This window comes from Sciurus carolinensis, chromosome 11 (assembly GCF_902686445.1).
Source record: "Sciurus carolinensis chromosome 11, mSciCar1.2, whole genome shotgun sequence".
NCBI lineage: Eukaryota > Metazoa > Chordata > Mammalia > Rodentia > Sciuridae > Sciurus > Sciurus carolinensis.
Genome location: NC_062223.1, coordinates 133,370,466 through 133,441,035, shown reverse-complemented (window position 1 = coordinate 133,441,035; position 70,570 = coordinate 133,370,466). Strand labels below are relative to the sequence as shown.

The 70,570-nt window shown below is 47.8% G+C and overlaps 1 protein-coding gene across 4 annotated transcripts; it reads left to right on the top strand.

Moving 5' to 3' along the window:
* The first annotated feature begins 17,731 nt into the window (after positions 1-17,731).
* On the top strand, positions 17,732-70,337 carry Igsf9b (immunoglobulin superfamily member 9B). Of its 4 annotated transcripts, none has more exons than XM_047519328.1 (20): positions 17,732-17,955; positions 28,546-28,743; positions 30,625-30,771; positions 36,172-36,323; positions 36,651-36,768; positions 37,911-38,052; positions 38,364-38,509; positions 41,106-41,248; positions 41,531-41,671; positions 41,759-41,875; positions 42,152-42,302; positions 43,442-43,553; positions 46,082-46,257; positions 47,666-47,892; positions 48,736-48,820; positions 50,876-51,037; positions 51,428-51,473; positions 52,054-53,700; positions 61,828-61,949; positions 64,179-70,337. In XM_047519328.1, the coding sequence occupies exons 1-20, from the start codon at positions 17,892-17,894 to the stop codon at positions 64,385-64,387; spliced, it is 4,305 nt and encodes a 1,434-aa protein (XP_047375284.1). In that variant the 5' UTR covers positions 17,732-17,891; the 3' UTR covers positions 64,388-70,337. The 4 variants fall into 4 exon arrangements, with proteins under 4 accessions (XP_047375284.1, XP_047375283.1, XP_047375285.1 ...); XM_047519327.1 differs by having other exon boundaries at positions 43,442-43,565; XM_047519329.1 differs by lacking the exon at positions 64,179-70,337 and adding an exon at positions 55,214-55,259 and having other exon boundaries at positions 43,442-43,565.
* The last annotated feature ends 233 nt before the right edge of the window (positions 70,338-70,570 follow it).

Genomic DNA, 70,570 nt, shown 5'->3' with positions numbered 1-70,570 from the left:
CATATATTTTATGTGAAGCAGTACAACACTACTCCAAGTATATTGTGGTAAATAAAAGATTCATATTGTAAAATCTTAAAATAACTAGTAAAATAATTTAACAAAAACAAAAAGAAAGATATATTTCAGACTTTTTCAAGATCTTCCTTTTGGATTTGAAAGGTCATGGTCACCTGCATATTCTTCCAAGAGTCAGATTGCTTCCAGGGTTGCACTTATCAGTCCCTGCAGAGTCTCATACTGAGAACTGTGAGGAAGGATATAAAATAGTGGTCCACCCTTTAAGAAGATTCAGTAGGAGGACCCATCATTTAGAATTAAATAACTTTCAGAGCTACTCAGCTAGAAAACTGGCTGCTTGATGAGAGTTCTCCATTCCCCATGGAGTCTGTGAACATGTTCCGAATGATGGACAGTCATTTGTTGAGAATGTCAATAAGAAAATTTAGACATTGAGAGAATGCAGGCAGGGAGTGACTAAATCTCCAAGGAATTTTCTACTTTGGATGTTCTGTGTTTCTGTAACGTACATACTGGCATGAGGCCAGTGTCCTAGGTGTGTGAGTGAGGGAGAATAGATAAACTTGACCACAGGGTGGGGTCAGTATAGTCTGAGGCCTTGGGCATCTTGATGGTTCTATGCTTCCTTTTCTCTCCTTTACTTGGGTCCCTTGTATTTGTGCTGGAAGGGAGTGGACTGGTGACTGTCACCCTGTGCTGATTTCTGTAAGGTTTGGCACCTCATTTCCAATTCTTTGAGGCCTCAGGTGCAGATGTACTCCAAGTTCTTCTGAGAACAGAGGTATAGAGAGAGCACAGCTGAGTTGTAATGGACCTGTCTGCTGGAGAAGTGTCTGGGCATTTCTCCAACACCCCCAAAGAGATTAACAGGCAAGGCATGTCCCAGAGGAGGGAAAGCCGGAGTCCTCCCTGGCAGAAGTGCTTCTCCTCAAAGGTGTGTGCTACAAGCAAGCATGCTGGATTTGTCCCATCCATGACTGACAGGCAGTATGTACTTTCAAGTGTGCAGCTGGAAGGACTACTGGAAAGGGGATGGTGAGGTATTAGAATTCTGCTTATTTCTTGGCCAGAGCACATTTTCTGTGGTTCCAAAACTGTCTTCTTCTTCTAGTCAGTGGCATGTATATGTGCCCCTTTGTATGAGTATACTTGTATTCTTTTCAGTTACCTGAAAAGTATAGATAGACATGAGGGTGTCCATGTAAGTATATGACACTATATATATGTGTGTGGATACCTATGTGTGGCCCCACACACATATACACATACATGTCCACGTGCTTCTTGGGCAAGGGAATGAATGTGTGTGTGCTTGTGTGTATCTGTGTGTGCTTGCATATAGTCACATGTTCATGAACATTCAAAGTTTGGGACTGCTGATCTCTGTTGGGTTTGTCTTAGGCCACTGGCTTCCTAGAGGGTGAGTTTGGATTTGTCCTCCCTTTTCCAAGTCGATGGCATTGATCCAGGTGGAGTAAAGAATCAATTGTAATCTGGTTGGTGGGCCTGGTGCCAGAGTGTGTAAAGAGTAATTAGCAGGAGAGGAGCTGATGCAAAAGGCTGGGCCCACTGCCCTTGATGGAGGCTGGTTACCTCTGGGCATATTGAGGCATATTGAGGGAGACTCATTCCAGGAGATCCAGACAATCCTTTCTTGAATGCATGACCTCTATCCCAGTCTTCTTTTCTCTGATAGACTCAGGATGAGCTCTGAGGAGACTCCCAGAGAGTGGTGTGAACTGGAGATCAAGCTTCATGCTTTTTTTGCCCTTCCTGGTCTGCAGTATGGAACTCCTGACAGATAATATATCTTTCATTCTCATGCATCTTGTACATAATAATAAAAACATAAGTTCTTTATTCAATGATTCTGGCCTGTCAGTATGATTTCACTTTTCTTGTTTGAATCTTACATCATAATCATAAGGTGAGAAACAAGTGTCATGCCCCATTTGATAGTTAAGGAAACAAGCAAATTTGTGTGGCAATATGACAAATTCCCATGGTGAGTTAGTGGCAGGACTGGGTTCATTGAGATGTAACCTTATTGTAAGTCGAGGGACCTCTGTAATTTACTCCAGAGGTGTGTTCTTGTGTGTGTGTATATGTGTAATTACAGGGTGACTTGAAAATTATCTTCAGGAATCAGATGAATTCAACCAATTGAACAGTTTCTATGAAGTACAAGGTTCTCCTATAATAGTGATTCTCAAATAAGTCAGAGAGTTTGTCCATTTCAGGACCATTCCTCACTTGGAGGAAGTCTGATGAGAAAAGAAGTAACCCAGGTGTCTTTAGAGAATGATTCTTGCTACTATTAGGGCATTGGTTCCTAGTGCAAAGTACCTGAGCCACTGGGAGGTTTTGCAGAGAGCAGGGTCTCAAGTCTTGCCCCTGACTTCTGATTCAGTCTATCTGGGGTGGGTCTGAGCTGAGATAGAATTTATTCTGTGTTCCATGTGATTCTTGTGCAGGTGGCCCATGAGCTGTGTTTGGAGAAACAGGGAATGAAAGGAGAAGAGAGATGTCAGGAACAGGGAGTACCAGCTCAGGGCAAGTGATTGTCAAGAGGGAAGCAGGAAGTAATGGATCATTCTGTCTGCCAGTGGAAAACAGAAAGAGGAGGAAGGCTTCTGGAGAGAATAGGGAGAGCCCAGTCATGAACAGAGGGAGCAGTGGAATGACAATTCTAAAACCCAGGTTGGACGCTCCCTTAGCATTTCTAGCCTCCCTCATTTAGTGGAGGTTCCTTAAGACTCTCATTCCTTGGGATTTAGAGGAGAAGTTATTGCATTTTTCTTAGGCAACAGGGAGATCCAGGAAAGCCCAATAGGAAATGGAAAAGGAACAAGAGCAAAATAGAGAGCTTGGAGTGCTTGGGTGCCTTCACTGCACTGCTAATGGTGACAGATTCACAACCATTGCCATGAAATGCCTGAGATTATTTTTGCCAGCTTGAGGAACACAAGAAAAAAAACTCTGTTCTAATGGATTCATCAGAGTGGAGAGGAAGGAAGGGGGGCCAGCCTGGGGAAGGGGAAGTCTGACTGCCCAGGATTCTAGAAGGAAAAGGAAGACTGGGAAAAAGTAGAAGGAGGGGTGTTGTGAGGGGTTTTGAACAAAGATACTCCCTCCCTGGCCAGTAATTGTTCTGTCCTATATTATACCCAGCCAAGAACAGAGGCACAAAAAGATAGAACTTGTCCTTGTGTACATAAAATGATTCTTTTCTGAGAATCAGGGAATCTTCTACAGGAAGCAGTAGGTTGTATCAAACCAAGTCAGGTTGGGAACCAAACAATGTCCAGATGTCTCTTTTTTCTTGAGAAATTTGCTAAAAAGTTCCTGTTTTAGTCAGTTTTTTTTGCCACTGTGACAACAATAGAAGAGGAAAAGTTTATTTGTAGACTCATGATTTCAGAGGTCTTAGTTCATAGAAGGCTGGCATTCCTTGGGGGTCCAGGTGAGGCACAACATCATGGCAGAAGAGTATGACAGAGGAAAGCAGCTCACACGGTGATAAGGAAGCAGAAAGAGAAAAAACTCCACTCTCCAGATACAAAATATATACCTCATAGCCATGCTCAATGAACCCATTTCTCCAGCCACAACGCATCTGCCTCTAGTCACCACTCAGTTAATCCCATCAGGTATTAATCCACTGATTAGGTTAAGGCTATAATCCAATCATTTCTCCTCTAGGTCTTGCATTGTCTCACACATGAACTTCTAAACCATAACAGTTCCTTATCTCCACGTCCTATTCTTAGAAATAGGAAAGATACCTTCTCTAACCTGTTGAGTTCTTTTGACTTGACTGTATTTCTGAAACCTATCCTGGTATGATTGTGGGCTAATACAGTGGTTCTCTTCTGATAGTGATTCTCAATGTGGCACAAAGCAGGTGACACATCCATGCTGGAGAATATGGTCCAGGAGTGGTAATAGGAGGTACAGAAGGAAAAAAAAAGATCATTGAGACAATGGTTATAATTAACAGGTGATTTGAAAATTGCCTTCAATTTCTACAAACTAGTTTGACCTCCAAGCTATAAATACATTGACTATAGAAAGAGGCAAAAACTATGTGTGGATGCATGGTTGCTTGCCTCTTTTGGCCCATCCTCTACCCATTTCTCTCTTCTTGGTGTGATGTGGCAGTCCCAGATGGTACCCATCCCCATCCTGTTTCCTGTATTTATTGCAATTCTCACTCCTTGCCTTGTACAATTACTCATCCATGAGCCAAGCTGGGATGCATAACTAGATACTCTTATATTTGTATAATGCTTTGCAATCTTCAAAGAACTTTTATACCCATGATGTCATTTGATGCACACAACATGCCATGAAGGAGGCAGTGCAGTGTCATGAATTAGGAAACAGATTCTGCTGGGTTTTAGACCTGTCTCTTCCCCTCCTATGGATCTATTCTAAGGAAAATACTTTTATTTCTTCTATAAAATAGGGAGAGTAACAGATCATTCCATTTAGTGTCATGCAAATTCAAGAATTTAATCTTTATAAAGTGCTTATAACAGGTCGAGCATATGGGAAGCTCAACATTTGTGTTAGTGCTATTATTGTGATTATTTTAGGTTAGTAGAAGGAGAAACTAAGACTCAGATGGGCGTAAGTGGTTTGCCTATATTTCGGAGCTAATTTGGCAAGATTAGACTGGAACCCTGATCTGCCTCATGACTTTGCAACATGGAAATGCCATGTCATTTAGTATGTTTACACAGATGATTAACCTCCTGATAGGGAAGTTCACGGGAATGGAAATCAGAGACTTCATTATCTCTATTAAGAATCTATCATGTGACAGGTATTGTTCTGAGGGCTTTGTAGTTTTTCAGTCTTAGTGTCCTCATAATAACCCTGAGAGGTAGGCATTTTATTCCTTTTTATAGGACTCCCAAGTCAAAGGAGTTGGAATTTGGTTGTATATGACTCTAGTTGCTCTTTTGGATGCAGATAAGGGGGCTTCAGTGTCTTGCAGCTCTGAGAACTGCTCAGGGGCTTCATTTCCCTGCTGTGGAAATGCTGTTCCCAGTACTGAGGGACTCAGGAGGATCCATGGGTTGCTCTCTTCTGTTCTCCCATTCTTCCTATCCTCAGACAAGGAGTGGGTGCTCTCTGATCTCATTTCTCCTTAATCTCCAGAGGCTCAAAATCTAGGATGCTGCACAGGATAGAAGAGTCGTTTCTCTTTTCTCTTAACCTCTCTCTCCCTCTTTCCTGGGAGTGTGAAGACATGAGGATTTATCAATACAGCACAGAATGTGCAAGAGTGCACATGTGTGCCTGTGCATGCTGAGCAGTGTCTTTGCCATATCTGTATGTATCCCTGAGGTTTTCTATGGGGCCATATATAAGTGTGAAAGTGTGTGGGTGGGCAGGTCTGTATGTGGCAGCACAGCACCTGTCTGTGTGGGTGGTGCGAGTGTGTGTGTGTGTCCCTGGAGTGTGTGTGGTGTGGGGAGTGTGTGGGAGGAGGCTAACAACTGTGGTGTGTGCATTGCTGGCAGAACTGTAGTTGTGAGGAGTTCTAGTTTTCTCAGCTTCATCTTTATTCCCTCCCTGAGTGGTACTGCGTGTAGCAGTACATGCAGACATACATGTGCATAGATACCGACATTCTGAAGCCTATTTAGAAGAACTTTGCCCATATTGCCTGATTCACAAGTAACTCCCCAGTATTATAGTGCAGCATTCAAATGTACATGCAAACACTAAGATGTGTTCATGCAAAACACAATGTACACACACATCCATACCTGAGGGCCCACACAGAAGGCACTGCATTGCTCCCTCCCTCCCTTACTGAATATCTGTCCTCTCCCTTGGGAGTGAGTTTCCTTGGCCCAGGCTCTTGGTAGATCCACTCACAGGGCCTTTGTCTTGGCACGTTAAGGAAGGTTACATATCTACTAGCAGGACTGTGTTTCTTCCCAGAAAAGTGGATTTTTCCTCATTAACGCCAATCCAGGTTACATGTGGCTCCTGATGGCGCCACCTGCTGGTAGATGTACCCTAGTGTCGGTAGCTGATGCAGGATGGGGAGCTAGGTACCCCAGGGAGCAGAAGTAGGGTGAAGGCAGGGCGACCTGGACTGTGGGCTCTGGGTGAGTGTGAAGAAGGTGGATTTCATGTGAACAAGTGTCCTTGGGACAAAACTTTGGCCAAAAAAATGTTCTAGGGCTATCCATGCTGGGAGTTCCGGTGTAGGAAATCACAAGTTCCCATGTGCACAAAACTGTGGTTCAATGTGAGTTAACCTCACAATACATGAGGAAGCAACACACACTTTCCAAGAGAACACCCTCAGAGGGTGTGGACTTCATAGGCAATATGTGCGATGATATGAAGAGATTCAGCCCGTGACTTTATTTGCAGGAGTGTCCTGCATTGATGTGCACACGTACACACATGTGATTTTTGCATACATGTGTGTGTCCCTACAGTGTGTGTGTGTACTGTGGTGCTTGTGTGTGTGTGTTTGTGGAGAGATGTGGGTTTCAGTTGTGTCAATATAGCATATGGTAAAAGTTTCAGCATTTCTGACTGTGCCAAACCCTTTCATCTGGAGTCCTGAAAAAGTGTCAGCATTTCCTTCCACATCATAAACTCCTGATTTTCTTTCCTCACAGGGAATCTTCAGTTGATACTCAACCCTTCCCCCTTCTCTTTTTTTAATGTCCTTCTCTAAATGCCCATAATTTACAAGGTGGAGTTTGACTATGTGGAATTCCACATACATAGATTTCTTAGCTGCCATCATCTCAGGGCCCAAGGGCCACTGAACCAGCCCCTGAGGCTCTTCTCATCAACCCAGAGTGGATTGTTTGCCTGGATGATGAATGGCAAACCATCCACTCTGCTCCCTACCCCCCTAATATTTTGTAGGGCACATGCCTCAAAGAACCTCCACAAAGGAACAGCAGCCTAGGGCAGAGAAAGGTCCCTTCTCTGTGCAGTAAATGCTCTTTTCAAACCAGCCTCCCTCATGTTGGAATGTCGCAGAAGCTGCTTGGTGCCCCTACATTAACCTTGGGAGGTTGCCAGGGGAGCAGCCTTCACAGCAGCCTGGCCTTCTGTCCTTCTTTTCTCTGCATTCCTCCTTCTATCAGATCATTGTACTGGATTCCTCATGAGACTCTCTTTTCAGAGTCTCGACTGGCCTCCCGGCTTCCCCCCCATCATAGGCTTCCCTGGCAGCTGTGCCCACCCCCAAATCCACCCTCTTTTTTTTTTTTTCCAAGTTGAATTCCTAGAAAGGGATAGTGTGTGTTTGGAGGGGGAACCTAGCTTCTAAGCCCTTGTAGTTAGGGCTTGGAATAAACTTTTCTCCTTTCCCCAGTAGGTTCAATCACAATTTATATATTCCTCCCACCCCACCCCTAGGAACACATCTTCTCATACACACCAAAATCTCTCCTATAGCAAGATCTTCCTGTGTCAGATGATCTTGTTTCATTGTATGTATGTCTGTGCTCTTTCATGTTGTCACTCGTTTCTAACCAACTAGAAGAAAATTCCAGGCAATAGGCAGGCTCAGAGGTTCAGCACCATCCTCTTAATTTTAACCATGGCCATAGCAGCCACATCTCATGGAATACATAGAAGCTACACTAAGCTCTCCTCCCTGGGATTCTGATGTGCTTCATGTGCACAGGGCCCCTTGAATTCCAACTGCGAACTGGTTCTGTATTAACACTAAATTTACTTGATTCTATGGAGTAACCCTATTGTTTATTAACTGCAAGTTCTGTGAAGGCAAGGACCATGACTGCACTGATTATATGCACCCATAAATAATAATACATACTTGGAAGTGCAGGTTGAAGATTAGAGGGTTGGACATTTATGAAATTCCTAATGAAGCTGATTAAATGTTTGGGCATTTCCAGAATTCCCAGCAAGGTATTGGGAGGTTATACCACTTAAGGATATGCTGCTGGTGAGGTGAGGCAAGAATCAGACTCAGGTCTTCCGACTCTGAGGCCAGTTATATCTCCTTAGACTGTATTTGCCTGTGTCCAAGCACCATGGAAACTTGTTGCTGTGGTACCCTCTGTCATGGACATTTTCCAAGAATAAATTCAATTCTGTATCTAGGCTCTCTGTACGACTCTGAAGCCCAGCAAGGGGAGAAGCAGTGAGAGAGAGAGAGAGAGAGAGAGAGAGAGAGAGAGAGAGAGAGAGAGAGAGAGGAGGTGGAGGAGAGGATTGAGAAGGGAGTTCTTGTGTTAGCGGGGGCAGTGAAATCAGGATGGGGACAGAGGACTGAGATGAGTGGTGGGAGCACTCTGAGGGTCAGAGAGGAGGCAGCAGGGGTAATGGAAGCTGACTGTTCCCTCTAACCTCTGGCTCCTATCTGGTGGCCAGTCTCTCCCTTCCTGTCTCCTGCACCTGGTAGAGTGAGGCTCATGCCAAGACTCTGGGAAGGGGAGGGGGGCAATGGCATAAAGATACATTTGGCATCCCCTGACACTCACACACAAGGCCCTTCTGTGTGGGGTTGAGAGCTAAGTGTGGAAGGGTACAGGAATGAGAGGTCTGGGGTCTAATGAGTGCCAGAAATAGACCCCCTCAAGCCCTCCAGCTGTGGCTCCGGGGCCTGTTCTCCTCCCCCATTCCCAGTCCATCCAACTGTGATTCCAAAGCAAAAGCACAGATTTATTCCCTCGCCATTACAGGGGCTTTTTTTCAATGCCCAGCCTCCACCTCAATGCCCCTCAGCTTTCTTGGAGCCAAAAGGTGCTTTTTCCTTAGGACCTGTTTTAGTCAGTCTATTTATTTATTTTTTTCTGCAGTGACCAAAAGATATGACAAGTACAAAATAGAGGAGAGAAAGTTTTTTTGGCACCCATGGTTTCAGGAGTCTCAGTCTCCACAAATGACTCTTTAGTTGCTTGGGGCGTGAAGGTGGCAGAACATCATGACAGAAGGGAATGGAGGAGGAAAATAGCTCAGGGCATGGCATCAGGAAGAAGAAAAGAGAGAGAGAGAGAGAGAGAGAGAGAGAGAGAGAGAGAGAGAGAGAGAGAGAGAGAGAGAGAGAGAGCTAGTTCTGCTCACTAGGGACAAAATATAAACCCCAAGAGACATTCCCCTGTGACCTACCTTCTCCAGGCATACCCCACCTGCCTTCGGTTTTCACTCAGTTAATCCCTATCAGGAGATTAATCCACTGGTTAAGTTGTAATTTTTATCACCTAATCTCTGAACATCTTGCATTGTCTCCTACATGAGTTTTAGGGGGAAACCTCATATCTAAACCATAAAAGAACCGAACATACTCCTCACCTCCTCTAGTTAACCCCTCCCCATCATCTGCTTATTCCCATTTGCTTACTCTTTATTCTGATCTTTCCCAACTGCCACATTTTCTCATTTTCCCCAGAAGTCTCTGTTCTGAACACAAAAGTCTCTTCTTTGTGCTACGAACTTACTAGCCATATCAATTTATCATTGCCTCTGCACTTCCATTTGCCTTGAACACTTATTGAGTGTTCACTCTCGCCTAGGCACCAGAGATGCTTGGCATACCACCTCCTGCCCTCTGCAGTTTGCAGACCAGTGGTCTCCCTCTCCTGCAGGCTCATTTTGTCTGCCCTACCACTTCTCTTTCTTTTTTGAAGACTAAGCTCAGACCTCACTCAGCCTCATCAACTTGCACCATCACCATCTTCTTGCAAGTCTAGTGTAATTCAAGCTTGGGTGCTGGGATTTGAATGTGATTTTTTCCCCCCAAGGATTCATGTGTTGAAAGCTTGCTCACTAGTGTTGTGGTGTTGAAAGTTGGTGGGATTTTTAACAGGTGAGGACTTGTGGGAAATACTCAGATCATTGAGGAAGCTGCCCTTGGAAGGAATTAAGGCAGTTCTTGTGAGACCCGTCACTACAGTAAGTTGTAAGAGTGAGCCCAAAATCAGAAACCCTCTCTGGCTTCTTGTATTGCAGTGACATCTCTCACTCCCACCATGATGCCATCCATTGTTGAGTTCTTGCCAGAGGCTGATCCAATGGAGCCACCTGATCTTAGACTTTCATCCTCCAAACCTGTGAGCTACATAAACATCTTTTCTTTATAAATTCAAACATCTCCCAGTATTTTATTATAGTAACAAAAGTGGATGGGGCCACCATCTCTCTTGAGGTTCCATGTTGACAGAATTTAGTAAGTGGTGTTCAGGGAATCAACCTCAAATTTTTACCTAGGTTAAGCTCCTGAGTGACGCAGATGGTGGTATCCTCCACAATGCTTGGCATGGTGCAGATTTCAGATTGGTGTTCAGGGGCTACTAGTCCACTGATTGATTCTTCCTGGGCCTTGGTCCTTGGTCTCCCCATTGCTGATCTTATAGTGTGACCTGCTCTTTGACTGACTTTACTAGCTTTATTATTTTCTGCTTCATCAACCTTGTGCCAGTTACAAGGATTCCAGCTTTCTGAGTCCATCACCTCACATACTACAAAGCTTCTGTGCTACATTAGAATTCCTGGCCAAATAATCCTTTGAGATAAAAATCCAGATTCAATTTACCCCCTGTATAGTATCACTGGGACTTGAAACTTTTTGGCTGCTGGGGAATCTATGACAGAGAAAGTTCTCATAAGAATGTTCAAATCCTTCTCTCCTGCAGACTTTAGTTTCTACCACCTTCTACTGCTCCTTCTATGAATGAAAGAGGAAGAACTCAGATGCAAAGGAATGCCCCAGACCCACAACTTGCTTGGGTCAAAGCTTGCATGGTCCAGTAGAGACCTGACTTCTACCTGTCTTTTAGATTCCCACATGCCAGGGTGTGTAAATGTGTATTACTGCTGCCCATCTGTACCTGCAAACCTCACTGATGGAGTCTATACCTATGGGTGGACATAAGCATACTCAGGTGGGCTAGAGTTTGCCCAGGAAGCCTGAGCATCATACTTTCCATTAATGGCCTTTGACAAGGTTAGGGGTTGCTGAAGAGTGATGGTAGTATGTTTCTGGGGGCAGTTCACAAATTTCACACAGAGCAGTGAACACCTTTTCGGCCTCCTAGATGAAGCCACAAAAACACAAAACGTGTCTTCTCAGAGGTTGTTAAGAATTGACCTGGAACTTCAAGAAGAAAGGAGGAGGAGGTTGAGGGTGTTATTTATATGGTTTTCAAATAAGCTTATTCTAAATTATATATCTACTTTCTGCCTTGGGCAAGAACTTGTTCCCTTTTCAACCAGACAAAAAATGAATACAGTTTGGCTAAAATTCCAGGACTGTTTTTTTTTTAAATCACTTAATTTCTACTATACTGCTACAAAGACATCTTTAAGAACTAAAACTTCATATCTATCTATCTATCTATCATTTACCTATCTACCTATCTATGCAATTATAGATTGCATGCCTACAATGGATATGGTTCTGGTAGATCCTGTTCCTGGGTATTATGGTTTGGATCTAAAATGTTCCCCAGTAAGGTCATGTGTGAGACAACGCAGGAATATTTAGAAGTGAAATGATTAGATTATGAGAGCTGTAACCCACTTAGTGGATTAATCCATTTTATGAATTCATAATTTGAAAGGACTATTGTACTGAATGAAAACTGTAGGAAGTAGGGTATAGTTGGAGGAAGTAGATTATCGGGGCATGCCTTTGTGGTTTATATTTTGTCCCCGGTGCCTTGATATTTCTCTCTGATTCTTGGCTGCCATGAGTCGACAGCTTTCCTTTACCATGCCCTTCCACCGTGATGTTTTGCCTCATCTAAAGCCCAGAGCAATGAATCTTAAGATTAGATAATTATGTTTTAGATTCTCATGGTTGGACTGAGACCTCTGAAACTATGAGCTAAAATAAAAATTTCCCCCTTTAAGTTGTTCTGCTCAGGTACTTTGAAAATCTGACTAATATACTGGGTCTATGGACTCATCTGGACAAGATGTCATGAAATGATCCTGTGGTGGTCAGAACAGGTTTCATACCAGGAAGGACTGTATCAGTCTCTGAGTCATTCAGCATCATTTAACAAGCTGTGACCTTCAGGGGTAATTGCAGCTGAGGAAGAGAACTCTATAAGTCTTTAAGAACTTATGTTTTGGGCTGGGGGGATATATAAGTTAAAGGTACAGCACTTGCCTAGCATGCACAAGGCCAGGGATTCAATTCCCAGAACCACAAACAAATAACAACAGCAACAACAACCCACTTATTTTTGAAGAGGGAAAGGTGGACTATTAGACCAGAGGTCACCTGCCCAAGAGACCAAAAACTAGTGGAAGAGAAGGAAGTCAAGCAAGGTGTCTATAAATTTTGAATCTAACTGGATAAAATGTTTAATCTAAATGGAAAATTTTCATAATAAGGGGGTTTGAGAAGCTTGCAAAGCTTCTCTCTACTTCACCTGCATCAGATCTTAAGATTAGTGTTTTGTATTTTGGAAATCTAATTTCCTTTATTTTCTTCTCTTCTAAGTTGTTTGAAAACATGCTGACTTGTGTCTCGGGTGTATTAGGAAAAAAACAAGGTGAAAGGGCTAGTATTTTATAGGGGTCAAGGACACATCCCCAGGAACTGGGATTGAATTAAAGTGAGAAAGTTTCAGGTCCAGATAATGTATGTCAAGTATGTCAAGTCCTTTATGATGGTTAATTTTAGGTGTCAACATGACTGGGTTAAGGGATACACAGATAGCTGGTAAAACATCATTCTTTCATTGGGTCTATGAGGGTGTTTCCAGAAGAGATGAAAATTTGAATCAGTAGACTGAGTAAAGAAGGTCCACCCTCATCAATGCAGTGGGCACCTTCCAATATGTTGAGGACCAGGACAGAACAGAAAGGCAGAAGAGGGGCAGATTTTCTCTCTCTGCTAGAGCTGGGACATCCATCTTCTTCTGACCTTCAACATCAGAACTTCAGATTCTCAGATCTTTGGACTCCACTAGTTTCTCAGGCTTTTGGACTCAGAATGACTCACATCACCAGCTTCAGCATTCTTCAGCTTTTAGATAGTATGTTGTTGTACTTCTCAGCTTCCATAATTGCATGAGCCAATTCCCATAATAAATCCCCTTCTCTCTTTTTCTCTCCCTCCCCTCTTCTTACACACACACACACACACACACAAACACACACACACACACACACACACACACACACATATACTGGTTTTATTTCTCTGAAAAGTCGGGCTAAAAGCTAAAATCTAAAATACCTTTCTAGATATTTCCCCTAGACTTCATTTTTGTTTTAATTTCAAAAAAACGTTTTCGTGGCAAACTGTTTCAGTTCAAAAATTGCAATACTCTCTGGCATCCCACAAGCTCTTCTTGCAACGTGGCACAGACATTGCTGTATCAAGAGATAAAATCTACATCCTCTCCCTTGAAAATTGGGGCAGGTTTTTGATATGCATGGGAGTGAAGCTATGTGTCTTCCCAGACTGGGACATAAAAGATGGTGTCTTCTACCTGGTTCTAATGAGATGTGAGGTCTTAGAAGCCAGTCACCAAGTCATGTGCAATCACAAGTAGTCTATGGAGAAGTTCACATGAGGATGAAACACCGCCCTTTGCTGACAGCTCTGGCTAACACCCAACATCAACTTGCCAGTCATGTGAGTAAGCCATCTTGAAAGTAGTATGTCCATGTTCCAGTGGAGCTGATGCCACATGGGGTAGAGAACAATTCCTACCATACCTGCCCAAATTGCAGATACATGCACAAGCAAATGACTTCTTATTTAAGTCATCACATTATCTGGGGATGAATTTTGTATAAGAAGATAACATACAGTTTCCCAATTATATAAATCCTAGACACTCTTTTGTGTTAATTTTGGCCACATTCTTTGATTTAGAATTTTCTCTCTTTCTCAGAATGAGCTATCTCAACACCATCCTACCCTAGATTCTACAAAAAAGTCTGGAATAACTGAGGAAGGTTAGAAGTGACAGGAGAGTGAACTATTGTTTTTGAGTCACACTTGCTCAGTAGATGGGAAGAAGGAATGAGGAGAGTTTTCTCTTTTAGACCTGGGTCTCCTATGAGTTACTTTTCCCATTTGTCCTTCAAGGACACATGGGCATGGTAGATGGCTAGGTGTGATTTTACATTGGATAACTAAGAAGACTAGCATTTTATATTTACAAAAAGCAAACCCTTCTTAAGGTTATGAGAAGATGACAGACATTTCCATACCCAACATACACAACATTCTAGATAGACCACCACATTTATTATGGACATCAGTGACTAACCAGGTACATCTTGGAGCTGTTCTTGGGATTGGCTTATGTTCCTCTCTTGATAAACTGAGGTCTATGCTGCCCTGAAATATTCAACTGGGTGTCCATGTGAGGGAGGAGCTTCCATCCTTCCTGAATCCAAAGCTCAGCAATATGTTAAGAGGAAAAGATTTGATTGGTCTCATTCATCACTTTTAGTTCATACAGCATGTCTTTCCTGAGCTGATTGGTAACTCAACTGACACAAGTTTGATGATAAGGACGATGCTAGATTTCCCCTTTGTATCTCAAATTTTTCCTTTTCCTCTCCTTATTCACCTCCTTGTTCTACTCTACTTCCAATAGACTTATCCAGAAGGTTATTCTCATTGTAAATGGTTCCTTTGGACCACTTCATGACTTATATGTTTAAACTTCCTGTGTATTTTCTTCTTTCCAACCTGACAGTTTCAGTTTCCTAGCAGAAACCACCACCTTGAATAGGAAAAAGTGGGTTGCCAAGTAAATATGACTAAGATGGATGGTAATAGAGGCTCTGTCCTTTTCTTCAGCCTGCAGACCATTAGAAGGTAGGTTCTATGAGCCCAGATGCTTCCCACCCCCCTACCTATTCATGCCTCTAAAGAATAAGGAAGTAAAGTTAGTCCTAGAGAACTCTGTAGGCCATAATTAGCTGCTTATAGATTTTGTAATGGGAATAATCCTGTATTTACCATTTGTATTAGTCAGTTTTTTGTTACCATAATAAAATGCCTGAGACAGTTGACTCCATAAAGAAAAGAGGTATATTTAGCTCATGGTTTTGAAGGTTCAAGGGCATGGTACCTGCATCAGTTCAGATATGGTACGGACCCCATTGCAGATGGCAGATGGCAATGATGGCTGCAAGTGTCTGGGTTTGAGGTTACATCTCAAGCCAGGAAGCAGAGAGGAAGGGGCCAAACTTGCTTCTTTCATAAAAAACTTTTTGGGAAAACTTCCAAGGGCTCCCAGCAGAACAACCTTCTGAGAGCATGCCCCTAATGACCTAGAACTCACCTCTTAAATGTTCCATACCTCCTAATACTACTGCTTTGGGGGTCAAGACTTCAATCACACAAAACTTTATGTAATGGTTTGGATGTGAGGTGTCCCCCAAAAGCTCATGTGTTAGACACTGCAAGAAGGTTCAGAGGAGAAACGTTTGGATTATAAGAGTCTTAACACAATCAGTGGATTAATCCCCTGATAGGGATTAACTGAGTGGTAACTGAAGTGGTAGGGTGTGGTTGGAGGAGGTGGGACTTGGAGGTGTGGCTTTGGGGTATATATTTTGTATCTGGAGAGTGGAATCTCTTTCTCTGCTTCCTGATCATCATGTGGGCCAGTTCCCTCTGGTACAATCTTCGCCGTAAAGTCTTACCTCACCTTGAGCCCTGAGAAATGGGGCCTGCTGTCTATGGATTGAGACCTCTAAAACTGTGAGCCTCTAAAAAAAATTTGCTTCCTCTATAATTGTGCTGGTTGAGTCTTTTAGTCACAGCAGTGAAAAAGCTGACTAAAACACTTTGAATGAACACAATTAAACCATTTCTAAAGTATAGCACCAGTTCCACAAATGGATTCCAGTAAGACCTCCAGTCTTACCAGGATTCAGAGAGATTGTGCATGTGTTTGTGTGCATGTGCTAGGGGTGGAGATGTTATTTTGGGGTATGTTGTTTGGGAATTAGTATATCAATGAGGCCTAGAGCTTCCAGCTCACTTTCTTAGTCCCAAGAAAGGCATTTGATCTTGAAAGAGAACCTGAGTCAATGGCTCAGGTAGAGATGTCCCCAGACTGATGTGTCTTGAGTGTGTTTACATGAATAGAGTGGGTGGGTAGGTAGGAGGTTATATAGGAGTTCTGGTGTTCCAGATAATGTTCAGATGTTAAACTGTACTAGTGTATTTGCTACTCTGCTCGGGGTCCCAGCTTTCCATCTTCTGACTGGCAGTGACCTAAGAGAGTACAAGTTTCAGGGAAGGCTGTTCCTCCATCATTCAAGACTACTTTCCATGCAAGGTGTGTTTGTTTCTGTGCATGTGTGTGTGGACATGGGTTTTCCTAAGAGCAAGTCCCCTTCTTATTCTTTTGAGAGGGTCATGCCCTTAGAGCCAGGGCTTCATGCCTAATGAGTGCTCTAAGCTGGTGAAATTCCTGAGTTCTCCTTCGCTGCCCTCTGTCTTCCTTCCTCAGTCAACAGCCCATCTTAGGGAGCTGTGTGGCTCTCACCACTGCTTTCACTCCTTGAAAGAACAAACATCTTCACTGCAGCCTCAGCTTGCTCTTGTGAGGTGATTGTAGTAGATGTTTCCATGACACTCATTTATTCCTTCTGCAAATACAACTGTATTGGGGGAGGGGATGAGGAGAGGCTAGAGTAGGAAGATTGGGAAATATGAAGACCTCCCAAGGTCTGTAATTATCTTTCTCTGTAGGAATAAGAGGTTCCTCTTCCCTTTCTCTGGGCATCCTCCACCCCAAGTCTCTAAAATGCTCCCCAAATTCATCTTGGTTTCATGTTGCTGAGAGGCGGCTAGGCTCCTCATAAGGTGGGGAGGGTGGGATCATATGCAGGAGGAAGCAGAGTTTATATAGGAGAGGGGGAAAAACTTATTACTGAAAGTTGGAATTTAGTAATGATGAGCAACGATGACCGGCACTGGGGGTGGCAGTATGTGTGTGCATGTGTTCTAGAGGGGTCTGTGACACGCCTCAGCTGAGTCAATGACTCATTTAAAATCTCAGCGACTTTTAGAGGTCATTTTAGTCATCCCCCTGCCTTCAGGCTGGATGGAGCCTAACTTGATATCACGTTTGGTGGAGGTGGTGTGTCGGTCTGGGTTAAGAGTGTGTGTGCAAGGGAATGAGGGTCGGGGAGGTAGCGCGTGACCTCTTTGAAAAGATCTCCAGCGAAGGACATTCCCGAGCTTCCCTAGGCTGCCCGCTCCTGGGTTTCCCCATCACTGAATCAGCATGGTTCTCCCGGGAACTGCTTTTTGCTGGATGGAAACCGGATGTTGGGTTCCCTGGGTGGGCGGGGGCTCCATCCCCTCAGACCTGTCAGGAGTAATCGAGACTCCTAAGGTCGGATTAGCCTGTCCGAGAAGCTATCTTTTCTTTCACCTTTAACTTGCCATGGAGTGTGAAGAGAGAACAGAACAGCGAAGACGCTACAACGCCTTCTCCTAGGCAATGCGCATGATTCTGCGGCTCTGTGCTTGCCACACTTCAACGCACCTTGAAATGGGCTCGCCTCCTTCGCGCCGCGACGGGCAGATATTTTAACCAATCGAGCTGCAGACTTGTGGAAAAAGACCAATAAACAGGCAGCGGGGGCGGGCCCAGAGACCCGGCTAGGCTTCACCATAGAACTGGCTGTGCTCTGCCTTCACTAGTAGTGCAGGTGCTGCTGCGCCGGGGCCGGGGAGGCTGCGCGCCTAGCCGAGCTGAGCCAGGGAGGGATGGAGAGCGGGCCGCCGGGGTTGCAGAAGCACCGGTGCGGGTCGTAGGCGGGAGAGAGGCGGGCGCTCGGGCACAAGAAGTGTGCGGGTGCAAGAGCACTTTGCGATAGGATGAGGCTCTTGGCTGGCGCGCGGTAGTACTATGATTTGGTATGTGGCCACTTTGATAGCAAGTGTGATCAGCACCCGAGGTCTTGCGGCTCAAGGTGAGTTGAAGTGCAGCGTCCCTCCTCTGCCCCTCCCGGCATTCTCAGCCCTTTGCTCCCTGCTCTGGCTCCCCGACTCCACGGAACACCGCTACTTCTTGCAGCGAGGCTCCGGCTCCGGCCAGGCGCGCCTCTGGGCACTGTTGGGGAGGGCCCGGGGGCCGTGAGCTATAGGAGCCGGGCGGGAAGGGGCAGGACCGAATGGGCTACCGGGCACTCGGGGAAAGAATGTCTTGGAATCGAGGTCGACTTCGCTCACCTTGGGCCCTATGTTTCATACCGGCACGTCGAACCCGTTGCCTCTTGTTGGAGCAGCCTCCTACTCGAGCTTTGGGGGTCAGTGGCTCTCCTAACTCTGGCTGCTGGGGAGTTTGCAGGTCATCGGGCAGTCTGCAGCACGCTCTAGCCTCGCTCAGTGCCACCGCTCAGCCGAAGGGCTCCTGGGAGGCGCGACACCGAGGCTTGGGACTCTTTGCACCCACGTCTAAGAGACGGGGTTCTCAGCCCTGAGGGCAGCCACCACTCCAGCTCGCGCCCCTACTGCCCACACAGCTTGGCAGTTGGAGATCGGATCACTCGCAGGGGCGGGGGTCGTGCGACGCCCAGTGAGAAGAGAATTGATGAAGCCGGCTCAGAGGAGTGCGGGCTTTGGGCTGGCCCTGGCAGTCTCCTGCGCCGGTTTTAGCCGCACCTGGGCCCAGGCCAAGCAAAAGTTCCCCGGGAGCGCGCCGCAGCTGCGACGACCCCATGCTGCCTCCCCTAGCTACGAAGTACAGCTTTCTAGGGGCGAGGGCGACGGGGGAGGGGTCCCCACTGCTGCATCAAAGAACGGAGGGGGTGGGATTTTTCTAATTTCTCGGTTCTGAGCCAGAGAAGAGGTAAGAGGGAAGCCTTCGTGTTGGGTGATGCGTGCGTGAGCGCGCGGGCTTTTGCTTTGGAGACTGGCAGAGCGACCTGAAAGCCTCTGGGTGGCACCCCGGCTCTCAGCCCTTGTATGGAAGTAGAAGCGGAGCCTGGAGGCTGCCCCGACTCTGAGCTCATGGTTCGCAGCGCACACACGACCTGGTTGAGGGCAAGTTCACAAGCCAATAGGAGATGGCGGCTGGAGAAAGCCGGTCAGTGGGTGGAAGTAGCCGGCGAGGACCCGCCAACCAGATCACCCACTCCCAGCAGAAGGGGTCAACGGGAGGCGTCCTTTCCAGGGTTTTCTCCCCTCCTTGTCTGGGCCGGTGTGTTTGTGTGTGTGTCAGGGGGGGTGGGGGCGTGATTTGAGAAAGTTTCTGGAATGGAATATGTCTCCTATGCTACTTGGGAGAGGGGCGTCTGAAAACAGAAAGAGCGAAGGGTGACGGGAAGGATGATTTTGTCAAGTGGTATGTTTATTTGAATAGTTTTGAAACTCTCCATTTGTCAGGTGGGAAAACTGAGGCTAGGTTGACTGCCAGGGCTTATGGAATGGGGTTGGAGGTGAGGTGATTCCAGTTATGCCCGAGAATCTGTGCCTCATCCTCATCCTCTCCCCTGTTTCCTTGTAGTCTTCCAATGTCCTCATCCTTCTCCCCTCTGGTTTTTGGTATGTTCCTGCTATGGGACTGTCGCTGAAAGCACAAAAGGATGTGCTGGGATCTTTGAATAGAAGAGACACTGAAGGAAGTCTCTGAAATAGCTTCCAAACATAAGCCAGGGTAGGGGAAATGGACTTTTTTTTAAAAAATTTATTAAGTTAATGCACAGAAAGGCAATGGTTTTATATTGCAGCAACACACGGAATGGCAAGACAGGAAGAACATCTCAACATTGCAGGTTGTTGAACATGACGGTTATGCTTTCTTACAGGGTACAGAGGTCCTTCTGAGATGGTTTGGCATGCACCCCTTTTTGAAAGTGGGGGTGACCTTATTGGTCTTGGGGGATCTTTTTTAGCATAAAGTGACTCTATGTGTAGTGACTAGGTTTAGAGTTAAATCCTCTGGGTTCAAGTCCTTGTTCTTCCACTTGCTGACCCTGTGACCTTGGACAAATTGCTTGACCTCTCTAAATGTCACTTGCCTCAGTGGAAAATGGGTTAACAGAATGAGTAGTATGAGCTTATAGGTCCTCCCTTGCTTCTTGCTATAAACAAGTGGCTACCTATTATATGTTATACAGTATGTGCTCATTAAATGTTAACATTATTTCATTATCTCTGGGATTCCTAGCCCCTTCTTACTTTTTTCCTTTTGGGCCATTTGGGACCCTTGGGAATATATTGAGGAGAAGTTCAGAGGGCTGCCTCTGTCAGTCCCTTTGTGGCTGACCTTGTCTGGGCAGAGCCTCTTGTTTCCTTGCATCCAGGGATATGTGCAGTGTGTGTAGTTTTCAGAGCTGCTTGGAAATCCTTCAAAAGGTCTGCAAAGCTCAATTGTTAATGGCCAGAGGTTTGGGGAAGGATGCAGAGCCAGCCTTTGGAGTGAGTGGGTATCTGCTCATGTAACTAGCACCAGCCAGTGTTGGGGTGCTGGTAGGACTTCTGATGAGAGTTCAGCTATTCTCTGCCTGGCAGAGGAGACTTCTGGGGAGATCCCTAAACTGGAAGGACTTTGGGATGCCACTTCTAGGATTTGGCTGAAGCAGAGGCTGCCCTGGCAGAAGGTGAAAGTGGATGGCCCCTCAGGCCATGTTGGGTTGGGACTGTTTCAAGCCAGGGATATGGGACAAATGTGGAGATAGACTTCTCTAAAAAGAGGTGTGTGACTAAGGTCAGTGGACAGGTTGGGAGGGTGAGGAGAAGAGGGACTATTGGCATAGTTTCCTCATCCCAGATGCCTACCCAGCAAGTTGGGGGGAGTTTCCATACTGTAGGAGTACCTTGGGCCATGCTTGGCTTTCTCTGAACCTCAAACATAGTAGGAAGTCTGGACTTTTTTCTCAAGGCTGCCTCTCCTCTTTGCCAGAAATTCTGTGCTTGGATTATTCCTGCCTCCAGTGTCCTCCAATGAAGTGGGGTTCTGACTCAGATCTTGATGGTGGTTGGACTAATGCCTTTTATTATCTACCTGATTGTCCTTTTGCCATTGGAAATGGGAGAGAGGAGGTTTAAACCCCACTGATCCTATCAGATGAGAAGACTTGGCCCAGGAAGTGGTCAATGGGTGTGTGTGTGTGTGTGTGTGTGTGCGTTTCTGCCCATCCTCAGTGCACACACACAGGAGTGTGTCTGACAGCCTGTACCCTGGGAGAAACTGGGGAGGCCATGCTTTAGAAAGGGGATGGTCAAGAGGCAGTGGGAAGAACAAGCTTTCAGCTGCTGGCCTGTAGCTCAACTTATGCCAGTCTCTGGACTTGTCAGGTCCCAGGTCCTAGGTGGTTTCATGTTTATGGTTCTGAGACAGAAAGCTGGGATCTGGTTACCTAAGGAGCAAAGGCTGACTCTGAGATATGCTGAAGCCTATTATCTCTCTGCCCCTCCCTCCTACCTTCCTCTCTGCCCTTTCCTCAGCCAGTTGCCAGTTCTCAGAGGCTGGCCCTCTGTGTGCCTTTTCCCTTGGCTAACTCTTTCTCAGCCCTGCTGGATCCTGGCTTGTGTCCCCATAGCCTGTTCACCTGTTTGTTGAGCTGAAGATGTGAGGGCAGGAGATAAACCCCAAAGAGGGCTGGGCCTGTGATTTAACCAGTTCTCTTCTCCATGACAGTCTCCTTTCCCAACATCATGTGGTCTTCTCAGCTGGGGTTCAGGGTCCCCAGGGAGCAGTCTCCTTCCCTTTGCTTACTGAATGCTTCCTTGCTGGAACATGTTAAGCAACTTGTGTTAAGAGTGGATCTGAATGGTGAAAAGATCTGTAATTGGTGAGAACTTCTAGATATCTAGAGGGGTGTGTGTGTATCTGAATGTGTCTCTGCATTTTATGCACACGTTTATGTATGTGCACTTGTATGTATAACTGCATGTATAACCGCACATGTATATGTATTCCCATATATGTGCACAGGTGTGTGTACAGCTTTTTGTATGTTGTATGTGTGTGCAAGCACCTGTGTGTATATGTGCACATGTGTGGACTGCAGCAGAACAGGGGCAGTTAGGTGCAGGCATGAGGTAGGAGCCATTTCTCCCCCAGTGCTGTGGGTGATTGTGAGACTACTGCTTCAGCAGACTCTTTGCTTTCCAATCCCCTTGCTCTGTACCTGAGTCTAGTCATCCCAGAAGTTATTAACTTTAAAGGATGCCTGGGGTTCTAGAGAGAACACTTAAATGGTAGGACAGAGTCTGAGCTCATGGGGACACTGAAAATGACCTGTCTCCCTAAAAGGGGGACTGTGGCATCAGATGCCATTAGCCAGGCACACTCCAGAGCAGAGAGGGGGCTGGGTCCCTGGGGAGGTGGGAGAGGAGGCAGGGATTGGAGAGGCAGCTTATAGTCAGCCCCCACCCATTGCCCAGGGGTACTGCCAACGGGTGTTGGCCCGGTCTGCCAGAAGCAGCTGACCTATTTTTCGTAAGAATCTTCCTGCTTTTCTGTTCTCTCTTGCGTGAATAAGCAGAAGAGTGGTGAACAGAGATGGGGCCTCTGACCATGAGGGTTTTAGAGAAAGATTCCATAAGGCCATGGCTGTGAGGGAGTTCTCAGCCAGCCTGACTATCCTTTTGAGAAGACAGGGAACTTATGGTCAGGCCACCTGTCCCCCTTGTAGCCCCCTTACCTCAGTCTTGGTCACATGTGCCCACTGAGACAGGGATGTGGCATACGACTTGCACACAGGCACAAATTGTACGAGGTGAGTCACTGTCCTCATTTTCTGACTTCCTAGAGTAGAGAGTGTTGACGTTTTATCAGGAGTAAATATGGAACTTTGATTTCCCACTTGGTAATCATGCCAATTTGGCCCCTTACCCTAGGATGCTAGCCTGGTGGCAGGCCTAGCCTGTAGTGCCCTCATTGGGCTGGCCTTGCTGCCTGCCTGCTGGCTTGTGGGTGAGTACAGGGGCAGGCCTCCGCCCAGGTGGTAGGGAGAGGGTTGTGGGTATGGGGGGGTGTGGCTTCACTTTTCTGCTGAGGAGCCATTAAAAGAGCAGAATTGAGATTGAATTACTAACTTCCTTCCTGCCAGTGGCTCATGGGGAAAGGGCTTTTGGAAATACAATCTAGCCAAGCAAATTAAGGTTGCTAATAACATCACTGCCTCACAGGCTGCTGGGGGGGAGCCCAGCTCAGAAGGGTTAGGGAGGAGAGGTACCCACAGAGGGAAGGAGCTGGCCATTCCTGTCCCCTACCCCAGTACCTTTTCATAATAAGGTTGCCAGGGTTTCCGGATGGGTTTATTCCATGCACACCTGACCTCTGACTTCAGACCTTGAGAGGCTGGATGGGAAGGGACAACTGGAAAGGCTGTGAGGACACTGGTGGGGAGACCACAGAAGGGTAGGGATTTCTTGGATGGGCACAGGGAGGGGTGTGTTTCCTAGATGCAGAGGGATGTCCCCCTGCCTTGTGAGAAGAATGGGACATCTTCTTTGTCTGGGCACAGGTCTCTTCTCCATGCCAGACTTTCTGGGTGTTTCCTTTGCTTTGGGCAGTAGGGAACCAGCCTCTGCCTTCCTCATGCTGTCCTCTGGGTGTGAGCCTCCCACTTGGTGAGAGCCCTGAGTCTGCCTGCTTCCTGGAATCTCCTGGAGCCTCCTGGCTTGTTGAGGAGGAGGGATTGGGGGACTATTGGGGGCTGTGCCTTTTTTGGACTCAGCAGGGATTATTTTTAGACTGGCAGATGGAGGTGGCGGTGGCTGTCGCTGGTATTATTAGACAACAGGCCTGTGGTTTGAGAGTCTGGTGCCCAGAGGAGGAGGAAGAGGAGGAGGCTGCAACAAGGATTAATGAGCCTTGGAGGCTGATGCTCAGCCCGCATCCCTTCCCTCCCTCAGCCACCACTAGACTCGGGCGGGGGCTTCAGATTCTCAGGCAGAATTACATTCATGCTATGGTTGGTCAGAGATGGTCCAGCTACCTTCTGATACAGGCCTACCCTGTAATCCTTCTTGGGTCTTCTTGGGCTACCGAGTCTGGACTCCCAGAACCTGTCCAGAGTATGGGGTGAGAGTAACTGAGCTCTTTGACACCATGAAGGGGTGAGGCTATAAGAGAGAAGGCTTGGTTCTCTGGGTCTGTGGTTGGGGCAGGAGGGTGGCACAGAGTGGGAATCCTGATTTTGCCACCTGTTACCTGTGTAACTTTGGGGGAGCCACATAGCCTCACCATTTGCATAATAGAGAAAATAGTACTCATGTCAAGGTGGCCATTGAGGGTGTTCAGTGAGACTGATGTCACATTCTTAACACGGAACCTGGTAGATAGTAAAGTCTTGCAATATTTTCTGTTCCCTTGCCAGCTGAGGCTGTCTCTCCTCACTCTTATCTCTTCCCCAAATATTTAAATTGTTTCCCAGAAAAGGGACCCTTCTTACCCAGCTTCAGGTTTTAAATGTTGGATGTGTAGCAATGCCAGGTCCTGGATACCTTGTCATTCTGTGCCTATGGTGGGGGTCCGCTGGCAGCCCTGGACTCAGCCACCCACTGGGTACCACCTGGCCGAGAGAGTGGGAGATTTGTATCCTATGGACTTCTTGAAAGGTCAGCCAGCCCATGGGGGGCCACCTCAAAATCACTACCTGCCCCCCTTCTCTTCCCTTCCAGGGTGGCAGAGCTCTGGTGGTAAATAGTCCCCCAAGATGCAGATTGGCTATGCTCAGGGTGTATAGTTTCCTGCCTTCTGGATAAAGGATATATGTGATGTGTGACTCTTCATAGCCTTTTTATTACTGTGCTTGTCCTCTGCCAAGGCCAGTTTCTTCTTTAGAGGGATATGCTTTGTTCCTCTGGGCCCCTGCTTGCCGCTCTGAAGGAGAGGGTTCAGGGTCCCCCCACTGCAGCCCCTGTCTCTAGCCATTCTCTCTCCTTTTTCCTTCCCTTTCCCTTCCTCTATCTTCTCTCCACTCCCACTGGCCCTGTTGGGAACAAGCCTGCCTGCCTCTCTAGGCTTAGTTTTGTGTCCCCCTCATTCTGAGGTTGAGGTGCTGTGAGGGTCTATGTCTTTGTGTCCCTGTGTCCCTCTCTGTTGTGTTGTGCCCTTGAGCTGTCTCCTGGTTAGGCTTGGCCTGTGTCTGGCTAGTAGGAGGCCCATCTGGGCCTCCCCAACCCTTGCTTCTGTATCTCTTTCATTCCTGGCTTTGGGTTTGTTTCCCCCTGTGTTTGAGCTTTTTGTGTCTTGTCCATTAAGCCCCTCTTCTCTCTTTACTGCCAGCTTGATTTCTCTCTTTCTCACGGAACATTTCTGGAGATAGTATTGTATTAGATACACTCTTGCTCAGAAAGGATGAGGCTTAGGGAGAAGTGCTTGTGGATGATGGAGTGAGAGAACATGCCTTGTGCACGTGCGAGTGTGTGTGTGTGTGTGTGTGTAGGAAATGAAGAAAAGAAGATGAATATTTTAGGATCTAGAAGGATCTGGAGGCCTTGGGCTGAGAGTGGAGGCTAGGATGAGGCTGCCCCCTCTGCTTTCTTTTGGAGAAACCCTTCTCATTTTGTTGTGTCATCTTTGGGATGTGTCATCTCTGTAGCTGTTTCTCTGTGGTTGAAAAGTTCCTCCAGAGGAGATGCTGGGTGACTGAGGCTCACTGCTTTATGGGGAGGCCTTATGCTGGGGACATAGTGCTGAGCCCAGGGGCTGGCTGGGGCTGGGGGTGGCAACCTGGAACCTTCACCAGTACCCTGAAAGAGAGGTGTGAAGGAGCCTGCTTCATTGCCATGCAGTGAGAATGAGGCAGGTCTAGGTGCAAATGAGCAGCTGGCACTGTGGGAAGCCATGTCAAAGCTTACCTGCCTCTTGGTATTGCACCCCACAGCCTTCAACCCTAGCAGTCAGCTCTCCAGAGCAAAACTTCACTGTTAGAGGTGTTCAGCTGTTCTCCTAACTCTCTACCTTCTACTTAGGTTCTAGGGTCAGAGAAACCTCTCTCTGTGTCCTACTCTACCTTCTCCAGGTACCCTGGCTCCTGGGAATAACTCCCTTCCCTATTCCCAGTTTCCTATGGTTCCTCTCTTCATCTTTGCTGTGGACACTCAGTTGTTGAATGTGTATGTGCACACATGTGTGCTTATGTACGCTCATTCACGTGTGCACATACATGCTCTCATGCTCCTGCTTGCTCAAGATGCCGCTGTTCAATGTTCACCCATTCCTTTTGGTCCAGCCTTGGCCTTTGTACTGATGCAGTAGGCAGGCTCCTATGCCCAGGTGCCGCTGGGGGTGTGGGGGAGGTGCCAGCTGCAGCTGGGCTCTCTCCTTTCCCTGAGGGACCTTGCTGCAAACCTAGCCTGAAGCAAGTTTGGGGGAGGGGGAGTTGGGAAACCTGCTGGGGCCTCGGGCAGGTGAGTGCAACACTCTGCTTTGCTCCAAAAATACTCTGTGATCTTAGCTCTTTCTCTATAAAACAGTGATGTCACTGGGAGCCAATCAGCTTCTGGGAGGGCTTGCCTCCTCCTCCTCCTCTTCCTTCCGCAAGTCGAGGGGAGGAGGAGGGAGAAGAACGAGACACACTGAGACGCTCACAGACGACATACAGACAGACACACAGAGATTCACAGAAACACACATGCACATAGAGACTCCCTCCCCCCAATCAAGCAAAACCCATTCCCCTTGCACAAGCCAATAGAAATCTTGGATCCCTGTTCCCTAATACACATGCTCGCGCTAGTGCTCACACACACACACACACACACACACACACACACACACGAATAGAAACAGAAACAGGGAGAAAGACAGGCAGGTAGACAGAATTACCCACACAGAGTGGGAGCAAGAGACAGAGAAACTTACAGAGAGATAGAGACATGGAGAAGGAGCCAGAGAAACAGAGGCATGGGAAGTGGGGAAAGACATACAGATAGACAAAGAATCAGAGAGAGACACACACAGAGAAGGAGAGAGAGAATAGAGAAACAGATAGAAATTCAGGGAAGGAGCCTGAAAGAGAGGAAGACATAGAGAAATAGACACAGGAGACACAGAGCAGAGACAGATATATACAGAGACATAGAGGAGATAAAGACAGAAAAGGAAACAGAGACTGACAGAGGTAGACACAGGAGGAGAAACACACACACACACACACATACACACACAGAGCCAGACACACACACACAGCCAGACACAAAGACATAAAGGACAGAGAGAGGTGGGAACCCACAGTGGTCAGAGATGCAGACAATCAGACCTAGGTGGACAAAGATCCAAAGATCAGTGCTGCTCTTCTGGCATCCTTTCCGGGTGGGAGGACCCAGCAGGCTCCTGGCTTTGAGCCTGCAGTCAGGCGGTTGCTGTCCTAGGTGCTGCCCTGGAGAGTAGAGATGCTCACACTGGACTGGGAGGACAGGGATGGGGAAAGCCTGTGGTCAACGTGGGAGTGGTGGGTAGAACAGAGGAGGAAGGGGGCAAGGCTGCCCCTTGGCTGTCCCTTTCACTGCATGTACTGGACAAGGTGACCTTGCCATCTCCTTTGCTGTGCCTGGTCACGGAGGCCTGGTGTGGGAGGAATGTCAACGGAAGGTGGGCTGCACGCATGCCCTGTATGGGGCCCAGGAGTGGGTGCTGTGGGCATGGACAGTACCCCTGTGGTTTAGTCTTTCTATTGCATCCTCCAGCTTGGGTGGGGTTGGGGGTTTCTCATTCCTGCATCCTTCCTTGCCAGCCAGGATGGGTGTGCCCTATCTGGCTGCCTGATTTTGAGGTCCTCTCCCAAAGGCAGTGACCACCACAGGGTTCCCCTTCTCTGCCCCCAGCATCTTACTCTCCTAATGATGATATCTGAGGCTTCCGTGAGAATCAGCTCGATTTGGGGCTTGAAAACTGGAGGACTGCGGCCCCTCCCACTCCCCTCTGCAGCAGGGCTGGCTCTGTGCGCTGGTAGGAGGAGGGGCTGGAGAGGCCAGCTCAGGCTGGTGGGGTTTTCCCTCTGGTGTTGCCATGAGCAGCCTCAGCTTTGCTTGTTAGGGATTCCCCTGCTCCTGTATGGAGTACTCTTGTTTAGTGCTGCGAACATCAGACTGAGCTGGGGGTGGGGCAGAGGAGGAGAGCTGACTATGTCTCCTATGACGCTCTAGTTGGAGGCATCTTGCTTCAGGGAGACTGTTTCACATTCCCAGGCCCTGAGGCCCTTCCACCTTCAAGTCTGTGGCTGCTTATAATTCTGGTTGGGGGTGTTGTCCTAGTGGAACAGGGCACAATTATGCCTGCTCTTCTTTGGGACTGGGGAGGGAAGGTCTGACTTCTAGGACTGAAAAAAACTGCTTCCCTCTCCTTTCTTCCTTTTACCCCCCACCTTTGTGGATGCCCAAGGGACCCCAGGCAAGAGGGAGGTATGAATAGAGAGGTGGAGAGCAGTTGGAGGGTATACTAGGACCTCTCAGGGAGACCCGGTAGGGTAAGCCTAGGAATTGGATGGAGGATGGTTTTAAGGAGGGAGGCAGAGGCCATCCTTTAATGTGGGGGGCATGAGGCTGCTGGAGCAGGATCTCTTTGTCACCTCTCCATGTCCCAACTTGGTTGTCTCTGTTAGGTGCCCACGGCCTGCGAGAGGAGCCCGAGTTTGTGACTGCAAGAGCTGGTGAGGGTGTGGTCCTGCGATGCGACGTGATCCACCCGGTGACAGGACAGCCCCCGCCCTATGTCGTAGAGTGGTTCAAGTTTGGGGTCCCAATCCCTATCTTCATCAAGTTTGGCTACTACCCACCCCACGTGGACCCTGAGTATGCAGGTAAGCTTTGAATGCTGAGCCCTATCCCACCTCTGGAGACTCCAGGACCTGAGAGCAGTGGGTACTATATACCTGAGGACAAAGTCTTCCTCTAGTTTTGACTTTGCCACTCCTATCCAGGCCTTAGTGGTTACCCATGAGTTCCCAGGTGCCTTTGCTTTTGTCTCTATCAGTTTTTATCTTTTTCTGACTGGTCCATTATCTCTGTTTTTCACAATTTCTGCCTCTTTACTCCCAGCTTTTCCCACTGATAGGTTTTCATTAAGCGTCAGGAGGAAAGGAAATAGGAGACAGACATAAAGCCCTTCTAAACCACACAACTGGGGATGTGGAGAGAGTCAGAAGTCCCAGGGCAAGCTAGAGAGAGAGGCCCCACTGTGAGGGAGCAAGGACTCCCTCTCCAGGGAAGGAGGGGAGTCAGACAGCCCCACCCTTGGCAAGGTGTGCTGCAGAATCTGCAGTCTGACTGGGCCCACTCCTTCCCTCCTGGTTCTGAAGTTAGAGTGGCCTTCCATCCCTAAGTGTAGTGTGCATCTCTACCACCCCTCCGCCCATCTGTGCCCCTGGCAGGTGTCAGTCTCTGTCTCCTCTGCTACCTGTCCTCCCCTTTCCTTGGCCCTGTTTGTGTCTTGCTCTGCAATTACTCTGTCAGCAGTGGCCTCCCTGTGACTCACTGCTGCCACCCGCCAGTCGCCAGCCTGCCAGGAAGGAGGGTGTGGGTTGTGTGTGTGTGTGTGTGTGTGTGAATGTCTGTGAGCATGAACGTGTGTTGTCATTGAGAGGAAGACAGGAAACAGGCAGGGTACTGCTTTTATTTTGTCTTTGCTGTGACTTATGAGATCTGAGTTGCCTTTCTCTAAGAATGCTTCCTTTTCTGCTTCTCTTTCTTCTGAGCTAATGTCTCTCACTCTCCTTTTGGCTGGGCTTGGTTTTAATTTTTTTTTTTTTTTTTTTTAGGCAGATTTCTAGTGCCAAACAAGGAGGAAAGCAGAGGTGGTGATCTTGGCTTGGGGTAAACATGGGCTGGAGCTGGGATGGGAGGCAAAGTGTGAGGGGACCCTGAGGCCTGCTTTCTCCTGCTGGTGTGCAGAAAGGGGTCCTGCAGCAACACTTATTTTCTCAGGGCTCAGAGTGTCACAGGAATGGCCTCCTGATGGAGTTAAGGAAGGGTGGTGGTGGTATTTTTGCTGTGTTTGCTGACTTTTCCCTAGTTCTCAGATTTATAGGAGTCTCTGGGTTTTAGTCAGATATGTAGTTTTTCTGGCTCTGGCAGCAGGACCAAGGAGGACTCCTAGCATCCTGGTTCCTGGCCTGCCTTCCCACTGCCCTGTTGTAGGGAAGGAAGACACGGAGAGAAGCTGGGTAAGGCAGTTCTGGGCACCCTGCCTAGGATAGGTATATTGCTTAACTGGAGTGGAAATGCATTGGGACCTTCTGGACACCCCTGGCCTATTCTTTTCTGGTCTCACCCTCTTTCTCTTTCATTTCTTCTCAGCTCTGTATCTATCATGTTTTTTTTTTTTTTTTCCTATGTGTGTCTGTGTGTGTATGTGTGTGTATGTGTCAAGAGAGCTCCAAAAGATTGCATATATTCTAAGGAGATGAGGGTTTTCTCGGTGCCAAGTGCATTGAAAACTGCCAGTGTAGGCTGGGGCAGAGCCAGCTGGGGAGGGACAATGACTCCATGGCCAAGTGTCATGCCTTTCCCTTTGCCACCTGCTGCTGGCAGGGATAGGTGCCAGCTGTCATTTTGGGGCCTTGCTGTGGAATGTGGTCTGAAAGTTGTGATGGATCTTCTGTCTTTAACTTGGGTGGGGTGGGAATGGCAAGCTGCTGTTCTTGCCTGATGGCTTCTTAGGATATGTCCACTCTGTTCCCCAGGCCGGGCCAGTCTTCATGATAAAGCATCCCTACGGTTGGAGCAGGTGCGCTCCGAGGATCAGGGCTGGTACGAGTGCAAAGTGCTCATGCTGGACCAGCAGTATGACACCTTCCACAATGGCAGCTGGGTCCATCTCACTATCAACGGTGCGTACGGGCCCCCTCCTGCAAGTAGCCCAGGAAGACTTCCTCTGAGGACTGGCTCTGGAGGAAACCCCATCCCTTTCCCCAATTCTTGATGCAGAGGAGCCTGGGCAAACCTTGGCCCCATGAGATCTCAGCTCACTCCTGTGCCTGCCTTCATTGTTTTCCTGGAGCCTCTGGGGTCAGTGGAGATGCATAGAAGCAGCAGTTCCCTATGTGCAAGGTGGTGTCAGAGTTCCTAAGAGGGTGGTGGGAATCTGCTTCTGGAAACCAGGAGGGCTAACACTGATTGTCATTCCAGCCTTGGGATTCCAGTGCTAGCCCAGAGAGGGCCTTCCCTCTCTCCAGTGGAATTCCTGGAGTCTTAGCATTAGTCTTTTTAGGTTGATACTGTGGTTTCTTGTTAAATATATTTATTTGGGTAATAAGTATTGAGGGTCTTTTATGTGCCTAGCCTTGCACCAAATGATGGGTAAACAATGGCAAGCAAACCCAGAAGCAGTCCCTGTTTGTACACAGTTTACCAGCTAATAAAACACAAGAATTCTGGCAAGAGGAACAGTTTTAATGGCCGTCAGTTATTTATAGCTCAGGTTAAATGGATCATGCTGCATACAGATGCTTTTCAAATATCTGTATGGGGGAAAGGATGCTTGGGTGAACTTGCCCAGCTCCTTTGTGTTGGCTGAGGCTGGGGGCCTGGGTCTGTGGTGGTGATGTCACTAGGGGCCAGGTCTTCAAGGTCTCCCCAGAGGGAGAATGTACCTTTTATATCTCTGGGAATTCTTACCTGGGGGGAGATGCTCTGGAGGAGCCAGAAAGCTGAAACCAGAGAGAAAGAACAGAGAAGTGATCCCCAGAGTGGGAGGGAGTGGGATATTTTATTTTTGTTTTGCTTTGTTCATTTGACCAGATGCTTATTCTTCTTTATTCAACTTTATGACAAAAATGTATTCAGACCCACTGTGTCATAGACACCATGCTGATTATCAAGGCTTCAACAGCACTTGTGCTTAGATATGCCTATACAGTGAAGGTCCTTATGGTTTGAGTTCTGATACTATAGATGCTGTGGTTGGAAAAGAGAAATTGGTGTTGTTCCTGGCATGGAAACTTCTCTCAGTATTGATCTACCCTGAAGGATGGCTGTTTGTCCTAACTTGTGGAGTCGGATCAGATGCATGCTCTTTCTGAATCTGAAAACCTGTCCAGTGTCTTGGAAGGACAAAATCTGTTGGTTTTTTCTTTTGTTTTATTTTTCAGTGCTAGGGGTCAAACCCAGTTTTGTGCATGCCAGGCAAGCATTCTCTCCCCATCCCTAGAACAGAATATTTTAGCAAGAATATTGGCCCAGAAGATAGGAAATGTTAAAGATGGTAGCCCTAGGTTCGTTTTGGCTCTGGTATTAGATGTGGTTGTCTTCTGCAGATCGTTCCCAAGTGGCTAACTGCAGACAGATTTTAAATCTTGGGTGATTTGTCCTCACCACCCAGCAAGCTTTTGAGTCACCTCGTTTTAATGCCAGCTGTTGTGTGTGCAGTGACTGCAAACTCATCTTAATATTAGCCTAAGCAAAACATAATTAGGAAGGTGAATCTGCTGCTTAAAGTTTCCCTGATTGAATAGCAAGCCAAGAGTCCCCACGTTGCTTCCTTTCTCTCCAGGGCCCTTTCCTAAATGGTTGGAACCTATCTAGAGCTGCTGCCTCCTTTTCTTTTGCATTATTCTGTATAGTAGTGTCTATTTCAGAAATCTGAGACTCCAGGCATTCAGTTGACGCATGAAGAAAGTAGAATCTAGTTTGGAATTGTATGTTTTCTTGTATGTCTTTCTTAGTTTGCACCAGTGGGAGTTGATTCTTAGGAAATTTCTAATTGCTTTGAGTAGAATAAATGGGGACCAAGAACCTTAAAAGATTAGATTTAGTTTATCTCATGAACTCACTGTGTATTAACTATGTTATTGTAGATGAGTTAAATTACCTTCCTCAGGGGAGAAAAAACTGATGTCTGTTTGCATAGTTGCGGTGAGGATTCAATGAAATGCTGTGTGAGAAAGTATGTTGCAAAGGGTCTGGAGCATTAATTACATATGGGTAGTTAAGGATAAAATGCTGGCCACCCTCCTTCTCAAGATATAAAGCCAGTGAAACTACAAAAAAAAATTTTTTTTTAAATGTAGTTAGCAGGGATGTCAAACTAGAAGATGCAGAGGACTTTGGTAGTCTAAAAATCCTTATGAATCCACTAATAGTTATCCATTCAAAACTTATTTTTGAATGTCCAATCCATGGCAGGTTCCAGGTATATGACCAGGGGCATGACCCAATTCTGGCTTTGAATATCCTTAAAACTCCAGAGACAGTCAAGTCCAGAGATGATTGCCATGTGGCTTTGGGAGCACCAAAGAGGGATAGTTTCTTTGAAGAAATGGCCTCTGTTCAGAGACCTGGCTGGTGAGAAGAGCTAGTCAGGAGCAGATGGGAGGTGGGGAAGGCAACTCCAAGAAGAGGGAGCAGCATGTCTGGAACCCTCAAGCAAGGAGAGTGGCACTCCTCATTCAGGGAGTGCAGCCTGGTTGTTCATATGGAAGCACTGGGCAGGAACGCCAAGCATGGTACACCATCTGCTCCATGCTTGAGAACAGGGCTTAATGATAGAACAGTTTTCCATAACCAAGAAGCTTATCTGTGAAATGGGCAGAACAGAATAGATGCCTCCCAATAGAAGAGAACGATCTCCCTAACCTTATCACCCATTTCCCTTTTTACTGAGTTCTGAGGTTCCCTCCCATCATAAATATTTCTATTATGGATGAGTTATGCTAGCATTCTGTTTCTTCCAAACTAGAAGGTTTAATGTCAGTTTTTTTGTTTTTTTTTTTTGACAGGGATCTCCTTTGGAAATTGAAAGGCCAGAGAAAAATTAGAATTACAAATTTTTTCATTCCCCTTCTGTGCTTTCTTTGAAGACCAGTTGGGTGGAAACAAACCCAATTATTTCTTTATCACATATAAAATACCCCAAAAACCCAAGCCAAGTCTTGCTTTAGGTTGGTGAATTACTTGGAGGAGAGGCCAGCCTGTTTCTAACCTGGACTATTAATTATAGGGCACTTGCAAAAAGAATTAAGCTCGGAAATGCAGCTGGCAAGCTAACACATTATTCAGTAAATAATCAAGAGTCAAACCATTATTTTCCTGAAAACTCGAAATTGTTCAGAGTACTTTCATGATTAGCACCTAAATAATAAAGTAATTATGTAATTAGTAATTAATTTGTCACTTCAGGACGTAGTTTAATTTATTATCTTTTCTTTTAAGCTGGAGACCAGAGGTAACAGAGGCTGTGGCTGTATTAACTCTATTTCAGGGGACAGGTTAGGTGAGGATGGCTCTGCTGGGGATGAGCACGTGTTCCTGGGGCCTGGGGGCTAGGACTCCAGGATCCCTTTACAAGGAATTTGAATGATTTTTTGCCATTATGTCTAGTATATTCTTAAACACTGAGAATTGATTTTTCTCAAGGATGTGTGTTGTGTATGTTTTTGGTTGTGATGAAGTATCCTTCTTAATACCTTCCATCATCCCTTTCCAAATGCCCCCTGTGTATCCATATTGAGCTGTGGGCTTTGGAGATTAAAAGCCCAAGATGGTCTTGGGATGGTCTTACTCTTAAGAAGTTTTATGTATTTGAATTTGTGTTGGTAAAAGCCTTCATTCAGTTTTCTTATTCTTTCATTGAGCAAATATTTATTAAAAATGCTGTTTGATCCAGAAATAGTGTTAAAAGCTAGACATTCAGTGCCACTGCAGAAAAGGTGTCTGCTCTCAGGGAGTCACTATTCCCAAAAATTGGGACTGATAAGAAACGTGTGAGCAAATACATGTATGTGAAGTTGGGGATGTAGCTCAGTGGTAGAATGCTTGCCTACCATGTGTAAGGCTTTGGGTTAAATCCCCAGTACCACAAAAGCAGAACAAAACACATACTTATATATGGACGTTCGTTAGTGATAAGTTCCTTAAAGAAAATAAAACAGTACAAGGGAATAGGGAATTCCAGAAGTGCCATCTGAAATGGACTGATCAGGTAAGGCAGAGATAGCATTTAACTGACTTGTATGAACAGAAAGAGTGCAATATGGGTATAGAGTTCTAGAGAGAACCCCAAATATATAAAACCCTGAGGTTGGAAGTGCTTGCCACATTGGAGGAAGACTAAGAAGGTGATGTGTCTAAAGCACAGGTAGGGGAGAATGTTTTAGGAGATGAGTTTGGGGCTGGTCAGGACCAAATCCTAAAACCTTGTGATGAATTCTTAATTCAGGACTGTGCAGAGGGGAGGGAGACCCCCAAAAACTCTTCCTTAGAGCTTCAGTGGTTCCTGGAGAAATGAAAACCATGAAAGTAATGGCAGAATAACTATTTTGTAAAAATATGTCTGCATTTTATAAGATCCTTTTCACAAACATGATCTCATTTATTCCTCACATCAGTTCCAGAGTGTGGAGGTTTTAGGTAAAGCCCAGAGAGATTGAGGAACCAAAGTTATAAAGCAAGTGGCAAGCTAGCACTTGAACTCAGATCCTGAGCTTTGGGTGCCTTTAGAGGTGCTCAGAGTGGCTTGCTTTAGGGTTGGTGTTAGGGCCATTTTGGAAGATCCTAGAACCAGTAGTCCAAGAGGTTAAGACTGACTGGATTGCTTCTACAAGTAGTTCAGGTGATGGAACTAAATATCTTAAAAATTGTTTATACAAACAGGATGGGGTTTTAATTATATTTCAATGTAGGAAAAAGATAACCTAGCATAATCAGAGGACAGTTATAGAGGGAGTGGCCTGCAGAGGGAGCTGTCTACCTTTATCCAATGGAAGCCAGAGTGGGAGGCAGGTAGATACTTTTCTTTGCAGAATCTGGGAAATTTAAGACTATGTAGCCTTGGCCTGGGATCTATGTTAGTCCTAGATGTGTCTCAGATGACAAATGTCCTAGGAATATGTCCTAGGAATATGGGGACCTGGCTGAGAGGAAATGTGGAAGTATAGTTCCTATGCATCATGATAATCCTGAGGGAAAACACTGAAAGGTGGTAGAAATTTTGGGGACCACAGAGAGCTGTCTTGTGTATATCATGTACCTAGTGCTGACCATGGCAGCTTCCCTGTAGTAGATGCTCAATAAGTATTTTACTGGAAGTATCTAAGTTTGGTGGGTAAAGCATAGGATTTGTACCCAGCCAGACTGAGATTGGATCCCAAATCTCCCCTTCCCTGTGATACTCCTAGGCAGGACTTTCCCCATCTCTACCTTCGTTGCACCATCCTTGCATTCTGCAGAGTTGCAATGAGAGTTCTGTATGGGTGGGCTGGTTCCATCCCTCACCTTCGTGGTCTCCTTTGCAGCCCCTCCCACCTTTACAGAAACACCCCCCCAGTACATCGAGGCCAAGGAGGGTGGCAGTATTACCATGACCTGCACAGCTTTTGGGAACCCCAAGCCCATCGTCACCTGGCTCAAGGAGGGAACGCTCCTCGGTGCTAGTGGGAAGTACCAGGTGAGCGTGGCTGTAGGCTGGGACTGCTGCGGTCACTCTTCCTCACCCTTCCTCCCTGCCCTTCTCTCCCCTCCAAGGCAGATGACCATTGACACTACTGTGCAGGTACAAGGTGGAGGCAAGAAAGCCAATAACCTGACCTGGCTGCAGGCATCCCCTCTGGGTGTCTTGGAGGGAGATGGACAAGGAGGCACCTACTCTCTGGATCCCCTGATGCATGCGTTCCTGGGGCCTTCTCCAGCCCAGCTTCTCTGCATCCCTCTACCTGAGGGCTGCATTCGTGGGACCCACAGATGGGTGTGAACTGTGTTTGTCCTCCACCCCTAGGTGAGTGACGGCAGCCTGACAGTGACATCTGTCAGTCGGGAGGACAGAGGCGCCTATACCTGTCGAGCATATAGTATCCAGGGGGAGGCTGTGCACACGACTCACCTGCTGGTACAAGGTAGGGGGATATTTCCTTTTTCTCCTGAGCTCTTGCAGGGGGTGCCCAGCCCTGCTGAGCGACAATGGTATTCTCCTGGGCATAGTTTGCATAGCTGGGGGTAATGGAGATACCAGAGGACCATGGGAGCTGGACAGGGGCTCCTGTATCACACATCCCTCACTGGTTGTACCTCCTATCCTGGCCTGCCCGGGAAAGAGCACCCCACAGTGTAGCAGGGAGGCACTGTGCTGAATGGACTTCTGGTTTCCCTCTGTCTGGATAGCATCTTTACCATGCCTCTACCTCCTCAGGAGAGGAGACCTCCCTCAGGTTGTCTATCCATTAGTGACGGCATCAATAAATAAAGATAAGGACTTGATCCAAGCCCCAGACATTTAAACAACACCAAGAGCATTTGGCAGAGCTGGGTCTGTACAGTCAGCGCGGAGAGATGCTGCTCTGTCCAGCCTGGGCCCCAAGAGTGCCCCAGAAGGGGTGGACACTCACTCCCCAGATTATGTGGAATCCTGTGAAGAGGTTTCTGCTTCTCCACCCACCACCTACTGGAGGGATAGGGAGAGTTGGTGGCAGCTGTGTACGGCTGAGAGAGTGGCTGCAGTTGTAGTTGTTCCTTCTGCTCTGAGGGCTGAGCAGCAGTCAGGGCCAGAGGTCCCTCTGTAGCTTGGCTGGATGCTGCTCCTCTCTCAGGAAAGAGCTGGCTGCAGCTCTGCCTCTTTTTCCCACAGCCAGTACCAGGAACTTCTGGAATTTCGTTCTCCCTTCAGCCCCCAGCCTCTTCTCTACTGAGCTGTCCTTTACCTCTGACCGCTAGGCAGTCGCAAGGCTCTGTCTCCTCCAGAGACAAGATTATTCCTTGCTGCAGATTTTTAAAAAGCAGATTTCCTCCTGCATGTCTCCTACTCAAGATTTGCTGGATCAGGGTGGGCAGGAAGGGTGTGTGTGAGGGGTGGATAGATGGCTAGATGAGGGTGGAGTGGAGGGAGGATGACTGAACCCTGTAGTGGCTAAAAATCACTGTGACAACTGTTCAGGCCATACTCCTGCAGTGCTCCTCCCTGACTACCTCAGACCTTCCTGGGAGGCTTGGTGTGGTTGCTCTGCCTCCTCAGGAGGTGATGTTTATTTCCTGTTCTCTCTAGGGCCTCCTTTCATTGTTTCCCCTCCTGAGAACATCACCGTCAACATCTCCCAGGATGCTCTGCTCACCTGCAGGGCAGAGGCGTATCCCGGCAACCTCACCTACACCTGGTACTGGCAGGATGAGAACGTCTACTTCCAGAAGTGAGCAGCTCACAGGGTTTCCCCAGATCAGCAGGGGCAAGGGACTCTGAGCAGGGGCTTTTCAGCCTGCCTGCTGTAGAGATTGCAGAGGTGGGGAAAGTGGAAAGTCTGGTTCTTGTGTCTCACATACTCAGGCCAGTCTTTGCGTGGAGGGACCTTGAGAAAGGAATCCTGAGAGTGACAAGAACACTGGGTCTCCTTGCTGCACCTAGGGGAGGTGAAGGTGACCCTTGCTTGGGTGTCTGCTGTGAGATCCTCTTCTCCCACCTACCAATAGCACTCACTTCCTTGTTTCCTTGCTGGGTTTGCAGTGACCTGAAGCTGAGGGTGCGCATCCTGATTGATGGGACACTGATCATCTTCCGGGTGAAGCCAGAGGATGCTGGGAAGTACACCTGCGTTCCTAGCAACAGCCTGGGGCGTTCCCCATCTGCCTCAGCTTATCTGACTGTGCAGTGTGAGTAGGGGTGAGGGAGAGTGTTTGTGGGTGTTCCAAAAGATTCAAGCCACATTAGCCAGATTGGAGGCTGGAGGGCAGCTAAGACTAAGCACCTTTCAGGGGAATGTGGGTGGAGGAATAAATGAGGGAGGAAAGAACTAACTCTTGCTAGACATCTTTTATGGGCCAGGCATCACTGTATGCCCATTAATTCATTGCCAAGCAAAGGTCAGGTTCAAGGATAATCTGACCTTCTCTTTGAACAGTTGCCCTTCAGAATGGTTGTTTTGGCATTGAATGCTATACGTTGAACGAGTCATTATTAGTTTATTTTTTTCTCAGGTGTTTGAGGGAGCACAGCTTAGAACCAGTACAGGATTAGTTTTCTGCCAGCCTCACTCTGTCTTTCCACAATATGGACCAAGTCTGGGGTGAGGGGAAGAGGACCCTTTTCTGGGATACCTTGGTCCATTTCCCATACCTGGCTCCCTGTGTCTGCCTCCTTGTTCCTCTCCAGGGCTGCTGGAGATCCAAATGAATGAACCTCATTCTCACTCCAGAACAATTGAGGACCTCTGTGTGAGCACAATTCAGTATGCTAATCTTTAATACTTGAGTGCCGGTTGCTTTCCTACCCCCTGGCAAGCTGAGCATTATGAGAAAGAGAGAGAAAGAAGGATGTGTAATGAGGATTAATATCCTGCTTTTGATTTGTGGATGGCCCCATCACTCAGACAACAAAGGCTCCATGATGTTGCTGTAGGTGACAGACACTTCATCATTGGATCGCTAGTATGGGAGAATTGCATACACCCAAGGCACAGAGTGGCAGGAGTGAGAAGTGTAGCAGACTGGAGACAGATTTGCCCTTAGTCAGCCTAGGAGCTGAAAAGAAGTAGAGGAATAGTTGTGGCCCAAGAGGTGGCACTCCTCCAACTCAGCTGCACCAAGCTGGGTGTTTGGGACCCAATTACTATTGAGTGACCAAGATGGCAGAGCTAAGCTTGACCGGCTGAGCCTCATTGAACCCCTCACCTCAGACTTGTATCATCTTCTCCCCTCTGTGGAATGACTGCGGGGGTTGGCAAAGACCTCTGTTCTCCGGTTTTATTGGCAGCAACTTGAAAGGATGTGTAGCATGGTATAGTATAAATCCCAAGCTTTTAAGTGCTGTGACACCCAGAACATTGGGTGCATCTCACCAGACCTGACCAGGAAGTGAATAAATTGCTCCTAAGTGACTCAGAATGTAGCCAAGTTGTTCTGAACCTGAAAGAAGGAGCAGACTCCATCTCACAGGTGTTTCCTATCCCTTTGGACTATATGCAGGGATGCCACCTGAACAAGAAAGTGGCAATGACTCTGGTGGCCTGGATGGGATAAGGGATGGTCTTCAGAAGGATGTTGATCCTAATTAGGATGCAGATTCCATGCTTGAAGATGTAGGCCATCTTTCTGTTGGGAGCAGTGTTTAGTTTCCCCATTTCTCCCCAGTGCCGGCACCACCACCCACTCCCACTTGTCCTTTTTTACCTTCTTCCTGCCTTCAAAGAGAATCCAGGGGGGTGAGATTTACAGGTGGGTGAGACAAGGATCTTTATTTCTGCTAAAGAGCAGTGTTCAGAGTATTTCCCATTCATAAACCCTTTGAAAACCTTGGAGGAAAAAAAAAAAAGACTCTACCATACAAAAGTAGGAAGCTATGTCTAAATATATAACTCGGCCTGGTATTTATGTAATGCTGTTCTCTGAAGAGTTCAAATGCTTAAAAGCTACCAGCTCATTCATCCTCACAGCCTCCCTAGTTCTGGATCCTTCTTCATAGCCCTTGGAAGGATTGAGCAGAGGTGACTCAGCCGCATCACAGGGCTGCAGGGCCACTCTCCTCTGTCTCAGAGCCTTTCATCTGTGCTGTGGCCAGGGTTGATTCTGCATTTCAACTGCAGAGTCCAGTGGAAGACTGAGGCAGAGGGAGCTAGACAACCAGCAGAAGGAACAGAGAGGAGAAAAAGTACCAATGTGATTACGATGGCCTTATACATAGAACTGAAGATGTTATGTTGGCTCAGGATATGCAGAGAGCGAATTGCTGCTCAAGAGAGACCTTGGGATAAGGAACCAAAGGGGAAAGACATCATCAATGTTGGCTTTGAGGTTCAGAATTTAGGGGCTGAGGGAATTGGACATGGAGAATTCTTGCCTGTAAATGTCTGTGAATTGAGGAATTTAAGAGTACTGAAAACTGGGGCAGTCCAGAATTTGTCTTTGAATGCCTCCAAACATTCTTTAAAAATGCTTAAAGTTCTTAAAAACATGCTAGGTGTGGCAGACAAAAGTCTGCAGTCTGACCTGGCTGGCTGTGTGTGGCCCCTGGGCTATAATTTCCAGAGAGCTGGGTTTGTTGTCCCCATTATCCATTGTGGCCCTGGTACGTAGTGCTGTGTTGAGCACTGAGGAGCCAAGTGGTAAGTATTTGCTGACTGGTGGATGGATATGAGGCTGTGCCTTGCAAGCACAATGCCTGGTTTATGCTCTGGCTCACCTTCTGTCTGGATTTCTCTTCTGACTTCTCTTATTATAGCTCTTCTCTCTCACCCACACTACCTCTTTTCAGACCCAGCCCGTGTCCTCAACATGCCCCCTGTAATTTATGTGCCCGTGGGAATCCATGGCTATATCCGCTGCCCTGTGGACGCAGAGCCACCGGCCACCGTGGTGAAGTGGAACAAGGACGGCCGCCCCCTGCAGGTGGAGAAGGTGTGAGCGAGATGCTTGTTGGCATTCAGAATGAGAAGTGCCCTGCTGATAATTTTGCTATCTCTGGGTTCTGGTTCTCTGCCAGGGCTCCTCCAGCCCTAAAAAAAAAAAAAAAAAAAAAAAAAAAAGTCCCACTAAGGTTTGGCTGTTCTCCCAGGGCACCTAGGTGGCGCCTGCCCTAGGCTGTACTGCTGTTCTGTCTGTCCCATGCTCTGTCTAGAGTGGTGGGACAGAGCATCCGCTTCCTGACCACTGCTCCTTGCTCTCGTCTGTGTCTGGCAGAACCTGGGTTGGACCTTGATGGAGGATGGCTCTATTCGAATTGAGGAGGCCACAGAGGAGGCTCTTGGGACTTACACCTGTGTGCCTTACAACACCTTGGGGACCATGGGCCAGTCTGCGCCTGCACGGCTTGTCCTGAAGGTGAGACCCTAGGGCTGCGTGTGGGTGGCTTCATAAGAGGGGGCACCTGAAAGCCCAACTTCATGCACGTGCCTCTGCTCCCCCCAGGACCCCCCGTATTTCACGGTGCTACCAGGTTGGGAGTATAGGCAGGAGGCTGGCCGGGAGCTGCTCATCCCCTGTGCAGCTGCAGGGGACCCCTTCCCTGTCATCACTTGGAGAAAGGTACCTGGGCTCTCAGGCTCCTGGGCTGTGGCATAGGTGGGAGAACCCAGTGACCAGATCTGCTCTGGACCTACACTAATGGGTCAGATGTCAAGGGGGATGTGACTTCTTAGAGCAGTGGGTGGTCTGAGGAGGGACAGTGGGAAGGTGTGGTCCAAGGGCCCAGGGATTGCCCCTTACTATCCTTATCCTCCTCAGACTCTTGAGCTATTATCTGCTCCTTTCCTAACCTCAGTCCCTGCTTCCACCTCTTCCTTGTCTTCTTGTTTGGCCAAGGTAGGGAAGCCCAGCAGAAGCAAGCACAGTGCCCTGCCCAGTGGGAGTCTCCAGTTTCGCGCCCTGAGTAAGGAGGACCACGGGGAGTGGGAATGTGTCGCCACTAATGTGGTCACAAGCATCACTGCCAGCACCCACCTCACTGTCATCGGTACGTGAACGGTGGGCTGGGCTGGGTGGGTGGTAGGGCAGAGTTGGGTCTGGGCATCAGATACCAAGAGGCATTCTGTGATGACTATCCATGCTTTGCAGTCATCTTTCTTAGGTCAGTCCAACCTTGAACCCAGAGCCCACCACCTGTAGGCTGTGAAAGTGAAGGTCCACATGAGTCTAGTTCTTGGGGAGGACAGAAAAATTAATGTACTTAGAAACCCACCTGATACAAGAAGGCAGCTGTATGGTCAGTAGGAACACTGGGGACTTGGAATTTAAAGGACTGTGGGAAAGAAAGCTGGTGGAACTGGAATGAGGGACGATTGGACCATGTGGCATCTTGAACAGGGTACCAAGCTGAGTCCTGAGGGCTCAACCTGGTATCGGAGGCTGGTGCAGGAGAAGGTGATTGGTGTTCCTGTTTCCTGGCATTTCTGGGTCTGATTGCCTAGCGTGTGCCTCCCTAGGACCTCAGCCTGTCTCCTTGTAGCTTGTCCCCCAAGCTGATTGTTCTGAGCCACAATCATAACCATGGCTAACTGTCTGAACTTTCAGTTTCAGTGTTGGGCTCTGAACCAGTTGGTCTGCACACCTAGTCATTTACAACCTGGGAGGTGGGAGCTGATGGATCCCAAGGTTACATTTGTTAGAATGAGGCTGGTGTGGACTGAGCACATCGACCAGTGTCACATCACTAATAACAGATGGGACCAGGACTCAGACCTGAGTTGATGTATTTATTACCTGCCATGTTGTGCTGTCTCATACCAGCATTTGGGTACATTGTGACGCTTTTTATAGGAAGTGATGTTTTTTTGGTTTGCTCAGAGGAAGCACAGGAGTTTGGGCTGGGTTGAAGAGGGTTCTGGTTACCCTATGTTCTATCCTCCTGAGGTTCAGGTGGTCTCTTGCTAGTGAGACTAGACTGCAGGGTGGGACAGACTTCTTTTTCTTAAGCTGGTAGGGTCAGGGGACCAGCACCTCAGGGACTTCACTTGTCCTTAACCACTTAAGGTGATGCATTAGCTCCATACTTTGGTCTCTCTTGGGTTCCCTGCAGCAAGATGATGGGTAAATAGGCTCAGGTGCAAATAGGCTCAGCTCCTTTCAGTCTGAGAGGTCTCCCTTGGTCTCCAGGCACCAGCCCCCATGCCCCGGGCAGTGTCCGGGTCCAGGTCTCCATGACAACTGCCAACGTGTCCTGGGAGCCAGGCTATGATGGAGGCTACGAGCAGACATTCTCAGTTTGGTACGGACCTCTGTGAGTCAGCCCCGCATGCTTTGCTTTCTGCTTCTCCCTTTCCCGTCCAACACAGGCAGTCCTGGGGTGGGTAGAGGGTCAAAGGAGGATATGTCTGAACTTGCTAGCCCTGCAGACAGCAAAGTGGGTTAGACAGTGACTAGTTCTTATGGGCTCTGGGGGATGTCGTAAGGGATTTGGTATCCCTGAGTTTCCACCCTGAAGGTTAGGGAAGCCTGTTTGAGCCTTTGTGTAAATTGTCTATGATCCTCTGTAGCTCTTTCCCAGCTTATCTCAACTGCCCGCCCCCACTTTTGTGTCCTCCCTCATTCTTTTTTTCGTTTTGGTACTGGGTATTGAACCCAGGGGTGCTTAACCCTGGAGCCAGATCTCCAGCCTTTTTATTTTTTTATTTTGAGATAGAGTCTTGCCAAGTTGCTTAGAGCCTTGCTAAGTTGCTGAGGCTGGCCTTGAACTTGTGATCCTCTTGCCTCAACCTCCCAAGTTCCTGGGATTATAGGCATGTGCTACCACACTGGATGCATCCTCAGCATCCTCATTCTTTTTTTTTTTTTTTTTTTTTTTTTTGAGGTTCCTCTGGAGTCTGGAAGAGATTCCTAATTGTTAAGGACTTTGTGAAATAGCCAGACCTGAAATGAAGAGTGTAATTTTTATTCTCTCCCTTGCCCAGTGGTTCTAGAAGCCAATATGGAGAGCTTGTGTTCACTTTACTGACCCTGTCTCCATCAGCTGCACTTTCTAGAACACTGTATTGATTGTTTTCATGTCTCTGTTATTAATTCAGTCAGATGCAGTGATGTGAGATCTTTGCCCAAACCTTAGGATAGGTAAAGATTTCAAAAATGCATGAACCAGGGTGGGCACAGGAGGAACAGGAATGGTGGGAAGAGAAGTCCAGTGGAATTCCCTCCCATCCCCCTAGAGCTCTGACTCCATATTCTTGTCCTGAGCCAAAACTTCTGCCTGTGTCACCGTTGACATCCTTGTGTGGGGAGGTCAAACCTCCTCACGTTATCCTTTTCCAACCTCTCCCACCTGGGCCTATTTTTCTAGCTAGGCTCAGTCTGAGTGTGGGGAGGGGGAAAAACAGATGCCAGAGCAGAACTCAGGGGAACTCATGGAGGCCCCATGAGATACTCCTCAACAGTGCAGAAGATTAAGAAGGGAGCCTGCCCTGTTTTCTGTCATAATGGTTTGGGACTGTTCCCAGGCTGAGAATCCTGGGTATTTTGAATTTTAGATAGGTGATCTGACCCTGGAATGGGGTGGGGGTTTGGGGGAGGGGTGAAGCTGAAACTAGAATATCCTTCCAACCCATTATCTTGGTTCCTTCCACAGCAGGGCAAGGGGTGGGAACTCCTCATACTGCCAGGGTCTGCTATAAGATGCTGGCTAGGGGAGGGGTTTTTGGCATGGCTGAGCCATCTTTGGGGTTGCCCCTGTGGAAGGGCTGGGCACACATCCTGGGCCTTCCCTTGCTGCTTGTGGTGCTGCTCCACACTGCTGCTCATCTGCATTGCTTTATCACACTCTGCTCACTTGCTTTGGTGCCCTGGGTGGGGAAAAGTGGGTGCCAAGGTTGGGGAGGTCTCTTTTCCTCTTTTCTTTTTTTGACTGCCTCCAACTCTCCCTGTACTGACTCAGACATTTGATTCTAGCTTCTTTTTGCTGTTTCTGCTGCCTCAGCTCACCCTCCTGGGCATACATGGGAGCGGCCTTTAAACCTAGAGGGGAAGCCTGTGGCCATCAGCTAAATTATAGCTCAGGTCTGCCAAAGCTGGCCAATCCCATAGGAAAATGTCTCCTCCCTGTGGTGATGTGATGGTACTGCACCTGTAGCAGGTGGCTTCATTGCCTGTTGGAAGTTTGGGAGCCCTTTAGAACCATAGAAAATCCTTACCCTTACACACACACAGGTTGACCTTCTCCTTGATTGTGATTTCTAACCTTTAAGGCCTTAGGGATCCTGGTCCCACTGTGGGAAAACCCCTGATCATTTTGCCATTTTCCTTGGACATCCTCAGATGACCCAAATCTGATTGGCCTAAGTGAGCTTCCTGAGTTACTCTGGTTCTCACTTTGGACTCTCCCTGGAAGGTGGGCAGCCATTGTCACCTGGGTTCTTTCCCTAGTCCTGCCATGATTCAGTTGCTTATCTTTACTTTCCAGTGTCCCTGTACTCCCAAGGCAGAGCCCACTCATAGGGTGGTGTGCAGGAAGGGACTCTCTCACAGTGCAACTTGTAATCTGATCAGTGTCTGCAGCATGATTTATACATGAGACTCCCTTTCTTTAGCGGAGGTACCAGTGGTGGTGGGTGACCCTGCATCATAAGGGTTGGCACAGCAAGAGCCGGGCAGGTCACCCTACCTTGGCCATCCCCTCTTCCTGTCCTGGAACCTGGGAATGCTTGTCCTCTCACTGCCTTCTCCTTGAGGACCTTGCATGTATGCTCTTCTCTCCAGTGTGACCCACCCCACCCCTTGTCCCCCATTCTTTCTCTCTCTTTTGGCCAGGATGAAGCGGGCACAGTTTGGGCCCCATGACTGGCTGTCCTTGTCAGTGCCACCGGGCCCTAGCTGGTTGCTGGTGGACACCCTGGAGCCCGAGACCGCATACCAGTTCAGTGTTCTGGCCCAGAACAAGCTGGGAACCAGCGCCTTCAGTGAGGTGGTCACTGTGAACACTTTAGGTGAGGGTCTGGGGCTGGTATGTCTGGGGCTATTTTCTTGCAGAGCTGGGATAAAAATGATGATGGCCATGGTCTAGAGCTATTGTTTAGGGCTTAGTTTGTACATGCCTGGCACCTTACTAAGTACTCTCTATAGTGGTTCCGTTTGATTTCCTTTTGACGACTTGTCATGTTCTTCTATTGGGTCTGTCTGTTCCCATGTCACAGTATATTTACCCAAATTCCTGTTGCAGCCTCAGATAGAAAGAAGAGCTTTTATATTTTGCCCTTCCTAACTAGGCCATGTGTTTGTATGCCCTGTGGCATCACAGGAGAGACTGGGAATCTTTCTCCTACAGTTGAGTTTGCCCTCTTCTTCTTCTTCTTTTTTTTTTTTTTTTTTGACTGTTGCCAGGTAGAGTCAGGGACACAACTCCAACCCCATTTCCAGAATCCTTTTCTGTACTGTCACAAGGATGAGCAGCAGGGGTGTGAGGCTCACCCCCAGCTCTAAAGTGCCTCTGCTGGGCCTCATTTTGTGCCCCTGGGCCAAGGAAGGATTTGGGAGAGTGAATAGTGTGACATGAGAAGATTTTCCTAGTTTCTGAGACGGGAACCAAAGATACAGTCATATGTCACTTACTAGCAGGGGCACAACCTGAGGATCCCTGTGAAATGTGCTATTAAGCAGTACTCTCCTTGCGTGAACACTATAGAGTATACCTAAGCAAACCTGAATGGTACAGCACAGGAGAAAGTGATGTGTCAAGAGACACTGTAAACACGAGATGTATGAAGCTGATGCTGGTAGAGCAGGGCATGTTTTACAGGGAAATTTTTCTTTTAAATAAATAGGAGTATACTATGATAAAAAGTATAGTATAGTAAATACATAAACCAGTGACACTTTTTTTTTAAGTATTCTGTACTGTACACAGTTGTATGTGCCACACTTTTACATGACTGGCAGCGTAATAGGTTTGTTTGCTCAGCATCACCACAAATATGAATAAAGCATTATTCTATGATGTTATCATAATTACTCTGTCACTCACCAATGGGAATTTTTTTAGCTCCATTATAAACTCATGGGACCAGTACCACATGTGGGTCCTTGTTGACCAAAATGTTATGCGATGCATAGATTGTACTTTAATTATATTTAATTCTTCCTTCTTCCCTGTAGTCCCTATTTTTTCCCTTTTAAAGAGGTACCTGGTTTCCTCATGTATGTTCTTTAGACCTACTCTGAAGGTAGCTACTGTCCTTGACTTCCCTTCCCTTGGACCAGAAGGGCCACTCTAAGTGACACCCTCTTCCCCTCTAAAATGGTATATTGGTTCCTGGTCCACTCTTACTCCCATGTGGGTTGGGGAGACATGGTCACCTCAGTGTTCCTGATACCATCTTCCTTTTCCCTCCGCTGCAGCATTCCCTATTACAACTCCAGAACCCCTGGTGCTGGTTACCCCACCAAGGTGCCTCACAGCCAATCGGACCCAGCAGGGTGTGCTCCTGTCCTGGCTCCCACCTGCCAACCACAGCTTCCCTATTGATCGCTATATCATGGAGTTCCGAGTTGGGGAGCGCTGGGAGATGCTAGATGATGCCATTCCAGGCACTGATGGAGAATTCTTTGCCAAGGATCTCTCGCAGGTGGGGGCCTTGCTTTTCCTTGCCTCTTCTTCCCAGATTCTGGAAGTGTCGTAACTCTTTCTAGAGCCACTAGAAACTTGGAGTCACTTGGATCAGGGGCCCAAGGCTAAACTCTACACTGTACCTCTCCACCTACATTCCTGGATTCTCCCACATCTACTACCAAGGTTTAGACTCTTTGGGTCATGGCCGCTAAGGTCCCTCAGGTTCAGAGCCAGTTTGGTGACAGTGGGTACTTGTGCTGGATAGATGGTTCTTCCTAAGGACAAAGACCAACTAGGGCAGGATGACAGGCCAACGTGTGTCTTCAGAACACTGTCCTCAGCTTTTTGCTGAGGGATGGGTAGAGGAGATCTCAGAAGGATTTTCTCCTAGGTTAGCACAGCAAAGGACCTGTCCTTTAACAATTTAGAGCCACTGGAGGAAAACACGTTGTCTTTCTTTCTTTCTTTCTTTCTTTCTTTTTTCTAGCAATCTCCCCTGAATGGTGAATGTCTCTCTTGGGAGAGGAAGCAGCTCAGATACAATCTCATTCTGTCTTTCTTCCCTGGGCTCTCATTTAGTGGTATGCTGAGATGGGTTCACAGTGACTTTTGAGAGGCCGTTGCACATGAATCTTTGCAAGTCTTTCAGAGACCTCATATTCGTAGCTTTATATGAACCATGGTGAGAATACCTATACCATAGCAATTGGCCAGTGCTTGCAATCACCATTTAATACTCACCAGGGACCTCAGTGCCCGGGCACCCTCTTATGTGGAAGTCATTTCTAGGATCTATAGTGATGGAAGAAGTGGTATCTCAGGTCCCTTAACTGACTGGGTATTGTCCTGTGTCCTGTAGGACACCTGGTATGAGTTCCGGGTTCTGGCTGTCATGCAGGATCTGATCAGTGAACCCAGCAACATCGCCGGAGTCTCCAGCACAGGTACTTTGGGGATGGAAGTTCTGCTATAGTAATAGGGACAGAAAACCCCAGAACTGCTTAAAAGTTCTTTTGTGAAACAGGACAGATTGGGTTAGAAACTAAGATGTTCAGTTGAAATTGCAGGAGTCAAAGCATTTCTGAAACCCATCAGATCCATGCTTCCATGATGCTTGGAATTTTATCCCCCTAAAGAGCTGGGTTTCTGATAATTCTATGGGATAACCACAGAAGGAAATTCAATGACTCTCATTACAGTTGTCAAAAAGAACTTGATTTAAGTACTGTTTGCTATACATTTTGTGTCCTCTAGTGCTGTACTGCATAATGGGGGTGGGACTGTGCATTGGAGGGAAGAAGCAGAGGGTCAACAAGTGTTTATTGGATGCCTATTATAGGCTTCTTTATAATTATGTGGGTTTTATTTGGAAAATTGTTGTTTGGTGTTGTTTTGCCTTCCTTCCTCTCCCTAGATTTTTTTCAGGCTAAATAAAGCCAACTCCCTAGCATTTTCTCCATTTATCTCTCTTTCTCTTGGCACCAGTCCCATTTCTACATGTCTTCTCTCCAGCTCCAGTTCCTGAAACAGAGCAAAGTCCCCTCCCCCAGGGAAGTGGTATCTTTGGTATGGAAAAGGCTCTTGCCTAGCAAGCAAACCATGGCCCCGTTTCCTTGGACTCTGCATGCACAGAGACCTCTGGGACCAGGGAGAAGGATCTTGGCCAAAAGCTCACTCACTGAGCCTCCTGGAGTTACAGAAGCACTGGTGTGACCAGGTTGAGGAAGGGCAGAACTGGAGCTGCAAGGGAGCTTGGGGGAGGGGAAGAACTGGAATGTGATTTGTCATATATATTAGGCACCCTAGGTTTTGTTGTAAAACTGTTACCTCCTGTAGGCAGCAGAACCTAGCTTTCTTCTGTCTTGGCTTCCCTCCAGGAAGACTAGAGAGATGTAGGAACAAGGAAGCTTACAGCCAAAGCCAAAGTTGAAGGCTTGAACGTTTTGTTTGCTCGTTTCCGTAAACTCTTCTGTGTTCGTAGCTTTCTGTTTTGCTTCCAGAAGGAAACATGCCTAGTCAGATGATTCCACACAGGCAAAGGGGATGCAGCAACCTCAGCATTTGTTTTCCTCTCAGCCTATCAGCATAATTTGGATTATTTTTATCCATTATTATTATTGACATAGCAATGAATTCTGGCCAAATATATCACAATATATTGACTTTCCATCTGATGAACCTGAAGAGTGGCACTTACTGATACAGTTGTCTTTTGAGTCTAATATAATAGATTGGGGTCCAGTCATGCCTCTGACACTAACTAGCTCTGGAGATTTGGGCCCAAAGTGAGGCTTAAATCTTTACCTGTAAAATGAGAGAACTGAATCTGTCTCTACCTTCCCTGCCAGCACTAGCATCTTCTGTAGCTTAGAGGATGAGGGAATGCTGATCCTTGCTGCGGGAAGCTGCATGCTTGTCTGTAATGAGATGAAAATGAATGGGTCTGAGTGCTATTGCAGTAAGCCCTTTCCTGCTCTAGGATTTTACCTTCAAGGTGAAGAAGGCTCTCATTTGGTAAACATGGCATGGGAAAAAGTAGAAATTCCTGGACTGGAGGACAGAACAACTGGACTCTGGTTAGGACACTGATATAACATGAACTGGTCACTCAATGTAGTGAATCACAGTGTTTGCATTTAGGGAATGAGAGCAATTTGTGTGCTCTGTCTTGCTCATGGGGTTAATATGAGAAGATCTAATAACATGCATAGAAATGCTTTGCACCAGGTAAAGCAGTAGACAAATATAGATGAGCTTTGAAATGGATGCTGTTTCTTTATGAGCTACATAGAGGTTACTCGACTTCTATAGAGGAAGATCAGTCTTTTTCCCTCTTTGCATCTCTATACTTCCTCAGGGTTGGAGTTGAGCCCCAAGACTGAGCCCCAGCATTGCCTGTTGTACAGCAATAGGGGAAGTAACTTGGGGGTCTAGTGTCAGGGTAAGTGGGTATCGTGGAGAAGGATGGGACTTATAGTGCTCCCTGGTCTCCCTTACAGACATCTTCCCGCAGCCAGACCTGACTGATGATGGGCTGGCCCGGCCTGTGTTGGCTGGAATTGTTGCAACCATTTGCTTCTTGGCAGCTGCCATCTTGTTCAGCACTCTGGCTGCTTGCTTTGTCAACAAGCAGCGCAAGCGCAAGCTCAAGCGAAAAAAAGGTGAGTGTCTGCCCCCTCCCCTTTTCAATTTGGCCCTGTTTCAAATGTTCCCCATCAATAGAGACAGACCATTCATAGCATCCTCCCTCGCCCCACTCTCTCCCCTCCCTGGGATATTGGGAAACCAGTATCTTGCTGGTAGAGCTGCCAATATGGGACCTGATTTGAAAGAGAGAGGAGGGAAGCAGGTTGCGGGGAAGAGCTAACAGCAAGTCTGGGCCTGGTGGTGGGCATAGGTCTCTGAACTAGACATGAAGATGCGACCCAAACACAGTGCCTTCCCTTGTGTGGTTTTGCATTGGGCCCACCCCATTGACACCAGGGTGTGGGATGCTGGGTTTTTGTGAACTCAGGCCTCAGAGGGTTTTCTCCATTCATTTGCCCCTCCAGACCCTCCGCTCTCCATCACTCACTGCAGGAAGAGTCTTGAGTCTCCGTAAGTGTCTCTGGCCGTTGTTGGCATGTGGGAGGATGGGAAGACTAGATGTAGATGGACAGTTTGCCTTGCTTTGCCCCATTTCCATGTTTCTTAGCTGTTTCCTATTGACTGATCTGCATGTTAATTTTAAGTTGTCCACAGAGATGGAGGGAGTGGTCGTGTAGATAATAATGGGTTATTTATTTCTCTTTAGCCTTGCAATGTACTTTTGTAATTTTTTTCGCCCTAACAAATTAGCCTAAATAATATGTTATGCTTAAGTCAGTATTAAAATAAGGTTGAATTTCTTGAACAACCTGGGAATGCAGTTGGAGGTGTGCTTAGACAGAGTGTGCCAAATATAGGGGTAGGCCAGAATAAAAGTAGCAATGTGGGTGTTCATTCCAAAAATGGACAATACATGTCTAGACAATTGAGAATTGGCCAGAGTATTTCTCACAAAAATACTCAGCCCATCTTTGCTCTGTTTCTTCAGTGTTGCCCTCCTGGGTGGTAGTGGGTTTTGTGAAGAGAATGAAAAGAAGCTGTAAGCTGGTGTAAGCACCCTTACCCCTTGCTGCTCTTACTCTCCCTGCAGCTTGTCCTCTGGCAAGGTGAGTCCGGAGAGCATCCGCACACTCCGCGCTCCATCTGAGTCCTCCGATGACCAGGGCCAGCCTGCAGCCAAAAGGATGCTGAGTCCCACCCGGGAGAAGGAGCTGTCCTTGTATAAAAAGACCAAGAGGGCCATCAGCAGCAAGAAGTATAGTGTGGCCAAGGCTGAGGCGGAGGCTGAGGCCACGACCCCCATCGAGCTGATCAGCAGAGGCCCTGATGGCCGCTTTGTAATGGATCCCTCTGAGATAGAGCCTTCCATGAAAAGCAGACGCATTGAGGGCTTCCCCTTCGCAGAAGAGACAGACATGTACCCTGAGTTCCGTCAGTCCGACGAGGAGAATGAGGACCCGCTGGTGCCCACATCTGTGGCTGCCCTGAAGTCCCAGTTGACTCCCCTGTCTTCCAGCCAGGAGTCCTACCTGCCACCACCAGCATATAGCCCTCGGTTCCAGCCCCGTGGGCTGGAGGGCACCAGTGGCCTGGGAGGTCGACTCCAGGCCACTGGCCAAGCCAGACCCCCAGCCCCCCGGCCCTTCCACCATGGCCAGTATTATGGGTACCTGAGCAGCAGCAGCCCTGGGGAGGTGGAACCGCCACCCTTCTACATGCCAGAAGTGGGCAGCCCCCTGAGCTCAGTCATGTCGTCCCCACCCCTGCACACAGAGGGACCATTTGGCCACCCCACCATCCCTGAGGAAAATGGAGAGAATGCTTCCAATAGCACGCTGCCCTTGACTCAAACCCCTACGGGAGGGCGCTCCCCTGAGCCCTGGGGTCGGCCAGAATTTCCCTTTGGGGGCCTGGAAACCCCAGCCATGATGTTCCCCCACCAGCTGCACCCCTGTGATGTGGCCGAGAGTCTGCAGCCCAAGGCTTGCCTGCCCCGAGGACTGCCCCCCTCCTCTCTCCAGGTGCCCGCGGCCTACCCCGGCATCCTGTCTTTGGAGGCACCAAAGGGTTGGGCGGGCAAGTCACCAGGCAGGGGCCCTGTCCCAGTGCCGCCCGCCGCCAAGTGGCAGGACAGACCTATGCAACCTCTGGTGAGCCAAGGGCAGCTAAGACATACCAGCCAAGGTATGGGCATACCCGTGTTGCCTTACCCCGAGCCAGCTGAGCCCGGGGGGCACGGCGGCCCCAGCACATTTGGCCTGGACACCCGGTGGTATGAGCCCCGGCCCCGGCCCAGCCCCCGGCAGGCCCGGCGCACCGAGCCCAGTTTACATCAAGTGGTGCTACAGCCCTCCCGGCTTTCACCTCTGACCCAAAGTCCCCTCAGCTCCCGCACCGGCTCTCCAGAGCTCGCAGCCCGTGCCCGGCCTCGCCCAGGCCTCCTACAGCAGGCGGAGATGTCGGAGATCACCCTGCAGCCGCCAGCTGCAGTCAGCTTCTCTCGAAAGTCCACGCCATCCACGGGCTCCCCTTCCCAGAGCAGCCGCAGTGGGAGTCCCAGCTACAGGCCCGCCATGGGCTTCACCACTCTGGCCACAGGCTACCCCTCCCCACCGCCGGGCCCTGCCCCTGCGGCACCTGGGGACAACTTGGATGTGTTTGGACAGACACCTTCCCCTCGGAGGATGGGGGAGGAGCTGCTCCGACCAGAGCCCCCAACAACATTACCTACTTCAGGGTGAGTGTGAGCTGCTGTCTCTTATCCACCTCACCTGGTCAACTTCCTCCCCCCATGCCTCACCCTGCCCTCCACCTTTCCATCGCCCCAATGACAGGGCTTGTGTGGACATGCTGCAGCATCCCTTTGGCAGGAGTTCTGACCGCGGCATTGGCAGGGTGTGGTCACTGGGGTGGGGTGGGGTGGGACTTATCTGCCCAGGTGTTTCACCAGGAGCTTGAGGGATCTTCTCCACCCAGCCCAGAGCTCTCAGGAGGCCCACAGCATACTGGGGAGTTTGGGGCAGGGGAGGGGAACATGGTGTATCAGAGAGTGACTTCTGTGAGTGATGCCTTTGAAGTCTAGGCCTTCCATGTCCCCGTGATCTTGACATTGGGTGGTGGTTCCTTGGAGTTGCCCAGAGACCTCCCGTCCAGGCTCCTTCTCTTCCCCGGCCCCTCCTTCTTGCTAAGAAGGACCCTAGAACCTGACTTCCCTGGGACTACCAGATCAAGGGATGCTTGTTCCCAAACTCCTGCCCATTAACAGCCCTAGTGAACGCCGGACTCCAGGCCTTGTCTACAGCCTCTACAGGAAGGGTGAATCCTGGAGGCTGGGAGAAAAACCTCAGGCCTTTTGTTCTGGGAGCCACATCCCCCATCCCCACCTGTGTGCCTCACAGGAAACTGCAGAGAGACAGACAGACAGACAAGCTCCCGCGATCAGCCCGGCTGAGAGAGCACACTCTAAACTGTAGCAGCTGGTATTCCAGGTACCAGAGTTGGCCTGGACATCTGTCCATACCTCTTCTTCTCTGTCTTTCTATCCTACCTTCCTCCTCCTTCTCCTCACCCTTCCTTCCTTCTCTAGTCAATCTTTCTGTCTGCCTTTCTTTCTTTTCCATTGCCTTTGGGTTGACCTGACTTACTCAGAAGAGCCTGCCATGACTCTGTAGTGCCCCTTGATCTCCCCCATCCCCTTCCCTTTCTCCTTCTTCTTTCCCTTTCTCTCTGTCTTTCTCTCCCTCTGGTTCCGTCCTTTGGTCTTTCTTCTTGATGTAGCTGCCTGTGGAGGGGAGAAGAGTTCCAGAGGAGGCTGGCCTGGTGGTAGGGGCTGGTAGGTGGCTGGGGAAGAGGACCCCAGCAACCTTCCCCTGCCCCCATTCCCTCCCACCCTCTCTGGTACCTGGAAGTGCAAGCTCACCTCCCACCCTCAGTACCACTGCGGGGGCTCCTGGTGGGTGGGTAGAGAAGGGTGGAGAAGGTAGGGAGGTGGAGGAGAGCTCTGGCTAGGGCGCCCCGCCTCTGTCTGCAGGAGATGCTGTCGTCGCCCTGTCTGCTTTGTGCAGCCCGCTCACCTGCTTTGTTCCATCGTGCGTCTGGTTCTCCGTCTCTCTCCTTTCCTCCCTCACCCCATTCTTTGGCCTCGCCTGTGGGTCTCTGCTCGCTGTGCTTCCCCCTCCTCCCCTCTGGGTGTGCGTGGGTGGTTCCCCCTGGCCGGTGTTGGTAACTGCTTTGTTTCTGATTGATCTCAGCTATCTGGGCAGTGTTGTCGAGACAAGCCTCTCCTCAGCTCAATAGGTAAGGGAGCTCCTCGGGGGCGGGCGGGGGCGGGCAGGCGGACGGGGCTTTGGCAGGGCCATCGCTTCCTTGACAGGGGATCCAAACCACATCCCCTCACTGCCCTGCGGGGGGCAGCTACCGCTCCTCGATTCCCATGGCTTCTGGGTTCCCCACATTGTGCTTCTCAGGCTGCTCCAGCTGTACAATGGGCTCAGCCCGAACACCCTTAACTGCAGCTTGTAACCTCCCAGCCCATGTCCAGTCCCTCCCAGAGCTCCCTGCAGTTGCTCCTACTCAGACCCCCATCATCCTGCTGGCAACACACCTAGAACCTCCTTCCCCAGCAGCCCGGGTCTCTGCATGCACCCAAGGGACCCAGGATGCCCACAATCAGCTTTGCATCTCCACCCTTGGGGACCTATTTGCACCCCTACTGATGTCTAGGACCTTTCCCTCACCCTCAAACCTCTGCCCTGTTTTCCCAGCAGCCTCATGCATATTGTCCCCATTCTAGCTACCCACCCAACAAAGGCTTGAATCTTCCCCTGGGATTGCTGGTGCCTCACGCACTTCTTGGAATCATAATATTAGGTTATCTTAAGGAGCCCGAGTGTTCCCCCTCAACATCTGGGTCTTCCTCAGGTTCAGGTGGCTTCTGATCATGTTAGGGCAAGAGTGGTGAAATATTACCACTTCCCCATACTCCTTGCATCCTGCAGCCTGTTCTTGGTTGTTTTAAGACTGAACAGTGACCTCGCCCTTGGGTCCAAATTGCTTTTCAAGGTCCCTGTATTAGCTCTGCAGACCTCCTTGGGCAAGGGCCTTGGCAGGAGCTCCCTCCTCCAGGCAGAAGGAAGTTAAGTTAGCAAGAGGGGAGAATGAATCAGCACTGCATGAGCCTGCCCTGCATGGGTGACTCCTTCCTCTAACATCCTTCTGGGTGGAGGGCAAAAGAATGTGACCATGTAGGGGGCCACTGAGTCTCTTAAACAGGCTCAGAACACTCAAGGCTCTTTCTTTCTCTCCTGGTTACCTAAAAAGATGCTTATTTTGGTCATGGATGTCACTGACCATGCTTATGAATGCATAACACTACACTGGGCATCTGCATGGGAGAGAGAGAGTCTTCTATCTAAGTGCTTTTGGCTTCCCCAGATGAGAAGTAGGTACCCTTTCCCACTTTGCAATACCAATAGAGGCTAATTTTTCTAATTCTGGACTATAAGTCACTTTGGGTCTTAAAAATGTCCTGTCATAAAGAGGACTTCTTGACATAGTTCTTAATGACCTGCAGCTATGTCAGTAGCCAAGAGGCCCTGGAATTGTGTATGAGGTTACTGGTGTCATGCTGCATTTCCCAGCACTGGAGGGAGGATGAGGGCCAGCAGGTAGCATTTATGAGCTCACCTGCTCCAGGATCCTCCTGTGGCTTCCTGGTTGAGTGCTACAGAGGAGTGAGAGTGACTGACCAAACTGCACCTTCCCTCCCCTCCTTGCTGTCTCCCCTGTTGCCCTTGGGGTGGGTAACTCTAGACCAGCTTTCACCCCAACTCCTGAAGAGTACCTGGACTCCATTCTCATTGATTACTTCCACTCTCCACTCCCTACTCTGTTGAGCCCTTTTCCCTCATGATCCCACCATTCGAGATCTGAGAGAACCCAGATGTCCTATCACTGTTGTGGCAAACCCAGAAACCAGGGGCAGCGATGAGGGACTTGTTCCTCTCCTGGGGTGGCCAGCATCTCCTGCCTAGGAGAATGAAATCCTCCCACATCCTCCGAGTTAGACCTTCATGGTGCTGGGCAACAGGAGCCTCTGCTCGCTCTCCTGCTTGCTGAGAGCCTCCCTGGGGCACAGTTGCTGCTGGGGCCATGGGGAGACGGCAGGCTCCTCCGTAGACGCTGTCTTCATGCTGCGCCTTTGCATGTGTGCCCACTCGGTCTTGCTTGGAGAAGTTGTGACGCCTCTTGTCTACGTTCGTTCTCACTGTTTCTTTCCCCTTCAATTTCTCTCCTATTCCTTCTTCCCACACCTGTCGTTGTCTCCCCTGCCTCTCCTCTTTTCTTTCTCCCCTTTTTCTCCTCTTCCCAACTCCCATCTCAACATGTGGAGTTGTATTGTGTGGACCTGTCCTTGTGTGAATTGCTAGGGGCTGAGCTGTTCACTCAGTTCCCATCTGATGCTGGTAGCACCCCTGCGCTCACATCTTTACCTAACCCTCTTCCCCCTTAATACCTGTGGTGACCTCAGTGATGCAGGGGGTTTGGAAGTCTTTTATAGGTGAACTTAGGAGGTAACTCCCATTTGCCTACCAGCCTCTCCTGAGTTTTGAGGTTCTGAGGCAGAGACTTGGTCTGTACCCTGACCCCACTGAGAGGGACTGTCTTGGAATCAGGCTGGGTTGGGGCTGACCTGAACATGCCTGGCTGTCTGTGGAAACTTGGAGAATGGCCATATTGCGTACATGAGTGGATTTCCTCTGCCTCCCACCCACAGTATCTCACTGGGCAAGTGGAGTTTGTGTTCACACAGTGAAGAAGAGGAGGAGGAAACTGCTCTTTAAGCCACTGCTTCTGCCTGTTGACTGGGCGGGGTAACTGGGAACTGCGTTGTAATGGTCAAGCTCATAGGGCATTGAGGGAAGGAAGTGTCCAGATAGATTTTGACTTTTTCGCCCTGAATTTGCCTGCTTTGAACCTGACTGCCTTGTTCCTTCGCTATCTTACTTAAGCAAAGAGCCAAGCAACTAAGACCTATTGTGCTGAATAAGCTTAATTGGGGTTTTGTGTGCATCTTTTTTTTGGGAGGGGGGAGAAGAGGGAGGGACATATTAAAATAAAACCCTAGCAATTTTTGGTAGTTCTGAACTTTAGTAAACACCACTAGGTCAGTAACTGAGATATATGGAAAATGGGAGACCCCAAAATCCCATAGACTTTGAGGCTCATTTTTCAGTGGTATTCTTACTTCCTGGGAAGAGAATGCCAGAGTTTGCAGCATTCCTGCATGTTTGGAAGGATTTAGGCTGACCGGAAGGAAAACAGGGACCTTAGCTTCTTGGAGAGCCCGAAGTTAGGTTCTGCTGTAACAGGGCCTTTTACAGGTCAAGTGCAGGTTGACTACATAGCTTTATTCCAGGGTTAGGAAGGAGTTGACTAACTCTAGCTTCTTGTCCAAGATATCTGCACCAGAGGCTCCCAAACCAGAAAGGTACCAGTTGAGATTGATATTAATAGGGGACATGATCACCCTTGCTAAAAAGGGAGGTATTTTGATTGCAGAGGGCTTCATGCTATTGGTAAAGTCTGTTGGAACACTTTTCATGTGCCTTTTTTGTATAATTTACCATAAATAAACCCATTTCGTGTGTCCCCTTTCCTTCCATCTGTCCTGCTAGACACTTTTATTTTTTCCTTCCGGCATTAGGCTAGTGTCCGGATGCACCTAGGAAACTTCTGTCAGGCTGCACTGAGTCAGGAGCTAGAGCAGGTGGGCAGCAGGTGTCCTGGAAGGACTGGAGTCTGGCTGTTTCTCAAGGGAAGATTTCCTTCTCCTTATCACTGGATCATTACTGTTTGGGAATTTTTACCTTGAAGACATAACTTTAGCCAGTTTTTCTCCATCTCCAGTCTGTCTTAACCCTCGCTCTGATACTAAGGCAGAGCACACTGGTGACTAGCAACTAGAACATTTACAGGGAAGAGTTATTTCTCAGGTGTGGCTTGGAAGCAGTGCTTTTCTTTCATTGGAGCTTCTGTACCTGTTTTTATGGGGAAGAAATTCGAAGAGTAATTTATTTTAATACTGACTCTATTTCGGGACACTGGATTATTAGGTAAATTGCTTAATCTCTCTAAACTTCAGTTTCTCCATCTGAAATGTGAAGTTATCACTTAGGGTTGTTGAAAAGATTAAAGACAATTGTTATAGACAACATAGAAGAGTGCCTGGCATGGTAAGTGGTAAACAAATGCAGTGTGGCAAAAATGATAATAGTAATAATATATTGATTGTAAGCATAACATCCCTCCTAGAAGTTTCACCTGGCTTGAAGAATCCATAGGAATTTTCAGGGGTGCCCTGTACCAACTTCTTACATAGTTTGTATCCTGACCTCACTGAGCAGGACTGGCTTGTGGTCAGGCTGGGTTGCTGCTGAGCTGTCTGCTGGGTGCATGGAGAGTGGATGCACCCACTTTTTCCCTGGTCAGAGTATGTATGTGAGGGATTTCCTCTACCTCCCATCTACAGTATCTCAGCAGGCAGGTGAAGTTTGTGTTCAGGTGGTGAAGAAGAGGAGGAAACTGCTCTTTATTTTGAGACAGGTTTTCTCCAAATGGCCCAGACTGGCTTTGAACTTGTGATCCTCCTGCCTCAGCCTCCAGAGTAGTTGGGATTACAGGTGGATACCATGTGCCTGGCCAGGAACTGCTCTTTAAACCACTGCTTCTGCCTGTTGACTTGTGTGTGTGTGTTGGGGGGGAGGGGGTAACTAAAACTGTGTCTAACTGTGGCTTACTCAGGAGTATGTTGGAGAATACTGTTCTTGCCTATGTTGTGCCTCCTCAGATTGTATATTCCTTAACTTGTATGGTCTTTCTGAAGAAACTGCCCAAGACCAGGATATGGAGATAACTGAACAGGTGGATTCACATCTTTGATTTTCCTTTTAGGCAGCATGAAGAAACCTTGGTCAAGGCTGAGAAGGGGATGAGGACATTCCCCCAGCCTCGGGAAGGCAGGTTCCCTCCTGCCCTAGTCATCCAAATTCCCTTCCAGCTGCTACTATAGTAGAAGATCTCTGTGGGTAGACTCTGGGATTTGTAGAAAAGGAAGAAGTGGGGCATTGATCTAGGGGGACTTGGGAAAAGACCCAACTTGATGTGAGTCGGACTACTATTTCTTGAGATGCATGTGTACCTGGGTACACACATGTGGCACCATGTGGGCTGCTGCTTAGCACTACTGTCAGGAAGCTGTGGGGAGTGAAGAAGTTGTCTCTGACTTGAACTTTGAGGGGGCTTCTTGATACTTCATGTGCTAAAAGACTTCAGAATGGTGACATCCATCAAAGAAAATGGAGGCCACTTCATTGCCAGTTACTGCGGCAGAGAACAGAGGCTTACCTACAATGAGTCTGTAAGTTTCCTCTTCCCTGGTGCTCATAGAAACATCTGATGTTGGGCGGATGGATTTGTAGTCTTTTCATACCTCTCTCATTGTTTTTCTTTTCTTCCTTTTTTTCTTTTTAACCTCAGATGGCTTGCAGACCTTTGGGGACTTCTTTGGCCCTCTCAGCATTATCTGTCTTTTGATCAGGATTTATAAAAAACATGATTGTGATGGAGATGGGGGAGGGAGATGTGAAGATTGAGGAGGGGAAGAATGTGAGTCACCTCTGCTGCCGCCACGTCCTAGAATGTCTCTACTTCCTTGCTGGTGCTAATACCAATGCTGGGGAAGAAAGAGCCCCCTGTCTCTTTTTCCCCCTTTATTTCTCAGGCTCCAGGCTGGCTTCCTTTGAGAAGAAATAACATTGATTAATATGTCTTGATAAACATACCTTCCAGATGTTCTTTAGTTATGACTCTTGAAAATTCTCTCTAGTATGCACAGATAGTCACACACTGCTCTCCTCTCAGTTCACTTGGGTCCCCTTGATTACCTGGACTGCGCAGGCTCTGGTTAAACAGTTGCCTGTGTCTTCGCCGTGTAGTTAGTCCATCAGGGAAATAACAAAATCCACCTTCCCCCACCAACTAAGGTGAAGAGAGACCTACATATGTGGTTCCCCCCTCCCAACCTCAGTGTCTTTATTAAATCTTAAAATGTAGACTCCATAGGATACTTATTATAGACAGCAAGGGCTTTGTGAGGCTTCAGATTTGAATACCCTGTCATAACCTACTTCCACCATCTTCTGTTCTCTTATAAGACAAAGGAAATCAGCCTAATCTGCAGGGTCAACCAGATAACCCCTGCTGAAAATGTTGTTCTGTGACCATTATTTGTTGCTATTTGCTGCAAGATTCAGCCAGAATCTCGCAGACAGAGGGGAAGCTGCCCAGTGCCCAGTGGGTTTTACGGAGCCTCCATCACACTGGGCATTGGGCTTCTCATTTTGCCCTTTCCTTTTCTGGAGATGGAGGACAGTCAATTGGAATTAGAGTTGCTCACCTTCTGCTTTCACCTTTTACTTTTCAGCTTAAGGTCTTGATTGTGATGATTTCTAGGAAGTGCAGATGTTGAACCCACTTTTACTCTAACACTTACTCGTCCCAGCCTGAGTCACATGTGATGGGGCTTACTATTAAAGTTTCTCTCTCCATTTTCTAGGGTCTTCTGATTGCTCTACAGATTGCTTTCCACCTGAGATAGGCCACCTGGTGCTGAAACTTTCTCCTGGGTTTTCTCCCTTCCAGGAGCAATAGGAAGGCAGGTGTCAAGGAACCATTGTGGACACCTTGGACTCCATAGCCCTGGGCTCTATCCTTCTATGGGCCAGCTCTATGGCTTTCTTCCAGCCCTCTTCCAAAACTCCCTCATCCAGGAGCTGACCTGTGCTTGTCTAATTATTCCTTGCAGAACACTTCCACCTGCGTCCGGGAATGCTGCTGTACCTGAGAGGCTGGAGGCTCTGAAATACCAACGGATAAAGAAGCCCAAAAAGTCATCGAAGGGCTCTTCGAAGTCAAAGAAACGATCCGGTAAATGGTGGGAAGCATCTGCTCCTCTCTTTCCACCTTGCTTTCCCATCGTCAAGATGCTTGTCAGTTGGGTCCAGGATTCCAACTGTGGGTTTTCTCTAGAATCAAATTCATTAGCTTCTCTTGTTCTTGGTTTCTTTTTTTTTTCTTTTTTTAAATTTTAATACTTCTTTTTTTTAATCTTTATTTATTTATTTGTTTATTTTTATGTGGTGCTCAAGATTAAACCCAGTGCTTCACACATGCTAGGCAAGCGCTCTACCACCGAGCTATAGCACCAGCCCTCTTGGTTTCTTTTTAAACATTCATTTTCAAGTAATACACATATGTGATTTTCATATATAAAATGAGAATGATAAGATTCAAATATGGCTACCTCACTCACTTAATTAATTTCCTCCCACCTAGGGAGCCATCACTCTCAATAGTACGTACGTCTGCTGAGCAGTTTCTGTGCATGTAGGTTTTGAAAATATATCAAATTGTTTTAATGTGTTTTTTAATGACATAAATGTGTGTGTGTGTGTGTGTGACATAAGTGTGTGTGTGTGTGTGTGTGTGTGTGTGTGTAGTCAAGTGTCACCTGATAGGACGTATTCTAAGAAATGCATCATGAGGCAATTTTGTCATTGTGTAAACATTACCAAGTGTGCTTTAAACTAAAACTGGGATGGCTAGGACATCACTAGGCAGTATCTTAAGGGACCATCATTGTGTATGTGGTTCACCATTGGCCAAAATGTTGTTATGTGGTACATAACTGTTAAGTTATAATAAGCAAAATTTATTTGCTTATTGCAAAATAAGCCTTGTCAGATTCTCTCTTGTTCTGATGATGGTGGGCCTGGTACCTACTCTATGTTGACAACTCTCAATTGTCTGTCCTTAGCCCAGGTCTCATCTCTGAACTCAAGTTTTGTATTCCCAGTTGACTGTTGAACATGCAATTGGATGTTTTAGAAGCCTTTTAATGTCCCAAATAGGGTTATTGATTTCCCTTTCCTAATCAGCTCCTTCTCACTTCTTCCTCAGTTTAGTAAATGGCATTGCTTTCTACCTGTATTCTTTTCTTGCTCTCATGGTTTATACCCAATTCATTTGGTAAGGTCTGTTGGCTCAACCTTTATAATGTATCCTGGCCAGTGTGTGCTGTCTCCACTGCTAAGCTTGCAGTCTGCATCCCCCTCCTTTCCTGCCTTGACTGTTGCAGTACCTTGGAGCTGGCCCTCCTGTCCCAGCCCTACTCCTTCTACAGAGTGTTCTGCACATAGCAACCAGAGCAAGCTTTAGAGGACAGAACAGTTTTCTCTTTTTCAATGGTATGTGGGTACGCACATGCACACACCTGCTTCTGGTTAAAACCTGCCAGAAAGCTCCCCCATGTAACCAGAACAGATTTCAGACTCCTTCAACACCCCTGCCAGTCTTCCTGGGCTGTGGAACATGCCACATTTGCTCTTAACTCAGGACTTTTGCACTGGCTATTCCTAGTAATGGAATAATTTCTCTTTAGATCTGTGGAAGTCTTATGATTAAAGACAATTCAAGTGTTAAGCCTTCAGGGAGCAGAAGCAGTGCCTCAGTTGTTTGTTATCACATGAGTGCTTTATCTTTCATTGTTACACTTGTGGCATCTGAAAATTCTATTTCTCTTTCTCCCAACCCCCATACTGAAGTACAATCCTATAGAAAGCAAGCCTTTCCCATTGCATCTCCAGATTGGCCATGAGGCGGAGGAGTGGCCCTGGCAGTATAGGAAGGGTCCAGGTCTGAATCTATTGCAGATGATTAAAATCTGTGTAATGTCCATCACTGTTTGGGGTTGATGAGAAAAATGTATTGAGTCAGAGCCCATTCTTAGAAACCTTGATTCCTGGTTCCTCCAATATACCTGGTACCCTGTAGACACTGCTAAAGAAATATTTGTAGATTGATTCATGAGATCTATGCATTTATAGAAGGAAAAATCATATCCATCCTACTCCTTTGACTCTCATTAGAACAAGGGGAGCAGGGTCAGGTTAGTTGTTGCCTTAGCAGTAAAGGAAGTGGTTTCTCTTTAGTTCAGTCTCATCTCTAGTATACTCAGAGGATTCACCCTTTGTTTCACTGTTAGAAACTCAGCATATATGTCCTGGCCCGTGCCAAAGGTGAGTGTGTGGGGCTGCATTCTTCCTTTTCACCTCCTTTCTCTTCTCTTTGTTTTTTTTTCTGTTTCCTTCTCTTTAGACGGTTCTGCCTCCCAGGCTCAGCAGCTTCCCAACTCTCAGGTTCTGTGGCCCGACGAAGCTGTCTGCCTCCGAAAGAAGAAGAGACACTCTCGTCCTGACCCTTTTGCCCGGCTCTCAGACTTGTGCCACCGCCAGCTTCCAGAAGACCAGACAGCAATCCTCAACAGTGTGGATCATGATGACCCAGGCCATGCCACTCTGCTATGACTCCACACCTCTCTAAGTGTCCCAGGGCAGGGTGCTGGGCTGTGGGGGCAGGGAGGGACATCATGTGGGGCCTCATCCTCCTCTGCCCACCACGGCATGGTTCAGACCTTTGTCCTGTGTACCCTCTCTCCTGCCAGAGTTGGAGTCTCCCCTCAGATCCTGGCCAGCTGGCCTTGTCCACAGGAGAGAGGGCTGGGGCAGATCTTTTGCCTGTGGGTCAGGGAGCAAGTTGGGGACAGGAAGATATCTGTCTCCATCCACTTCTCCCTTGATTTTTCTCACCTCTTCAATGTCTTTGAAAGTGAAGAAGAGGAAAGCAATGGCTTTTACTGCTCTCTGCTTCTGTTTTAGTTTTTCAAGTCCCAGGAGATGGCTAGACTTCCATCCCATCTTTCAAATTCCACATATATATAGATATAGATACAAATGCACATGTATGTAGTTGGTGGGTTTCTCTATGTGTATATATATGTACATTGAAGCAAAGTGCTGTTTCTTTCTGTGGTCAATGAAGGAAGGAGGAGGGCAGTGGACAGCTGGGGTTTGTGAGCAGGGTTGGCTGCGAGCTGGCTGGGCACCCTCATGTCTATCTCGGGGGATTATTCTTGCTGAAACAGGATTCATGCCTCTCAGCTGAAGTCACCATTGTTCTCTTTAACTTGTCCCAACCAGAGCAGAAATGGGGCCCTGCCATGATTGCCAGCTGCCTGCTTTGTGGGTTTAGCAAACCGTTACCACTGAACTAAACACAAACCTTTCTTCCTTGGTTGCCAGGTGAAGTAAGTGTGACCAGGCACAGGGTCAGACTGGCATCTTTCTACCTTCCACAGTTTGGCCCACATGACAGAAGTAGAAGCTACTTTGCAATGGAACTGACAGGCAGGCCCTGGTGCACAAACCCAAGCTCACATGATCATGCATCAACTGTTCCTTTTGGTCCAGCCAGGGCTAGGAGCCCTGTGGCCTAAGGTTTTCCCATTCTGGGGTCACCTGTGCTGAGCACCATGCTGCCATAGCTCTATTTATATCACTCTCCAGCTCTGCACTTTCTGGAGTGTTGCTCCATGGTGGCTGATTGGCTCCTCCTTTCCTATTGTGGGAGCTAATTCTCCAGATTGATTAATTGCCACTTGTGCAGAGTTGCCGGCAGCTTCTTTGCATACTTGCTACTTGCTGCCTGCCATCTCTGCTTTGCCTTGAGGGTCCCCCTTCTCCCTGGGGACCCAAAGTCTGGTAGCATGTCCTAAGGATGCCTCAGATGGCTGTGTTCTGGGGTACTCTTTTCCAAGTACTCTTGAATAGAGCTTTCTGAGACACAGGAATGGAGGTGAAACAGGCAGCAGGCAGGGGTGTGGGTCTTGATCTTTCCTCTGCCAAAATCTTGTCCTAGTTCAAACTAGCACCCAGAAACATTTGTGAGGCCATCTTCCTACTCAGATATCTCTCTCTCTTCCCATAAGATAACGGTGCTGCCCAATAGAGCAGACCAAGGATGGGGCAGAGAGAGGAACTGTTCTCATTCTCTCCTCTTCTTGTGTAGGAGGCTACCCTTCTGGCCTGGCCTAGAATAATGGAAATTGCTAGGATCCTTGAAGTATTTCCTTCTTGGTGCTGCTGTTTTAGTGGGTTTGGGGACATCCACTTCTCCCCCAGTGACCTGCTATTACATTGGCCACGTCAAAGCACTAGGAGGCTTCTGCTTGTCTCATTGCAGTTGCCAGTGGCTCAGCCCAATGACCTAGGCAAGATGTGATCTCTGAGGGCTGGGAAGCCGGTCCTTTGTTGGAGCTTCCATCTTGGGGGATGGGCTTCGCCTTTGCCAGCCAGGCCTTGGTGCTTCCTACTCTTTCCTAGTGAGCTGGGAACCAACCCTTGAGGCTCTGCCATGTGAGCTACACCACCACAGTTCATTTATGGATGTGCACCCTTGGTGTGGAACCTGGACCTTCAGCTGATGCACTCTGTGAGGCATTGGAATCCACTTGACCACTAGGCAGCTCTAGCAAACTGGAAAAGTAGAGTTGTGTGCCTCTTTGTTTTCTTTTCAGAGGTGGTGCTACCACTGCCACCGTGCCACAGTGGGCTGCTCACTGGAGCACCTCTCCCAGGGGGGATGGGGAGCAGGCCTACCCGAAATATCAGTTTGGAATGTTGGGACTTACAGCAGGTAGCCTTTGTCTCACTGGGGATGGCCAGCCCAGGTCCTGCGATAGTCTGTGATTGCCATACATCAGGTCTGAAGGACTTTGGGATAAATTTGGCCAACTGTTATGAGCACCCTCCTGGGATTTCTAGTCCCTGAGGCCATCTGGGTCTTGAGGTTAGAAAAGAAGAGGAGAAGTTGATGTGGAAGGTTTTGCTTTACAATGTCATACAGGGCCAAGAGCCAAACCTTGTGGGCTGAGGCATCTCTGCCTACAACTCACTTTCCAGAGGTCCTGTGCTAACAAAGGTGCTGACTCCCTTCTTTTCTTGCCTCTACCAGTGCCCCTTACCTCAGCATATCAGACCAAATGGTGGGAGCTGTGTTTTCCTCTGGCCACTGGGTGGCAGCTCTGTGGTGATGTCCTCAGGACAAGGAAGGGACCCAAGGTCTACCTATTCCTCTGTGGCCTTGGACTATTCTACTCCTAATGGGGGCTTCCTTCTTGTGACAGTGTCCTTGGAGGCCATCAACCTCCCTGCATTCCTGGGAGCTATTTCAGTCCTTACTTTAAGGACTGCAAAGGAAATTGACAAAATAGGATCCCCTCTGTCCATGGAGTGGATAGTCAAGGTTTCACATAATGTGCTGGGTATGGGCACATGTGTAACAGTTCAGTTGGGAACATATGGATGTTGGGGGTGTTTCCACTTTGGGGAACCAATGTCCTTTGCACTCTGCCTTTGAACATAGCAACGACCACTCTTAAGTTTTCTAGTACTTTCACTTTCTACTCTGGGAGATCACATGTCTTCCAAACTTCCCCCTTTAGGATCTGGTAGCCTTGCAGTAGAAGTAACTCAGATAAAAACCTATTCCTGTAGCTCAGATTTTTGTCTGCCTCTTTCTTCTGCATCTTGATTGGAAACAGTGACTGTTTCAGCATTAGTTGATCCACAGAGAAGGAAGAGGATAAAGTGGGTCTCTAAGGGACATGAGAGGCTGCAATTGTTTAGGGAAAGATGAGCAATAAGAAGGAGAAGGTGGATTCTGTTTCTTGATTTGCTGGTTGGCCACCAGTGGCTTCATGGTTTTGAGTGGAGTCCTGGTGTAGATTGTCAATGTGGGCCCAGCAACTGGGAGTGGACCCTGCCTGTTGGCCAACCTATCTCCATAACAACTTTCCTTGAGAGACTGGGGGTAGGAGAGGCCTTCTCAGATTCTATTTCTTAATAGGAAGGATGCCTTTATTCCAAAGGGCTGAAAGGGTCTGCACCCTCCTGTGAGGAAGGGTCTGGGTCACATGATCATGTCCTTGGGGGAAGGATTCAGCAGGGGTAGAGAGGGGTAAGTACTTATTGAACTTTTTCCATGTACTCTGTCTTTATTTTTGATTTGTGATCTAAAATATTCGGATTGAACAGATTTCAGTCATTTGTTCCCATGCCCTTTTCATGCATAAGACACTGGGTAAGGTTCAGATGTGGAATTTCCTTTTTTTTTTTCCTAGCAAACTGTAGCTTCAGGAGAGAAACAAACGTCATGGAGCATCAGGGCATCTTTGCCACTGCCCAGAATTTGAATCTGTGACTGGGACTGTTTCTTCCAGTTTTGTTAGCAGAAGCCTTTTGGGGTATGGGGGTGGGCTAAGGGAAGAATTGTAGATAAGTACATTTTATTCATATATAGAAAACCCTAGGAAAAGAAAAGCTAATGGTTAATCTTGGGCTTGCTTTGCTTGCATGTAAAGGAGCTTTGGGGGGCATTGCAGGGATTTGTGGGGAGCAGTAGAAAGAAGTCAAAGGGCAGAGATGAGCAGAAACATAGGGTAGCTCCTGGATGCTCTCAGTGGGAACCATGAGCATTGCCAGTAGTGCTACTCGGCCCAGTCCTACCTTTTGTGTCTTCTCCAAAATAAAGTCAAAGCAAACTCCAGTAAGATGGAGACTCAGAGCCCCACATGACTGCATTTGTGGAGGACTTGGGAGGTATCTTGATGGTCAGTTCTACATTTAAGTGTGGTAACTGTTGGGGCAGGGGTGCTCCAGGAGGGGTAGTGGAGCATGAAAAGCTCTGATCCTTTGCCAGATATGTGTGAGGCTGGAAGGAAACAGTGTTGGATCACTTTTGAAGTTGGAAGCAGGGATCCAGGGGTAGGATTGTAAGCCCCAAAGAAGGGAACATCAAGCCTTACCATTCTCTTTAGGGCATGTGATAACTTAGTTACAAATAATAGAGTAGTGTACACATTTCAAGAACAACAGTGCCTGCCTGGTGAGGGACAGGCTGAGTGGTGGCAGCGAAGAGCCTGTGAGGCAAAGGTTGGTGCGGGAGTGGGGGTTAGCCACTGAGAACAGATTGTGGGTGGAGGCTGGCACACAGGCTCAGACTGGATCTTCCTCTTAGCTGGACTTACTTGCTTCTTCCAGAATTAGTCTCTAACACTAAGTGCCCATGTGTGAACATCTTCACCATCTACTTCAGCTTTATCTGTTTGTTTTTGGGATTCCTCAGGTCCAAAGTTGGGAGACTTAAACGTGAAATGCTCATTCTATCACCATGTCTTGGTCAGCAGAGAAGGAAGGATCCTTCTTAAGAGCTTTGTGTATTTGCTCTCATAAGAAGGGCCAGTTACCTTTCTTCCTCATCCATTATTAAAAAATATTCACAAGACTTTGGAGGTGGTGGTAGAAGAGGAATGGAGCCTGGTATCTATATTTGTCATCCCTTTTTCTTGAGGTATAGGAGAGTCTTCAGGCCATGAAGCTACATAGTGACTTTATGCCTAGAGGTTTGTCTTCACTTTTTCTTTTGATAAGTTAAAAAGTCACTAGTCTGACTGAGGTGAGCAGATGAAAGCATTTCACTTTGTGATCAGAGACCAGCCACTTTTCCCTCCTCCTTAATGTCTCCAACTCTGCTTCCTTGGATCAAGAGGCAGAATCTAAGCTCTCTTCTTTAGAAGAAATCCATAAACCAAGGATCAAAACCCAGATTGAACTTTAGCACTTATACCAACTTAGAGTTTAGATAGGGGTGTCTCTTACCAGCCCTCCCTCTGACTGATAGTGAATCTGCACAGGTCCAGAGCCTTATTTCTGGACCCCTGTCTATTCTTTCAAATAAATCTTTCAGGAACAAATAAAACATCCCACCAGATGTTTTGTGCATTGCTTTGCTCAGAAGGTAATTTTCTCATGATCTTGTTTTAAGTTGAAAGAAAAATTCCCAATCAATTAAGCCTGAACCAAAGCAATCCATAGGCCCTAAGAGTTTCTGAGTAGGATAAAGAAAATTAAGCATTATTGCAAATATTATAAATGGCTGACCATGGCTTAGGGGAAGAAGAGTCAGGATATTTTGATTGTTAAGTACTTTGGTAGAACAGCAACTGGTCATTGAAATCAAATGGGCATCCTCTTCTATAGTGGGTCAGTAGTAGTAGTTGGGATTCTGAAGAGAGCTGATAACATAGTTGTCTGCTTTTGACCACTGGCTGGGAAAGCTAGATTGAGAAATTCAACCATAGTGGTATAATTTCTCAGCTCCCATTCCTGGTCTTCTGGTCTTCCTCTTCCCACTAAATGGTGATATGAATGACTGTCTAGCCTGTTTTTCTTCAGGGTCTTGAAGAAATATGCCCCACCAATCTCATCTCCCCCTGGTTCTGGGTTTCTTGGATTTATTTTAGGAACTAGGGCAAGTTCTCCCTCTTCACTTCTTGTACACATCAGTTAGGTTCCCTTTCCTTCTGTCCCCCACTTCTATAGGGCTCCAGGGATCTTGAACTTGTGCATGGTTTATGATAGGGAGGTGTTTGGGTGGGGAAGGGAATCGGGGAGGGTGCAGGGGTTGGGCTGGGGAGGGGAATTTGCATTTGCAGCCTTAGAAATACTGCAAGCATGCTTTTGGGCACCCTTGGGGTTTTCACATAAGTAGATGGTAGGGGCAAATGCCTTATGCTTCTCATTTTGGTGATGAGGGCACAGGGGCATTTTGCTTCTTTTTGACTTAGGGACTTATGAAACCTTACATCTGGT

Coding starts and splice junctions, on each gene's coding strand:
- Igsf9b (XM_047519327.1), top strand. CDS start 17,892: ATGATTTGGTATGTGGCCACTTTGATAGCAAGTGTGATCAGCACCCGA. Junction 36,769..37,910: donor GACTCACCTGCTGGTACAAG/GTAGGGGGATAT, acceptor TGTTCTCTCTAG/GGCCTCCTTTCATTGTTTCC. Junction 42,303..43,441: donor CACCCACCTCACTGTCATCG/GTACGTGAACGG, acceptor CTTGGTCTCCAG/GCACCAGCCCCCATGCCCCG.